This window comes from Nyctereutes procyonoides, unplaced genomic scaffold, assembly GCF_905146905.1.
Source record: "Nyctereutes procyonoides isolate TBG_1078 unplaced genomic scaffold, NYPRO_anot_genome, whole genome shotgun sequence".
NCBI lineage: Eukaryota > Metazoa > Chordata > Mammalia > Carnivora > Canidae > Nyctereutes > Nyctereutes procyonoides.
Genome location: NW_026575041.1, coordinates 8,629,029 through 8,701,117, shown reverse-complemented (window position 1 = coordinate 8,701,117; position 72,089 = coordinate 8,629,029). Strand labels below are relative to the sequence as shown.

General features: G+C 36.3%; 1 pseudogene; it reads right to left on the bottom strand.

Moving 5' to 3' along the window:
- Positions 1-12,937: 12,937 nt before the first annotated feature.
- LOC129506590 (centriole and centriolar satellite protein OFD1-like) lies at positions 12,938-68,527 on the bottom strand (annotated as a pseudogene).
- Positions 68,528-72,089: the final 3,562 nt, after the last annotated feature.

The window sequence follows — 72,089 nt, the reverse complement described above, 5'->3', positions numbered from 1 at the left end:
GTATGTTCTTTTCATTTTACAAATGAGAAAATGGAGGTTTAAGGATGTTCAGTGACTTGGTTCAACTCAAAATAGTTAAATGATGCCAAGATTTGAATTCAAAGCACTAAACATAATGCCCCATGGACTTCACACAGCACCATGCCTTAGATTCTAGTAATAAGGGAATTTGCATCACTTCGTTTCTTATATTATGAAGCTGGAACTTCAATGTATCTTATTAGTATTAATAGTCTAAAACAATAACACCAACAAAGTGAAATGCTATCACTGCATAGCTAATTTTTCTTACAAAGCACATCATTTATCATAGTATTGAAACTCATTTTGTGCATATCAGTTACTACACTGGATTGTGTGTCTGTATCTTGCTTTCTTTCTTTCTTTCTTTTTTTTTTTTTTTTTTTACCTCTCCCAGAAAACAAACAAACTCCTGGTATTTTTACATATAGTGCTTACTCAATAACAATGTGTTAGGTTGAATTATATGTGTCTACCTCTACAAGACAGTTTATTATAGTGTTTTTTTTTTTTTTTATTTATGATAGTCACAGAGAGAGTGGGAGAGGCAGAGACACAGGCAGAGGGAGAAGCAGGCTCCATGCACCGGGAGCCCGATGTGGGATTCGATCCCGAGTCTCCAGGATCGCGCCCTGGACCAAAGGCAGGCACCAAACCGCTGTGCCACCCAGGGATCCCAACAAGTTCTGGTGTCAGACTCTTTGGCTTTCAATCCTATCTCCACCACTGATAAGCTTTGTGACCTCTGGCAAATTTCCTAATCTCTCTGTGACTTTGTCTCCTCATCAAAAGCAAAGATTAATGTAATTATGTCATACTGAGTCCTTATTAAATGTGAAGAAGTTCGTAGCACACTGACAGCTTCAATTAGAACTGAATTTCTTTTACTTACTCCTGTTTCTTTCTCATTTTACTATTGATCTCAACTTGATTATATAGAAAAATCTCCTGGCAACCTGCGTAAAATGTAGAGTCCTGGACCCCACTTCCCAGGTAACTATACCCTGCAGGCTTGATGTGAACTCAAACAATTTGCATTTGTCCCAAGCATCCCTGGGTGACTTTGCTGTACGTGTCCCAAGCATCCCTGGGTGACTTTGCTCCCTCCCTCCCTCCACCATCCACATTTCGAGAAACTCAGCAGTGGGGTACTTACATATACATTTTCTTGTGCAGTCTGCCTACCATTCCCAGTCCCTGTCCTGTGTCCTGGTTGGGTGACAACACTGTGTGTTTTCATAATTCCCTGAATTGCTACCCGCAAGATGGCAGGGACATTCCAGGTTTCCAGTCATATTCACATTTCAACCCTGCCCAGCATCTTCACTGAATCATTAAGTCTCTAAAAGCTGGAGGCAACTAAGCTTTTTCCACTAAACCATCAATCTCTCTAATTTCTTGGAAGGTACCTTGAAATGTCAAAGGGATCTCAGAACCAACATTTTCAGCATAGCTATTAGTGGGTAGACCCACAAGCCAGTTTCCAGGAGTTAAATGCTGGTGACAGTTCCTTCTTTAGAAGGAAAATAGAAAAGAAGAAGAAAAGTTAAGAAGCTCATATTAAAATTATGTACATGTGGAGTTAGAATGTGGTACTCATGCACTCAGATGTCAGAAATCCCTCCTGGAAAGCTCATATGTAAACAAAAGTTGGGGCTTCAGTAAGAAAGTAAAGAAAAAACTGAGCTAAGCCAGCTCCTTGACTGGAAGGAGCTGTAAATAACAAAAATTGCTTCTGCTTCTCTAGTGCCAAGTGCCAGGCACTATGGCACGTATCTTCTGCCCATTTTACAGGGTTAATATCTTAGATATAGATACGGCTAGGCAGAGGTAGAGATAGGAGTAGCTCAGCCTCTCTCCCTCCCCAACCTCATAAAAAGAACACACTAGTAGTCTCATTGGCTTCTTTACCATATTTCTGGCCAGGTTATCTCTGCCAGAAAGGACCTGTGGATCTTAAAAGTGCCATCTCAAAGAATAATTCAGCCTGATTGAAGGAGAAGAGGGGGAAGTAATTAGTTAAGAGGATTAACTGAGTTACAAAATGAAACCTCTTTACTTCCTTTTAGTGAAAAGTAGAAGGAAGAGGCTTTGAAAAAAGGAGGAGAGATGCCTGGGTGGCTCAGTAGTTGAGTGTCTGCCTTCGGCCCAGGGTGTGATCCTGGAGTCCTGGGATTGAGTCCCACATCGGGCTCCTTTCAGGGAGCCTGCTTCTCCCTCAGCCTGTGTCTCTACTTCTCTCTCTCTGTGTGTCTCTCATGAATAAATAAATAAAAATTTTTAAAAAAAGAAACAAAGAAGGAAAACAAAGCTGAAGTATGTTGAGTAGAGAGAGATTTTACTTTGTTTTAGTGGTAGAGATCATTGTTAGGTACAATCCGTGATCTCATAAATTAGGGGGTAATATGGTATTCTAACCTACTACTGGCTGAGAACACAGTCCCTAGGTTTACATTTCATCTGCCTCACTTACTTTGTGACCTTTGCAGTTACTTAAACTCTGCATGCCTTTGTGTTTTGTCCTACCTCGTTTTCTCTATAAATGGTGATGGTGATGGTGCGCTATCTCTTTGGACTGGCACCAAGAATAAATTATTTTAATGTAGGTAAAATGCTTAGAAAAGAGCCTGGCACACAATGACCACAACTGAAACATTTGCTCTCATATTCATGTCTGTATTATTTAAGCTGTGAGCTCTTCGAGATATGGAGACATATCTAATTGTTCCTCATTCCTTCAGTTTCTAGCATGGGACCTGATTCCGAGATGAATTAGCTAATTCAGATGAATAAGACTCTGTATTTTTCCTTTTTTCACGAAATTCATTCCACTAAGCACCATATAGGAATAGTTCTGAGTACTTTAGGATCATGCCAGAGAAGCTCAGGGTTTAAGCACTTTTTTTGTTCCAGGTATTAGAGGAGAAGTTTTTGTTATCGTTGTTTTTTGTTTCAATTTGACCACACTCAGAGCCTAAATCCCATCCAAAGGAAGAAATGGCAATAAAAAAGTGGATGGAAAAAGGTAAGAGAAAGAAGGATGCCAAGATAGAAAATATTTACTAAAAGTCACGGGTGCCTGTCCTGCTGCAGACGTCATCTCTTTTAACATAGAGGTTTTTTTTTTTTCTCCCTCTCTCTTCAAATATTTGCTTCATTTGAAGTACTTTGTTTACTTTGAGTAGGAAGTGCATTCATGAACATGAGTGCAAGGAAATCCACGCACACTTCCCTATACATGCACACTGCGTAGGAGGAAGAGAACAATCTTCATTTTAACACTTCTGGATGCCAATAGAGATGTTCCATAACAGTAGCTACCTTATTGGTGGCCTGCTGACTATTTCTATTCTAGCAAAGAATGGAATGAATATGATTAATATGAGGTACTGCGGAACACATTCTGTCACTGACCCAGAAGAAAGCCTCTTTCAACTTTCTGAAATTCTCGCTTTTTCCTGTTTACAGTATGTGGGCTAACCAGCTGTGTGTTTGGTTCTTATTATGAATGGATGGATGGATGGATGGATGGATGGATGAATGAATGGATGAATGAATGAATGAATTTTTCCTGTTCAAGAAATCTACTCAACTCAAATTTCTGTACCACACTGGGCCAGGGAATGAATGTTTCCTGAAATCAGAGAAGAAGGAAGTTTGTTTCAGTTTTACCACAACCAGCAGTTAAAGCAGGTGGTGTGTTTAAGAAAGCAGTTAAATCCCAGCATTTAAGCCTGTCATGATTTTCATTTGGTCACTTTATAAAGAAAACTCTCTGACCATCCTTTTCTGGTGAAATTTGCTAGGAAAAATCCATAATGAGGTCTGATTATTGTAGGCTTAAAGTTTCTTTTCTGGCATTCATTTAAAAATAATGAAGGCTCGAAGCCACCTTAACAATAGATCTGATTTGACCTGACTGATTAAAAGGGTCAATGGGAGTTCATTTTTTTTCTCCATTACGGGGGGTGGGGGGGGGGCTTGGGGGGTGGGGAACAAACTTAAGAAAAATAGGCCTTCTGCATCTATATTAGGACATCTTTGTGATTAGAAGAGTCAGAATTCACATAGAGCTGAGCAAAAGAATTCTTTAATAAAAGAACCTGTACCACCAAACTGTAGTTATCTTAAGTCAGGTGGAAAGCCTTTTCTGCTGTATTTGTTTTATTTGCCTAAGTTGTCTTTATGGAAGGAGTATATAAATAATTATATCAACAGTAATTGAGAAGGTGTTCCATTGCTGAACATTTTGGTGAAGGTTAGTCTCAGATAAAGCACATGCACCTCAAACAAAACCAGCAACCTAGATTAGGTTTTACAAGCGGTTTGAAGCCAGAGAGCACTAGAATGAACAATAAATCTGTCACATATTGCTGCGTGATGTTGGCTGAACTACCTAACTGCTTGAGGCCTTAGTTTTCTCATCTGTAAAGTGAAGTTAATACTTAAATAGCTCAGACCCTCAATATATGGAATGATTGTGTTGTCATTATTGGTTTTGTTGTTGTTATTTGATTATGTTTATACTTACCTGGCCTAGTATCTATTTCTGATCCCATCTACTCAATGAAATATTCTATTCTTGCCCACAAAAAATGAGCAGATAGACTCCACTCTTTAAAAATGCTATTTAGGGCAACCCCAGTGGCCCAGTGGTTTAGCACCGCCCTCAGCCTGGGCCGTGATCCTGGAGACCGGGGATCAAGTCCCACGTCGGGCTCCCTGAATGGAGCCTGCTTCTCCCTCTGCCTATGTCTCTGCCTCTCTCTGTGTGTGTGTGTCTCTCATGAATAAATAAATAAATAAAATCTTTAAAAATAAATAAATAAATAAATAAGCTACTTATTTGAAGCCCACTTACCTGAACACTAAGATGATTTTCTTCTCCAGGTTAATAATAGCCGACTCATTTCTAACACCTATTCTTTGCCAGACTTTGTGCAAATACTTTACATATATTATGCTGTTAATCTCTATAAAAGTCCCATAGAAAATTTTAAAGAGAGCTAAGGCTTAGCAATGGTATTATTTTCCAAGGTCACACAAGGTAGTTTATAGCAGCACCAAGCCCAATCCAGATTTTCCCAACTCAAAATCCCTGTCTTTTTTTTATTGCACCATTTTGCCTTTCACTGGTCAGAAAAGTAATGATCCAGGACAGGATGGCTCAAACATGGGGCTAATTTGCAAAAGCTCACCAAACTCAGAATGTAGCTAACTTTTAGACCATTGTCTCTTTGTGTTGGTATATCTCAGGAAGCCTTCAGTTACAAGGAACAGGAAAACCTGACTCAAACAACTGTACAGATAGGGAAATTAATCACCCCACCTACTACAAGATCAGAGATAGGAAGAGTGTTAATCTTAATTCATTTTGTAGTGCAACAGCACTTTAAAGGTCCAATGTCCTTTCCATCTCTCCTTTCTGCCTATTCAGTGTGACTTTTTTTTTTTTTAAGATTTTATTCATTTATTCATGAGAAACACACAGAAAGAGAGAGAGAGGGGCAGAGACACCGGCAGAGGGAGAAGCAGGCTCCATGCAGGGAGGCCGACGTGGGACTCCATCCCGGGTCTCCAGGATCGTGCCCTGGGCTGAAGGTGGCGCTAAACCGCTGAGCCACCCAGGCTGCCCCATTCAGTGTGACTTTCATGTTTGTCATACTAAAATGATTTCTGAAGGTCCATATATCATATATGGATATTTCTTCTTGTATCTCTTTCTTAGGAATGTTGAATCGTTTTCCAGAAGCCCCAGTAGACATTTTTAAATTTTTTTTTCATTTTTATTTTTTTTAATATCTCATACTAGGATTGGGATATATGCCCATAATAAACAATCAATGGCAAATAGATTGTGATTATTATGACAGGCTCAAACCTTTGAAGTGGGATGGATGCTGGTAACACAACCAATAAACCTCTCAAATGCATGTGTGTGTGCATTCACACGTGTGCGCACACACGTGGGGAGCCACATGGAGGGATCTTGCAATATTTCTAAACACGGTGGATAATATCCCTACTTCTCTGAAGATAGTTTCTTATTCTTCTTAGTGGTATCCATTCCAACGTGGAAATAGAGAATATGTGACCAGCTTTTACGGAATTGAGACTACTCCTTCCAGCTATTTAAGTATATGGTAGAATCCATCAGATATGAGAGGTCAGGATTGATAAAGCCAGGAGTGCCTTGACTATGGTCCAGTTTGTTATCACTTGCCACTCCCTAATTGAATAGGAGTGGCAATTGGATAAATTAGATAAGCTCATTCAGGGGAATCACTTGAATAAGAGAATCTGCAGTCATAATGCCAAAGGCTTACTCATAAGGAGAGTCCTTCAACAGTGCATTTTAAGAACTGTGATGAGTTGATTTATATTGTATAGAAGTTTCAGTGAGGTCTCCATAATATATATATATATATTATATATATATATATTTTTTTTTTTTTTTTTTGGATAAACACTTTGGATTGGTATTGCGAAGGAATAGGGCTAGGGAATTTCCAAATTGATATAACTTTTACATTTTGACTATCAAACTAGAAATATGTTTCATGAAAATTTAGTATTGATTTAGTTTTAAAAATTAGCATTCTGATAGGTATATAGTGGTACCCCACTTGAGTTTTAACTTGCTTTTCCCAAAGGATTAATGATGTACTTTTTCATGTGTTTGTCATTTCTATGTCCTTTTGATGTGTATAAATATTTGCCCCATTTTTAATTGGGTTATCTGTCTTTATTTATGATTTAATTGTAGGAGTTCTTTATATGTTGGTGATACAACTCCTTTGTAAAATATGTTCTATAAATATCTTCCCAAACTATAAATTATGTATTATTTCCTTTACAAAATCTTATATTAAGCAGAAGTTTTAATTTTGATTAAGCCTAATATATAAAGGTATAATTTTGGTGGTTAGTGTATGTTTTAATCTAAATAAATTTTGTGTATACTTAGATTGCAGAGATATTCTCCTATATATTTTTCTAGAATTTTAGCTTTTATGCTTATGTATATGATAAACCTCAAAATAATTTTTGTATATACTTTGAGGCCAATATCAAGGTTATCCCCCTCTACTTTCTATGGAAGTGCAGTTGTTTGAGCACGAGCATCATTTGTTGAAAAGATAGTCCTTCCTTCATTGGTTTGCTTCAGTGACTTTACAAGAAATGAATCATCTATAAGAGTTGGTCTAAAAAAAAAAAAGGAGTTGGTCTATTAATGGTTTCTTTATGAAATTCTATTAACTGATAACCTCTTTCTGCTAACACTTCGTGATTACCGTAGGTTGGTCTTGATTCCTGTAAGTTTGGAAGTTAACATTATTAGTCTTCCAACTTTTTTTTTTAATTAAAAAAATATTGTCTTTATTATTCAAGTTTTTTTTTACATACAAATTTTAGAATCCATTATTAATTTCTACCAGACTGCCTGCTGGAATTTTGATTAATATTGCAAGGATAGAGGATAGAGACACATATATACAGAAAAAACTAGAAATAATTGGTATCATAATAACAAAATAATCTTAGTAATGTAACCCATAGACATGATAGATTAATGACACACCTGGGTCTTTTAAAACAATCTCCAAATAGAACTTTGCAGTTTCTGATGTAAAGTTTCCACATATTTTGGTAAATTAATTTCTAAGTAGTTTTTGTTTGATAATGGTATGATAATGATAATCATTTTCCATTTTGCTCTCCATTTGCTTATAGGTATGTAATTGATTTTTGTTAATTAACCTAGTCTCCTATGTTATTGTTAAACTCATGTTATTACTTCTGGTAGGAGTATTTTGGTATGTTTCTTATCAATTCCTGTAAACATATATCATCTGTGAATATTTGAACTTTTCTCTTGCCTTTATTTTTCTTACCTTTTATACTGGATTGAAACATCTGTATGATTTTAAATAGAAATGGTAATAAGAGATCTTAAGGGAAAATAGTCATACTGTTCTATTACATATAATATTATTGGTAGGATTATTATATATGCCCATGATCACATTGAGAAATTTTCTTTCTAACCCCAGTTTGCCAATAATTTTTGTAACGAATACATGTTAAATTTTAACAGTTCTTTTTCTGTCCACTCCTTCTGGGACTCCATTTATATCTATGTTTAGTCACTTAATACTGTCCCATAGCTTACTGATCCTCTGTTAACTTTACTTCAGTGAATTTTTTTTTTTACTTTTTTTATGCTTCAGTGCAGAAAATTTCTATTTCTATGTCTCTCTCTCTCTTTTTCATTATTAGATTGGCAGTTAATTTTATCCAATGAATATTTCATTTGAGGTGTTGGATTTTTCAATTCTAGGAATTTTATTTTACTCCTTTTAAATATCTTCCCATTCTCTTCTCTTCATACTCTAGCTTTTCTCTACCTTCTTGAACATATTTCTTTAAAATAGCTGGCTTAATACCCTTACCTACTAATTCTGTGATTTGGATTTGATATGCTAATACTTTTTCTTTCTTTCTTTTTTAAGATTTTATTTATTTAACCAAATAATTTTATTTATTATCCACAGAGAGAGAGGCAGAGACACAGGCAGAGGGAGAAGCAGGCTCCCTGGGAGGAGCCTGATGTGGGACTCCATCCTAGGACTCCAGGATGAAGACCTGAGGTGAAGACAGATGCTCAACCACTGAGTCACCCAGGAGTCCTTGATATGTTAATACTTTTTCAAAGTCTTCTTCACCTGTGTTCATGATGAATATCATTCTTTGGTATATATATATATATATATATATATATATATATATATATATATATATTGATATCAGGGTAGTTTATAAATTGAGTTGGCAAGTTGTTTCTCTATTTTGTGGAATATTTGAATAAACTTAGTTACATATATTTTTTTCTTTAAATGGATGATAAAATTTACCGTTGAAGTGACTGGTCTGGTAGTTTTCTTTCCAGAAGATATTTCAATTATAAATTCATTTGAAAAACTTTTAACTTAAGCTCACACTACTTTAATTTCCTGTTACTTCCCACATCAATTTTGGCAATTCGTATCTCTCAAGAGAACTGTTCATTTCTTCTAGGATTTTTAAAAATTATCAGCATCAATTTGACTAATATTACCTTTATATGTCTTTATAATTCCTATAAATCCAGTGGTGATGTCTTTTTATCATTGGTAATATTCTTAATTTGTGATTTTTTTTTCTATTTTACTGACCACTTTGCGTTTTTTAAATATATATTTTCCAAATGCAGCCTTTGATATTATTTTTCTATTGTGTTTACACTTATTACTCTGAATTTTATTATTCAGTTTTACTTCCTTCTACTTATTTTGGGTTTAATTTGACCTATTCATCTATATTTTTCAATTGAAGCTTATTTCTTTGATTTGAGAGCTTTCTTTTTAGTAAAAGCAATTTTTTTAAAAAGCTCCTTATTTTAGGGATGCCTGGGTGGCTCGGTCAGTAAAATGTCTGCCTTCCGGTTCACATTCTGATCCCAGCGTCCTGGAATGGAACCCTGAGTCAGGCTCTCTGCTCAGCAGGAAGCCTGCCTCTCCTTCTCCCTCTGCCAGCTGCTCTGCCTGCTTGTGTTCTCTCTCTCTCTCAAATAATAAATAAATAAAATCTTTAAAAAGCAAAAAACTCATTTTAGGTGGATTCCATTCATTTTGATAAGTTATATTTTCATTTTCATTTCACTCAAAATATTTTCTAATTTACCTTATAATTTATTTTTTTGCTCCATGGAATATTTAGAAGTATGTTGCATTATTTCCAAATAGTTGTGAATTTTCAAAATGTTTTTTGGTCTTGATTTTTAATGTAATTTTGTTGTGATCAGAGAACACACTATATATCATTTTGGTATCCTTTAAAACTTTCTTAGAGCTCTTTGTTGGCATAGCATATTACTTTTCTTAGTTAACCATTCATATGCTCTTGGTAAAGAGGACATATTTGCTGCTATTAGGTAAAATGTTCTATAATGTAAATTAGAAAAAGTTTGGTGATAATGTTCTAATGTTCTCTAAAGTTACTGAATTTTGGGAGCTACTAGTTATATCAATTACTAAAAAAGGATTTTTAAAGTCTCCTACTGTAATTATGTATATTTGCATATTTTATTTTTCTTTCAGATTTGTCTTCTCCTGTGTTATGAATTGTGAAGCTCCATTTTTAGGTGGATAAAAATTTTTTCATGGTCCCTAATAAATTGGCCTCTTTATCATTATAGGGCATTTTTTCATTGCTGATAATATTCTTCACTCAGAAGTCTACTTGCTTGACATTAGAGCAGTCACTCCAGCTTCCTTCAGATTGATATTAGTGTAGTCTATCTTTTTGCATTCTTTCAACCAATTTGTGTATATTTGTCCCACATATATTTTGTTATTTTTTCCTACATCTTTACAAGTGTTTTTAGTAAATAATATTATTCTATTACAAATATCATATTGACTTCTAAGTATACTTTTTCTATATTTTATGTTGTTAATGATAACTCTAGATTTTATAGTATGCATATATAACTTATTATAATTGACCAACTATTAATGTTATACCATTTCATAAATAACATGATGGTTATAACAGTATATTTCAATTTATTCCTTTCTTGTCCTTTGTTGTATTGACATTATACTTAGTTCTATATATGTTTTAAACCTCACAATACATTATAATTTCTCCCTAAGTAGTCAATTATCTTTTTTAGAGAAATACATACATGCATCTATTTATGTGCCATTTTGGTGATCTTTATTCCTTAGTGTAGATCTGGGTTTCCCCCCTAGTATTGTTTTTCTTTAGTTTCAAGAACTTTGTCTGGTACTCTTGGTAGGGCAGATCTTTAAATTCTTCAGCTTTTGTTTGTCTGAAAAAAATTAAGGTTTTACTTATTTTTTAAGGAGGTTTGTTGGTTGTACAATTCTAGATTGATTTGTTCTTTCTTAACATTTAAGAAGAACATTCCATAATTTTCTGACTTGCATTATTTCTTATGAGAAGTCCGTATAATTTCTTATTATTGTTCATGTATATATAATGCAATTTCTTCTTACTACTACTATTCTTTATCACTGGTTTTCAGCAGTTTGACTCTGATATGCCTGGATGTGATTTTCTTTTACTTTTCCTGCACAGAGGTTTGTTGAGCTTATTAGATCTATTAATATTTTTCATCAAATGTGGTGAAAATAGGGTTTTTTGAATTACACTTTATTTTTATTTCATTTCATATTATTCCATTTTTATTTTATTCCAGTATAACTAATATACAGTGTTGTAGTAGTTAAGGGGAAGAATATAGTGATTCAAAAATTCTATACATTGCTCAGTGCTTGTCATTACAACTATACTCTTTAATACCCATTTCCCCATATATTTCCCCTGTGGTAACCATCAATCTGTTCTCTATAGTTAAGAGTCTAATTCTTGGCATGTCTCTTACATATGAGTGAAATTATATGGTATTTATCTTTCTCTGACTATACTTATTTCACCTAGCATTTTATACTCTCTAGCTCCATCTATGTTGTTGCAAGATTTCATTTTTTTTATGGCTAAGTAATATACCAGCACACACACACACACACACACACACACACACACACACACACACACCATTTCTTTATCCATTCATCTATCAGTGGACACTTTGGCTGCTTCTATATCTTAGCTATTGTAAATAATACCACAATAAAAAATAAACATAGGGTGCATATACCCTTTTGAATTAGTGTTTTTGTACTCTTTGGATAAATACCCAGTAGTGTGATTGCTGGATCATAGAGTAATTCTCCTTTTAATTTTCTGGGAGACCCCCATTCTGTCTTCCACAGTGGTTGTACCAGTTTACATTCCCACCAACAATACATAAGGGTTACTTTTTCTCTGCATCCTTGCTAAGTTATCTCTACCTGTGTTTTTTATTTTTAGTAATTCTGACAAGTGTGAGGTGATATATCATTGGACTTTTGATATGCATTTCCCTTGTGACGAGCAATGTTAAGCATCTCTTCATGTGTATTTTGGCCATCTGCATGTCTTCTTTGGAAAAGAAATGTCTATTCATATCTTCTGCCTATTTTTAATTGGATTCTTTGTTTTTTGGGTGTTGAGTTGTATCAGTTATGTATATATTTTAGATATTAACACTTTATCAGATATGTCATTTGCAGATATCTTCTCTCATTTTGTAGGTTGCCTTTCAGTTTTCTTGATTTTCTTTTGCTGTGCAGAAGCTTTTTATTTTGATGAATTCCCAGTAGTTTAATTTTGCTTTTATTTCCCTTGCCTTAGAAGACACATCTAGAAAAATGTTGCTACAAGCCCATGTAAGAGAAATTACTGTGTGTGCATTCTTCTAGGATTTTTATGGTTTCAGATCTCACATTTAGGTCTTTAATCCACTTTGAATTTATTTTTGTGTATGGTGTAAGAAAGTGGCCTAATTTCATTCTTTTGTATGTGGCTGTCCAGTTTTCCCAACACCATTTGTTGAAGACACTGTCTTTTCTCCATTGCATATTCTTGCCTCTTTGGTCAAAGATTAATTGAACATATAATTGTGGGTTCGTTTCTGGGCATTATATCCTGTTCTATTGAACTGTGTATCTATATTTATGTCAGTGCCATACTGTTTTGATTACTACAGCTTTGTAATATGACTTGAAATCTAGAATTCTGATACCTATGGTTTTGTTTTTCCCTTTCAAGATTGTTTTGGCTATGCAGGGTCTTCTTTGGTTCTACTTTAGTATTTCTTGTTATAGTTCTGTGAAAAAATGCTGATGGTATTTTGATAGGGATTACATTAAATCTGTAGATTGCTTTGAGTAGTATAGACATTTTGACAGAATTTGTGCTTCCAATCCACGAGCATGGCATATCTCTTCATGTGTTTGTGTCATCTTCAATTTCTTTCATAGCTTGTGATCCTTGGTATAACTGCCATCAGCCTTTCCTGTTTGAGAGAGGATTTTTCAAGAAATCCCCACTTATATCACCATCACAAGGTACCACCATCTTGCCACTCAGTAGTCCACTGACAGAATGATTGCTCAGGGACTGTTTTGGGTTGCAGTACACTTCATTCTCTAGGGCTGGCTGGTAACCTGTATAGGTTACTTCTTCACAGAGTCATTGTAATCAAGGATCTGGGCCTTCAGTGGTCAGAATGTTCTATTTCACTTTGCAGTTCTTTTTGCAGAGCCCGTTTTTGGGTTTTGAACTGCTTATGCTCAAATGCAATAACATTGTCTGCTTTCTTCAGTTCTTTCTGAAAAAAAAAAAAGACACTAGCTCAAGAGATAGCTGAGCTTTGTGGTTTAGGAGATACATGTTTTCATTTCTAGTCTCTTGCAGTAGTTTAAGTAATTAATTTTGTGCCTGAAGCTCTAGTTTCCCTTCTTTCAGTAACAAATAGTCACTCATCTCTTTTACCTTGTCTTTCAGCAGGTGGTTTTGCTTTGTTATTGCCAAAGATTGGGCTTTGACAGACTCTAGTTCAAGCTCAAGCTCTTTGACACCATTTACAGAGTGATTAGGTTCTTCCTTTTTTGAATTAATAGCTGTGAGCTCCTCTTGCACATGTGCAGCTTTTTCTTTATTCTTCCTTTCATCTTCAATCAGCCTGTTAGTTCTGGTGATAGAGCAGTCTTTCACTTCAGGTTGATACTTGAGAAGTTCATTTCTGAACTCCTAGTTATAGCTCTCCTAATTCTCTTTACATTCAGCTCCTGCTTGCTAATGTGTCAGTTATGCTTTTATTTTCTTCTTCTTGTAGCCTCTGAGCCAATTCAAAAGTTTTGATTCATTGCTTCAGCTCTGCTTCTCTGCCTCTTAGCAAACCTCTCTCTTTTATTAGAAGCTACCTCTGAGCATAAATTTATTTGGTTTCAATATCTGGGTGCTTTTGAATTCTTTCAAGAGACATCTTTTCCTGAGAAATGAGATTTCAGCTTTTGCTTGACAAGCTCGCCTTGGTTTCACCTCTTTAGTTAAGTTTATTCCTAGGTATTTTATTATTTTTGGTGCAATTGTAAATGGGATCGCTTTCTTAATGTATCTTTCTGCTGCTTCATTATTAGTGTATAAAAATGCAACAGATTCTGTGCATTGATTGTATACGCTGTGACCTTACTGAATCCATTTATCAACTCTAGTAATTTTTATGTGGAGTCTAGGGTTTTCCATATATATTATCATGTCATCTGCATATAATGAAAGTTTTACTTCTTCTTTACCAAGTTGGATGTCTTTTATTCTTTTTTCTTGTCTGATTGCTGTGGCTAGAACCTCTAGTACTAGTTTGAACAAAAGTGATGAGAGTGGACATCCTCATCTTGTTCCTGATATTAGAGGGAAAGTTCTCAGTTTTCCCCCATTGAGTTTGGTGTTCATAGTGGGTTTTTCATATATGGCTTTTATTATGTTAAGGTGTGTTCCCTCTAAACCTACTTTCTTGAGGGTTTTTATCATGAATGGATATTGTACTTTTTCACGTGCTTTTTCTACATCTATTGAAATGAACATATGATTTTTATCCTTTTTCTTATTGATGTGATGTATCACACTGATTGATTTGTAAATATTCAACCACTCCTGCATCTGGGAGTAAATCCCCCTTGATCATGGCAAATTATTTTTTAATGAATTATTTGATTCAGGATTTTTACACCTATGTCCATCAGAGATATTAACCTATAGTTGTTTTGTTTTGTTTGGTTTTGTTTTGTTTTGTTTGTGTGTTTATCTGGTTTTAGTACCAGGCTAATTGAGTCCTCTTAGAATGAATTTGGAAGTCTTTTTTCCATCTGGTTTTTGCAGTAGTTTGAGAAGAATAGATATTAACTCTTTAAATATTTGGTAAAATTTACCAGTGGACTTTTGCTTGTAGTAAGTTTTTTTTATTATCAATTCAATTTTATTGCTGGTTATAGATCTGTTCAAATTTTCTATTTCGTCCTGATTCAAATTTGGAAGATGATATGTTTCCATTTTTCTTAGGTTGTTCAATTTGTTGGCATATAATTTTTCATATTCTCTTATAATCTGTATTTCTGTGGTGTCCATTATTTCTCCTCTTTCATTTCCCATTTTGCTTGTTTGAGTTCTCTCTCTTTTGATAAATCTTGCTAATGTTTTATCAATTTTGTTTATCTTTTAAAAAACCAGATCTTGGTTTATTGATCTGTTCTCTTGTTTTTGTTTTCATTTTTTTTTTTTTAGTTTCTATTTAAGTTATTTCTCTCCTAATCTGTATTATTTATTTTCTTCTACTACTTTTGGGTTCTGTTTGTTCATATTTCAGGTTAGCTCTTTTAGGTATAAAATTAGGTTGCTTTTTGAATTTTTTCTTCCTTCATGAAGTAGGCCTGTATTGCTATAAACTTCCCTTTATGAACTGTTTTTGCTACATCCCAAAGATTTTAGACCATTGTGTTTTCATTTTCATTTGTCTGCATGTATTTTTGATTTCCTCTTTAATTTCTTCGTTGACTCATTTATTATTCAGTAGTGTGCTATTTAACCTCTGTGTATTTGTGTTCTTTCCAGATTTTTTTCTTGTGGTTGATTTCTAATTTCATAGTGTTGTAGTCAGAAAAAAATACATGGAAAGACTCATCTTTTTAAATTTGTTAAGACTTGTTTTGCAAGTCTTTAATGTGTGATCTATTCTAGAGAATGTTCCATGTGCACTTGAAAGGAATGTGTATTCTGCTGTTTTAAGATGGAATGTTCTGTATATATCTGGGCCAATGTGTCATTGAAAGCTACTGTTTACTTATCGATTTTCTGTTTGTTGGATCTATCCATTGATATAAGTGAGGTATTAACTGTCTTAAGTACTTGGGTACTCTCATGTTGGGTGCATGAATATTTATAATTGCTTTATCTTCTTGTTGCATTGTTTCTTTAATGATTATACAGTGTCCTTCGTTGCCTCTTGTTATGATTTTTGTTTTAAAATCTATTTTGTGCGGGATCCCTGGGTGGCGCAGCGGTTTGGCGCCTGCCTTTGGCCCAGGACGCGATCCTGGAGACCCGGGATCGAATCCCATGTCGGGCTCCCGGTGTATGGAGCCTGCTTCTCCCTCTGCCTGTGTCTCTGCCTCTTTCTCTCTCTCTCACTGTGTGCCTATCATAAATAAATAAAACAAAAAAAAATTAAAAAAATAAATAAAATAAAATAAAATCTATTTTGTGCAATATTAATACTGCCACCTCAACCTTCTTTTGACATCCATTTACATGATAAAAACTTCTCCATTCTTTTACTTTCAACCAGACCTATTTTTTACTTTAGGTCTGAATTGAGCCTCATATAGGCAGCATATAAATGGGTCTTGTCTTAAAAAAAAAAAAAAAGATTTTATTTATTTATTCATGAGAAACACACAGAGAGGCAGAGACATAGAAGGAAAAGCAGGCTCCTCGCTGGGAGCCCAATGTGGGACTCGATCCCGGGACTCCAGGATCACACCCTGAGCCAAAGGCAGACACTCAACCACTGAGCCACCCAGGCATCCCGGGTCTTGTCTTTTCTAACCATTCCATCACCCTATGTCTTCTGATTTGAGCATTTAGTCCATTTACATTCAGAGTAATTATTGATAGGAATGTATTTATTGTCCATTTCTTACCTGTTTTATAGTAGTTTTTTATAGTTTTCCTCTGTTCCTTTCTTTTCTTGTTCTCTTCTTTCATAATTAGTTGACTTTCTTTAGTGATATACTTAGATTCTTATCTCTTTATATTTTGTGTGTCTATCACTCATTTTTATTTTGGTTACTGTTCAGTTTATATATAACACTTCTCATGTAGCTATCTATATTACGGTGATGGCCATTTTAAGTTTTAACCCATTCTTTATTCCTCTCCCCCACACACACATTTTAGACATATTGTGTCATATTTTTCATCCTTTTATTTTGTGAGTCCCTTCATTATTTTTACAGACATAATCATTGTTACTGCTTTTTTTGCTTCATACTTCCATTATTCAAACTTATTGCCTTTCCACTCACAAACTGCCCTTTATCATTTCTTGAAGGGCTGTCTTAGAGGGCTTGAATTCCTTTAACTTCTTTTTGTCTGGGAAAAACTTTACCTTTTTATTCTAAATAATAGCGTTGCTGGATAGAGTATTCTTGGCTGCAGATTCTTCTTTTTTTTTTTTTTTTTTTCCTTTCTGCACTTTGAGTTTATCATTCCACTCTCTTCTGGCCTGCATAGTTTCTGTTGAAAAATCCCCTGATAGCCTTATGAGGCTTCCCTTGTACGTAATTGCTTTCTTTTCTTTTGCTGCTTTAAAAATTCTCTCTTTATCACTACATTTTTCTATCTTAATTACTATGTGTCTGGTTTAGAACTTCCTTGGGAGAATTTCTGTGTTTCCTGGATGTGGATATATGTTTCTTTCCCCAGTTTCAGGAATTTTTAGCAGTTATTTTATCAAATAAATTTTCTGCCTCCTTTTATTTTTCTTCTCCTTCTGGGAGCCCTGTAATATGAATGTTATTATGCTTGATGAAGTCACTGAGTTCCCTAGGTCTATTCTCATTTTTCATAGCTTTCTTTCTCTCATCTGCTCAGCTTGATTACTTTCTATTACTCTGTCTTCCAGGTCACTAATTCATTCCTCTGCTTCTCCACCCTCTATTTAGTCCATCTCATGTATTTTTAATTTCACTTATTATATTTTTCATCTCTGATGGGTTCTTTTTCATGTTAACTCTTCATTAAGAGTTTCACTGATATCTTGCGCCCTTCTCAGATCCAGTATCTTTATGATCATCACTTTAAATTTTCTATCAGGCATATTATTTCTATCTGTTTTACTTAGGTATCTTAGGTATCCTGCTGTGGTTTTGTCCTAATTTTTACTTCAGGCATATTCCTTTGCCTCCTGATTTTGTCTAAACTGTCTATGTCTGTTTCTGTGTGTTAGGAATGACAGCTGTCTCCTGCACCTGAAAGTAGTGTCTTTATCTAAAAGAGATCTTGTAGTACCCTTCTATGTGGTGTCTCTTTCACCAGATCCTGGCATCTCATGAGTGTGTTCTATATGTGATGTGTGCACTGTGCTTTTATGGCTGAGCTGCTTTTTCCTTCAGTCTAGTTGTCTTCAATGGCTTTATTTGCCTACTGTGGGCAGTATTTAGTCCCTATGATATTAGTAGGCCAATCTAAGGATTCCTTGGACTTGACTTGATTCAGACCAGGCATTTGCCAGAGGTGTAATAGCACCAAACTGCAAAGCACATTCCTTATATTGTCACCTGAGAAGCTTTTATTGGTGGGCAGGGCCTGCAGTTAGACCAACTGTCTGCCTCTAGCCCACTACTGGTCCCCTGCCTGACTGATATATATGGTTATCTTTCCCTTTCACTGGCCACTGTAGGGGCTTCACTGCCAGACCTGTGGCACCACCCTGTATTGGAGAGGGTGGATTTGCAGAAGCATAGCACAGGGAGCAATGGGGTACAGTGGTGGTGCTAACAAGCTTTGAGTACCACCAGTCCTCTGCAGGAGGGGTACTGAAGTGTCTGGATTGAGGCAGGCTGTTCAGAGAAGTGGATTGGTGAAGCACAGTGTAGGGTACTGACAAGTTAAGCAGCAAGTCCAGCAGATGGGTAGGAGTTTATGTTGGCCGGAGGCAGAAGAGGGAAATGGTATCTGACATTTCCTTTCTTCCTAAAGGAGTTTCCCAGTGATTTCTTCCAAATAACCCTTCCATATGCCCAGGTGCCTTTGAACCTTCTGCTTCTATGCTGTATCTCCAAGGGTAGGGACTCCATTTCCTCTAGCCCATCTGCTCACCCAGAGCTGAGCTGCTTTTTTTTTTTTTTTAATCCCATTTTTTAAGTCGTGCTGGTTGTAACAACCCACAAAATTCAGCCTCTGTGGTTTTCAAAGCCAAATGTTATGAGAATTCATCTTTACCTGCTGTGGGGGTCTTTCCTCTCCCTGTGCCAGTGGTGTGCCTTCCTCCCCACGGACAGTCCCACAAGTCTGTTTAGTTCCCAACTGTGTCTCTGCCTTTCCTCTTCTCTTCAGTGTGGTCTCTTCTTTACATTTAGTTGTGGCGTCTATCCTGCCAATCTTTGGGTGGTTTTCTGGGTTATTTACACTAATGTGAGTGCTATCTAGTTGTACCTGTGGGGCAGAGTGAGTCTAGGGTCTTCCTACTCTGCCATCTTCCCCAGAAGAGCTGTTTTCATCATTTCTTTAACATTTTCCTGCTTCTCATTCTCTTCTGGTACTCCCATCACAAATTTTGGCTGTTAGGTATTTTCAAACAGATGAATGAGGATGTATTCCCCCACCCTCCCCCTTCCCATCTCCAGTCTTTTTACTCTTTATGCTTTAGTCTATAGAATTTCTATTGCCATGTCTTCAAGCTTATTTCTATTTTCTTTTGAAGTGTCCAATCTAATGGTAAATGCTTACTGAGGATTTTTCATTGCAGATGCTGTGTGCTTTACTTTTATAATTTTTCTCTTTTCTGATAGTTTCCATTTCTGTTCATATTTTCTATTCATTGCTTTAAAGTCTTTTTCTGCTAATTTTAACATTTCTGGGTATATTTATGTTTGCTCTTTTTAATATTTAAATAATTTAAATTTTAAATATTATATTTTTTTCTGCTTTTTCCTGTGTCAAATAATTTGTTATTGTATTTGACCATTGTGGGTATTATATTGAAAAGATTTTAAATTTTGTTGGCTTTCCTTTGGAAACTGTTGATTTTTATTCTGACATAATTTACTGGAAAATCAGCTTGATTCATTAAAAAAATCTGATTTTAAATTTTGTGAAGATGATTCTACCATAGTCCTTATTATAAGACTGATGTAACTCTTTTTCTAAAAAGTGTTTTTTTTTGTTTGTTTTGTTTTGTTTTTTTTTTTGCTTTTTGTTTTTTTGAGGAGTCCTAAATTCAATACCTGGGTTATTCAGGAGAGTTACTCATCTGGACTGCTCAAAGTGTCTGTATCTTTCAATATTGTACTGTCAGAGGGATTTCTACTTACCTTGCAACTTCCTAGTAGCTGTTCTCTTCCTGGCCTTGAAAAATCTCACTATACACATGTGTAACTTGGTATTTAGCCAAAGAGTAAAGGACCTCTTATCCTTATTTTTAGTGCTACTTTGTGTCTCTCTATCCTGGTATTCTCTCTTACAAATTCCAGATGCCCCAACTTGCAGTTGTTGCTTAGCAAGGCCACCATCCTCTGCTTAAGTTGTGAAAAAAATATTGATGCTGAATCCCAGCTCATATCTCCTAGATTGTAATTTCTTGGATTTTTGAAAGTCCACAGTTCTTATCTGTTTAGATTCATTGTGGGGAAAAACAAACAAACAAAAAGAACTTTCTAATTTTAGGAAGATTAGGGTAGACTTTGTGAGTGAAAGATCAATTCATTTGCAATATTTCATGTGACAAATATTGAAAATATGAACTATAGCAGCAGAAATGAGATTGAAAGACATGAACAGATATCAGGGATATTTAGGAAGTTACCATATTACCATATTTGTTTATAGATAAAAGAGGGAAAAGGGACAACATCTAACACAATCATTAGCTCCCGCATGATGTTGATAATAATGCCACCAAAGAAGAAAGCAAGTACATAAATGGAATGATGACTTCACTTAAACATATATTTCATTTTGCAATGTCCTGATCAAATATGATGAGGACCTGAATTAAGACAGTAAAAATGGAGACTGGAAAAAGATAATAAACATAAGGTATATCTATCAAATACCATTAACAATATTTGGTGTCCTACTAGATGTAGGTAGGAGAGAGACTCAGAAGTTTCTAGTTTAAGTAGTAATGCAGTAAATTGAGATTGAGAACACTGTTGAATGTGCTAGTTTTGAGTTGGAAGTATTGGGACGATCAGGGCTGGTAATGAATTCTAAATTGCACTTAGTGATTTTGAGGACACATAGGCAAAAAAGTCTATTTAGTGGCCAAATATGTAGGCATAATGGCAAGGAGAGGGGTATAGTTTAGAAATAGAATGTTTATTTTATTGACCATTTTGACCAGTCAGCTGTTACTTTGCACATTATGAAAAAGCAAAGCAGAGCAAAGAGTTAGTTGTGAGTCCAAATGATGAGCAGATTGTAATACAAAAAAAGAAAGAAGGAAAAAAGAAAAAATGCATTTGGGAAAATTCTAAACAGTGTGTGTGTATTGTGTGTGATTACCTTTTTTCTGGTGTTGTTATTCTGTGTCATTGCAATCGATGTAATTGGATCTTGTGCATACTTTACAACATGAGTTTTGCCCAGATGAAGAGTAATCACAAGTAATTTGAACTTGTCATTTGGTAGCATTACTATAAATGGCAGGAGAATATTTCGTTAAATCTTTATGACTTGGATATGCATTTTTGTAACCATTCCAAAAAATTTACTAGAGGTGGCAGATGCCTGGTGGAAATCTTCCTGTTAGACTGTTCTTGTGGTGAAAAAAAAAAAAACCATAATGGACATTTTGTCCTCCACTCTCCTGTGTATTTTTACTCTGTAGAATCACAGGGAAGCACATCACCTGCTTTCCTGCACACACATGTTTATACATATGCACATCCTATAGGTAAATAAGAATCTGAATATGGAATGATTTCTGTACTACTTTGCTATTTGGAGGGAAAAAAAATCAAGTCACCAAGTCTCTTCTGCAGTGGGCTTACAGTTTTTTGAGCACTATCTATCTATCATGCTTCTCTGTGATTCACTCTCTTTCCTATAGTTGGAATGCCCTTTATCTACTTTTCCTCCCTTGTCCTGGTTCCCTGTCTGTTATTGTTCAAGATTTTCTTGTAGTGTTCTTGCCTTAGACTGATGTAGATACTCCCATGTGTGCTTCTTATGTGATTACTGTAGGATACTATATGTGTAGGACACTATATGTGCAGCATTTGAGCTCTTATTATTCTGTTATGTCAGTTACTTGAGCAATCCGATATATGACTGTGATCTTCCTGAGATCAGAAACATTTCCTTACTCATCTTTTTATAGCCCCAGTATATTGCACTGTGCCTAGAACATGACAAGCTTTTAACTGACCACTCGAGCATCACTCCTAACCCTGAGTGAATTTGTCTTTTTATTAGTCAACAAAATCAGAACTTTCTCTTGGGTAAAAGTGAGGAGCAAATAAGCATGTACTGAACTCTATCCTAGGCACTATAGACATTTACAAACCCTGTCATGAATTCTTTGTAATTAAGACAGAGTAAAATAAATATTCAATCCGTGTGTAAATAGAAACATCTAATAAAATTTAAAAAATGGAGTGGTAAATTCTCTTGAGAGTCTTCATGGGAGAAATATCATTGTCTCTCTGCTCTAGAAATATGTAAATTTCTCTGGCCAGAAAAGAGAGTGTAGCAGATTGAGCAAAGGCAGAGAGGCATGGGAACACAGGTACAGCTATGGGGGGTGAGAGCTAGTTAGTTCTCTAGGGCAACTGCTTTAATAGAGAAGGAAGCAAGGCCAAGATGCTTATCTGAAATGGGTGGAATTAGGTAGTAAATGCAGTTAGCCACCAACATGAACACCTGCATCTGAAAGAATTATTAAAATTGCTGTAGGTATGTGCGTGCTATTATGAAAACAAATTTAGTGCATGCGTTTATAAATTTTCATTTATTGTGAATATTTTAAACCCAGGTTATCAGATACAAGGTAAAAATACTGGACAAACGACTTATGGTAATTTGAAAACCAGCAGTAATAAGCAGTTGCTTTTCTTTAAAAAAAACACAACAACAAATTATGTAGGGAGATGACACTATAGGAAACCTTAAAAATATACATATATCTATCACTGGTATATTATATAAATTATAGATTAAAATTAAAATTCAGTATGCTGGCCTTGATAAATTGAATATTGTCTACTATTCTTTTCCTTTTCATCCACCTTCCTTAACTTTCTGTTTCTATCATTATAATCTTTTGCATAATGTCAGGTTTGGCCAATAAATTTCTCTATAAGAAAATAGAAAAGAAACAAACAAACCTGTCTACTGCCCATTCCTATTAATTGACAACAGTAATGACATACTAGTATTTGTTCTCTTACCTAGTAGAAGTGTTATAGAGGTCTACCCATTGCCTGGAAACTTGATCTTGTCAAATGAATCAATAATGAAAGTACAAATTTATATGAAGGGATATAGGTAAATACCTTTAAACAGTATCTACCATCACAAGAAAGATACATTCAAATCCTAAACCTCAGTACCTATGAATATTATTTTATTTGAAAATAGGTTGTTTTCTTTTTTAAGATATAACTAAGTTAAGGTGAGGCCATACTCTATTAAGTGTCCTAAAGCCAGTAACTGGTGTCCTTATAAGAAGACCATGTAAAGGCGTGACTCATGTAAAAGATCTTATGACAGCAGGCATATATTGAAAAACAAGCCAAAGAATGCCAAGGATTTCTGACAAACATTAGAAACTAGGAAGAAATAAGAAAAGATCCTTACCTAGAGCCTTCAGAAAAGCATGGTCTTGACAAAATCTTCACTTTAGACTTCTAGCTTCCCAAAATGTGAAATAACAGATTTCTATTGCTTTAAGCCATTTGGTTTATGCTAACTTGTTAGGGCAGCCCAAGAAACTAATTCAGTGTGTTAATATAGCACTCTTCATGCTCACTAAATGAGGTGTTATAGTATGAAGTGAAATCCCTGAACAGCTCTAGGGAGTGCACCTATACCAGTTTCCTTTAAGAGAGAGAAACTATAGAATTGGCACAACATGCCAGTCATAGGCTTTGATTATCAAAGAGATAATGATTGCCAGTTCCAACTCTAATCAGTTGTGTGACACTGGGCAAAACATTTATTTTTTTAAAAGATTTTATTTATTTATTTATTCATGATAGACACAGAGAGAGAGGCAGAGACACAGGCAGAGGGAGAAGCAGGCCCCATGTAGGGAGCCCGACATGGGACTCGATCCTAGGATTCCAGGATCATGCCCTGGGAAGAAGGCGGTGCTAAACCTCTGAGCCTCCCAGGCTGCCCTGGGCAAAACATTTACTTCTCTCACCTTCATTTCCCTATCTATATAATGGCACTAGTTGGCCCTTTTCTATGGCCTAGAGAAATTAAGTCCTTCAGGATAGCACAACTAGTAGGATATAGAATCAAGCCTTTATGGTTCAAAGGCTTCTAGTTTATCCCACAAGGAAATATATATGTAATATGTACCTGCTCAAAAGATCTATGAAAACTCTAAAGGAAGTTCAGCCATTCTGATAGGCCAAATCAGTGAAACTTTTTCAAAACAAGTGGAGTTAGAGTGGCTACATCTAGCCCAAGGAGAATTTTGATAGGTGGCAATGTCAGGGGCCATACAGACAAGTCAGGGACTAGGACTCAAATCCAGCAAAGATGCTGAGGCTCCAAAGTGGGTGGCTTTTGCTGTTTTAAATGAACAGCAAATAGACCCATGGGATTAAGTAAATGTAGTAGAAAATGAGGTCAGAGAAGTAAGTCAGGCCAATTTTGCAGGGCCTAATTACTTGCTGAGTTCTGGAATGCATTCTTGTTAGCAAGACACCATTGAAGATTTTTAAGCAAGAGAGTGGCAAAATACATGCGTTCTATGAACATCATTCAGTAATTCAGATTTAGTCATTTAAAGGTATAGTTTATAATAACATAACATTATATAATACATATCTATATCACAGGTATTGCATGCATAGTTATATTGACATTTATGTTTATCTTTATCTGAAAGGATATGTACCAAAATGATAGCAGTGATTATCCCTAGTAATAGATATTTGGGCAATGCTTACTTTTACTTTTTACTTTTTTGGTTTGTGTTTCCCAACTTTTCTGTAATGAACTGCTTTTTATGTCAGTAACATGGCAAAATTCAAGCTAGAGACACAAAGGCCAGAGGAAGAATGTAGCAGTAATTCAGAACAGAAAAGGTAAGGCCCTGTGCCATGGCTGAGTACAAAGCAGGCATGAAATACATTTCCAGGTAGAACTGACAGGATTTGACAATGATTCATAGGAGGAAGATGTTGGAGAGTTGGATCTGAAGATGACACAAATATTTCTGTTCAAGACAATAGGAAGGGTGGAGCTTCCATTAACTGAAAGAGGGAGATCCCAAAAGAAAGAGGTTTGAGCAGAGGGTCATGAGAGGTATAGATAATGAGGTTAGTTTGAGACATACAGAATTTGAGGTGACAGCTAGACTGCCATGATTTTGAGAAGAAGTCACAAGGGCTATCCCAGAGGGCCAAAGTGTTGAGATAGAAGGAGACAATAGATATGGTAAGATATTTCCAGAGGAGCTTTAAAAAGCCAAATGATGATAAGTATAATTGTCTGCCTGGTAATAAAATCTCAGAAGCCTTCTGATGTAGGTAGATTCACATGAATTGTTTTACTAAGAGATATAAAGTGATGCATTCTTAGAAGATAGATATAATTCACAAATTATAGTTAATGTGCTGTGGAATTATTAGGCGTTCAAATATAACTAAAAATGCAGTAAACTCAACCACCTCATAATAAGGAGCTGACAAGCGACGCAGAAAGTCTGCTTGAAAAAATACATCCCTGCTGCTTGTCACAGTGTCGTCCCAGATTAGGTACATAAATAAACATGTCACTCACAGTGTTTTCACATACTCCCACATGACTGTCAGCAAAATGGGGTAAGAGAACAAAATCACAGGCCTGACTAACAGAATCAAACAAATAATAGTAGCAAAAAAGGAAGAACCCTCTTGGCTCAATGTTATGTACCTATAGATTATGGCGGAAGAGCCCATGTGTGTCTGGGAGAATGCAGTAAAGCCTGCCCATCCTAGGGGAGTCACCTTTAGAGTCTAGTGATCACATTGTTCCTTTTGGCAGCATTTTGAACACCGTATTAAAAAAAAAAAAAAAAACAAAAAAGACACCACACACACATATGCCATATTGCCATGTCAGTAGCAGAGACTATCTGGCATTGTTACTCTATTGTGTGACCTTCTTGCCAGATGAGTGAACAGAAACCGTAATGCAGGTGAATGAGAGTTTGACCCATACGGTTTTAGTCAAATTGCTCATATTTTTGAGCCTCAGCTTCATCAGCTTAATTGGGATTATGATAGCAATCTACAATGGATTGGGAGAAATGACTTAAAGAAGGTATTCAAAGAGTTTAGAGTGTCCTAGTTAAAAGTGGAATATTGGGGAAAAAATTCATCTCTCTCCCTTCTGAAAGCCACCTGAAACAATAGTAAAAGGTTAAATAGTAAAAGTACAAAGAAGCAGAAATTTACCAGGATAAAGAGAACAGAAGAGTAGAAAGAAAAAAAAAAAAAAGGAAACTGGAAAACAGAAGATGAGTAGGAATTGATTTAGCTGACATGAGAAAACTGAATTCTAAGCCATTTAGTGGGACAATTGGAATGCAACCGTGTTTGTGCCAGAGATCTTTAAATCACTCAAGAATTTGCAGCACGAGGGACCTCTGGAAGCAGGAGTAGGAGCAAGTGGGGGAGGATAAAATTGGTTGAAAGCCTCTTTAAGAAGAGGCTAGATCCTCCTATTCCATCATCTAGACTATGTGACTAAACAACAGGATTCCTTTCTTTTGCTTCCCATCAAAACAGAAGATTAGATTATTTCTTTAGACCAAGTAAAATTAACTGTGTCTTTGCTTCGGGATATGATACTGAATGAAAATAAGTAAAAATTTGCATAACAAAATAGAGTTGAAATCCAGCCTTCCTCCCCTACTTGACTATCATAATCCGGATAGCTAGTTTAGACTTCCATTCTGGATCTTGGAATTCCACCCTGCCCCCCACCTACCCAGATGAAACGTTTTAGATCAAGAGAAGCAGTTAAAGATACTGATGTTAAGTCACTAAACACACTTACACACACACACACTTACACACACACACACACACACACGCATGCATGCACTCACGCACAGAAGTTTTCATTTGAAAACCAGACCAGGGCAGCCCAGGTGGCTCAGTGGTTTAGCGCCGCCTTCAGCCCAGGGCCTGATTCTGGAGACCTGGGATGGAGTCCCACGTAGGGCTCTCTGCATGGAGCCTGCTTCTTCCTCTGCCTGTGTCTCTGCCTCTCTCTCTCTCTCTCTCTCTCTCTCTCTGCGTCTCTCATGAATAAATAAATAAAATCTTAAAAAAGAAAAAAAAAAAGGACCAAAACAAAGAGAAATAAGCAACTGGAGGAACAGAGACTATGCAGGAAAATAGAAAGATCAAAAGAATCTGTCGTTAATATTTCTTATGAATATAAAACCCAAAATAGGCTGTCCTATGTAACATGTAGTCTTAGCCACAAATGCCTATTTAAGTTCAAATTAAGTAAAATTAAATAAAATAAACATCCTGTTCCTAGTGGGTACTGTATTTAGAAGCATATAATGTAGAACATTTCCATCATAGCAAAAAAATATGTAAAGTGCTAATGAAGAATAAGAATTAGGAATTTAAAAAAAAAGAGGCTTCAGAAATTAAAACCATGAGAAGGAGAACTGGAAGATACAGGTAAGGAAATATTACAGAGTTGAACAAAATACAGAGGAGAGAAAAGATAAGATTCATCTAGGAAGTCCAAAACCAAATTAAAATGTCCAGAAACATAATCAGAAAGAGAGAAAATCACTTAAGAGATAATGTCCTAGAATTGAAGGACATGCTTTTTTGATCAATGTCCCTGTTCATGAACCAGCATAATGGACAAATTTGACCTATGTCAAAGTACACTACTATAATATTTCAGAACACTGGGAAGAAGAAAATCCCAAAATATTCCAGACAATGGGGAAAAATACATAATAAATGAAAGTTTAGAAATCCAAATAATTTTGCACGAATTTATCAATAGCAACACTGGAGCTAGGAAAAGAAAGTTATTACTAATCTAGAATTCTATATATAGTCAAATATATCAATTTTATGGGTAAAATAAGGATATTTTATATGCATACATGGTAGGACTCAAACATTTAGCTCTTGGAGGAGATGTTCCACCAAAACAAAGAGTAACCCAAGAAAGAGAAGAAATGAGATTCTGGAATTGCATGATCTAATTTAAGGGAATGGAAGGGAGAAGGAAGAAGGAGTAAAGAGAAGGAGAAAAAGAGAAGGGATTTGGGGATAATGGTATGAAAGTGATGAGAGAGTCCCAAATGACAGCTATCCACTAAAGATAGCAATGAGTGTGTGAAGAAAGTGCAAAATGCCTTGGAGAGATGTCCTCAGTACACTAAAACTGAGAGAATTCTGATGTATTTGAATATATTGAGAAAAGATATGGACAACTGGAAGAGAATTTGAAATGTAATTATAAAGTGCCTAGAAAATGAAGTAAATATATATCCTATTAACTTTAAACAAAACATAGTGTTTTATAACATAGAAAAAGTAATTATAGTATACTATATGGCTAGGCAGTGAACCAGTTTCACATACTCAAATAAATATAAAAATACTGAATATTGAACTAACTATACTTCAGATAAAACTATGTTGAATGATTGGGGGCAATGAGAATTCTGCATGTTATTTTTAAGTGTGAGAACCATATCTTCATAGATAGGTAATACCAGAATCTAAAAATCAATAAATAACAACATAACATAACTTAGAGATAAGGTAGCAACATTAAAGTATGTTTGTCTCTGCAGAACACACATGTGAGGAAGGGGGTTTAGAGCATTGATTGTAGACAGTTTGACTTTTAGCTATGTACATCTATTATTTTGATAAAATTTTTGAATATTAGTATATTAATAAAAGTTTAGCATTTTGCATGACATATATCAACTCAATAAATGGTAGCTGGATCTGAATCAGAAATATAACCAACTTTATGTTTACTATGACTAAACCTTTTTCCTTTTAGAAAAGGAAAACCACTATCAAATACGCATAATTAGAAATGTTTATGTAGGGGCGTCTGGGTGACTCAGTCAGTTGAGCATCTGACCCTTGATTTTGGTTCAGGTCATGATCTCAGGCTCCTGAGATGAAGCTCTATATCAGGCTCTGCAATCAGTGGGGCATCTCCTTGAGATTCTCTCTCTCCCTCTTCCTCTGCTCTGCCCCCACCCCATGCTTTCACTCATGCATGCAAACTCTTTCTCTCTCAAATAAGTAAATAAATATTTTTTTTGAAAAAAGAAGTGTTTATTTAAGTTTATTATGTTGAACTAAATTGTCCCATAGGCCTGGAATCACAGAGCAGTTTTATCTGGAGCCTACAGATCCATAGATATGTTTTCCCTTTTCTTTTCTTCCTATTCTTTCTCCATTTTATTTCTCTCCTTCCCAACTACCTCTCCCTTTCTCTCATCTGTTCTCAGTATTTTAAAACAAGATTTTTTGTTAGCATCTCTTAGAAAGAAGAAGATATGGCATTAGTGGCCCATGTTCTTACATGGCAATAATGAGCTGAAGTTAACTAGTGATTTCCCCATTTAAATGAGGTATATGCTCTCCAGTTTGCCATGGACCTACAACAACCTTTTGCTTCTTCCTGAACCTGACTTTATGAAAGTGCATTATTTATCTGATATTGACATGGGAATAGTGAAGTCTGCATTTTCAACTGTCACTTAAAAAATGAGGAGCCATTTTTACTCTGATGACATTTACTGTTGGTTAAGTCTTATATGCCTATTTGCATTCTCATGCAAATGTCAACTTGACTGGTGGATATGAATGGAATTTGCAGAAGGGACTGTGACTGGGGACATAATGTCAGAGCCACTATTACAGGGAGACACATTTGGCACCTGGGCACTTGATGAGATTTCCTAGGAGCCAGGGTGCCTGGAGATGGGGACCATTGACAGGGGTAGTAAGAATGTGTGGGTGTGATCCTTCAAGACTGCTGTGTGATTCTTGTCAGAAATGCTGGAAAGTGGCAGAGATAACATGAACAGAAGGATCTCTGTTAATACTCCAGAATCCCTACATTCCTTCCAAAGACATGCTAAAGTCAGGGAGGTCTTTAGTATCAGGGGCTTTGAGCTTGGCTTTATAGAGGACCTACTATATAGATATAGTTCATAATCTATGTGGGTAACACATTAATAAAAAATTAGAATATAGTAGAAACATGATTTTTAGAAAATGCAAAGAAAGCACAGAACATAGAAAAGGGCTAGCTGACTTTGTAGGGACTGAAAGAAAGTTTCAAGGAGTGACACGTAAAGAACATCTTGATAAACCAGAGGTCAATAGATGGATTAAGGGGAAAATTCACACTGTAAATAAATTTTGAGAGATTTAATTTACTTATCAAATTATTTAATAATTTATTCATCCATTCAATTCAGTATATAAAAGACATATACAGTGTACACAGGATGTACAGACCTTGTTCTCAGAAAGCTTACAGTGTAGTGTAAAAGACAGATACATGCAATTAGCACAGTAGAAGCTAATAAATGACAAAATAGCAGTAAAAAGTAAAAAAGTAACAAGTATACTTGACTCTCTGAGGAAGTCAACAGCTCTAGAATGATTACTGAATTCCAGAGAAACTGATTTCTCTGAGAAACCATGATGCTATGATTGACTTTTACAATGAAGAGATAGAGAAGAGGAGAAATCTGATGAGCTAAAAATTAAATGGTCTAAGGAATAAAAGGAAGAAAATATATCCAAAAATAGTGAGAACTATTGAATCAGAGATTGGTTCTTTGTTAATAAGCTTTTAAATATATATATATATTTTTACATTTATATATATATACACATTTATATATATATATTTAAAAGCTTATCTCTCTCTCTCTCTCTCTCTCTCTCTCTCTCTATATATATATATATATATATATATATATGGAGCAAAAAACAGTGATCTAGATCAACACTTCCTAGAATATGTTACCAAAGTTTGATTCCTTGAAATACATTTCAAAGTAAAGCTCCTCTCTTTGACAAAGCCAGGCTTGATCTGCCATATACACTACTATTATGGTTCATTGGGCATAGTATACGTTCCCTAATTTTAAGTTACCCTAGGTTGTCAAAAAAGGCAAAACGATAAATAAAAGATAGATAGATAGATAGATAGATAGATAGATAGACAGATAGATGATAGATAGATAGATAAAACTTGGGAGATCTAAAATATTTGATTTTATGAAAAAGACCTACTAAATCCACTCAGCCATTTCAAGGATTAAGAAGATTCTGTGCAGCAAAAACATGAAATGTCCTTTAGTGTTGAAGCACAGAATCGTTACATTTTTATTTAGTCTAAAAACTTAGGGATGCCTGGGTGGCTCAGCGGTTGAGCATCTGGCTTCGGCCCAGGGTGTGATCCCAGGGTTTCAGGATTGAGTCCCACATCAAGCTTCCTGCATGGTGCCTGCTTCTCCCTCTGCCTATGTCTCTATTTCTCATGAATAAATAAATAAAATATTTTTAAAAATTTAAAAAAATTAAAACTTGATATATTTGCTTCAGTATTATGATATAAAAGTCTTATGACTCAGAGTTAGACTGGTTACTTTAAATCTAGGCAGTATAAGATGTGGAAAGAGAGATTTAGAGTCAAGTGGAACTGGACTTGAATTCTTGCATTGCCATCTAACAGGGGAAATATAAGTCAAGTAAGTCAAGTAACTTCTTTCTTCCGACTTTATTTTCTTCATTTGTAAAAGAAGAATGGTTCTGCCTCACTTCCAGGTCTTTCTCTCAGTAGCCCGTGCTTACCTTAAAGCTATCTGTTTCTAGTTTGATATCACAGTCCTTAACTAATACTTTCTAAGGACCAGCAACTATATCTTTTTTTTTTGTCTTCTTCTTTCTGTATATTCAGTATCTACCAATCCCTGTATATTCAGTTTCTGTGCACCTGGCACATAGAAGGCATGCAACTGATGTTAGTGGCCCCATAATAAAAGAATCTCCTCGAATGAGTGACAGTAATAAGAATTCTCTTCATTACTGATAGTCTTTTCTGTCCCACCTCGTACATATATGCTCACACATACCCCGTACACCAGAGGCACAGTTTGATGCTTTTTCAAAAAAAAAAAAAAAAAAAAAGATAGCTCAGTCAACACAGAGAGACACACGGTGATGCCATGTGGTAGTGAATGCAGTATGAATTAAAACCATGGCTCTTTTATTAGCTGCTTCAGAACGGGCCCCCTCATGAGCATTCAATTTAGATTTAAAAGAGCAAGGAGGAAAGTTATTGCATTCTAATTACCTTTAACTTCCACCTTTACATGGTTGGTTAGAGATGACAGGCTAACTGCCAACTGGGTAGAGATGTTTCCATGAGAGAAGAGGGGTAGATGTTTCAGTGTCCCTTCCTCCCACCTTTCTGGCCCAATAGGTTCCATCATTTTCATTTATCTCATACTTCCAACAATGTCGCAGGGTCAAAACAGCCTCAGTATAAACAAGGAACAGTCTCTCTATATCAGTCATGAAGCTGAAAATCTAAATGTGGCAGATGAGTTCTACCTTAGTAAGATAGTAAGTTCCCTCCCTCTCGAGTTGTCCCTCCTTGTTTCTCTGTGTGTTCCCATAATGCCACATTCCCCCATTGTAAAAATATATTTTATGTCTGTTTCTTTCACAAAGACTATGTTGGCGGTAAATAATGAGTTTTTAGATTTCTTTATTCTTAGGACTAACACATAGCAGGTATTCAATACATGTTTATTGGTTGGGTAAATGATATAATCAAACATGGGTGGAACAACCATGTGGCCGGGAACATATAAGTATCTGGTACTTAAAGTATCTGGTACAGGTGGGTTCTCAGCTCTGTTCTTCATTTGTACAGCTCTTAGTTATTGGGCTCTAGAGATGCAAAACAAAGGGCTTCTTCCTGCCAAATCCATCTGTCATCCTTGCTTAATTCTTTCTGCTGGTGTGGACCGAAAGAAACCAAAAGAAACTCACTTTCCTTTTTTTCCCCTTAGATCCTTAAGTCACTTGGAGTCATCTCACGATTTAGGTTTCTGTTCATTGTCTTGGGTTGAAGAGACTTCTAGACAGAAGTTACATCTAGCTCTCAAGTGAAGCTCCTGAGCCTTCCTACTCAAGATGACATTAAGAAAGTGGAAGAGAGAGAATAAATGATTTTTTTTAAACAATGTTTTTTTTTTTAATTTTTATTTATTTATGATAGTCACAGAGAGAGAGAGAGGCAGAGACACAGGCAGAGGGAGAAGCAGGCTCCATGCACCGGAAGCCCGATGTGGGATTCGATCCCGGGTCTCCAGGATCGCGCCCTGGGCCAAAGGCAGGCGCCAAACCGCTGCGCCACCCAGGGATCCCGAATAAATGATTTTTATACATTCTTTTACTTTTGCCATAATGATTGCCCTATGAGATAATGGGTAGCCTGGAAGTGGGTTGTTGTGGGTGGTGGTTATAGTAACATAGACCTAGGATCCATTATTGCTATGACAGCAGGCAGATGTTTCAATGAGAGGACTGGAGAAAACAGAGAAAAGATGTGGTTGATGACACATTATAAGGACTACATGATCTTATTTAACCCTTAGAACAATTTTATGAAGTGTTACCATTATTCATTTTATAGATGAGGAAATGGACATTGAGAGAATTTCTATAATTTGTTCAAGGTCACACAGCTAGTAAGTGGTGAAACCAAACCTCAAATCCATCTATGGTTGGCTTATTCCAATAAGCATGTTATTAACTGCTATGCCATATTGCCCCAGGCAGATGTACATGATCTTAGAAAAAATGCTAATGTACTACATGAATGCAATGTTATTCTATCTTTACTCTTGCTAAGCTAGTGCTAAATTTGTTTTTGAAAGAGCTGTAAACTTCAGTCCCCAAGCCTAACATCTGCCAGAGCTTTATTTTGTGTGTGTGTTTTTCCTTTATTATTATTATTTTAGTTTAAGAAATTTTCCAGTATCTCATCTACATCTTTCTAGAACATATGTAGGTTTGGGGTGGGCAGAGTTGTGAAGTCTGATTAGATATCAAAGTACCAGCTGTGGGTCTCACTTCTGCTATTCCCTTCCTTGGCAGTCAAATAAACACATACAAAAAATAGAAATAATGGAAGAGAGTGCAATATTTTAGTTATGCTCTCCAAAAAAGTAGACAGACTTTACATATCCCCATTATGCATTTGCCCCACTGTGTTGCCATGGGACAGTGAGAGAGCAGAGCAGCATGTGTGTGCACTATTGAAGATGAACAAAGTAAGGGAGATATTATACATGGCTCTTCCTCCTGGATAGAGAATTTATGAAAATGGCTTGGTATCTGATAAAGATACCAGAGAACAACCAAAACTCTGGACTAAGTCTGCAATTTCTCTGACAAGATGAGGTATAGAAATACTGTGTGATGACAGAAATGAGGATTCCAGTTTACAATTAACATAAGCAAATACATGGTCAATGACATGAATCTCTGAAAAAGAAAACCAAGTCCCCATTAGCTTTCCTAACCGGTAGTTTTTTTCATCGTTTTCTTAGTGAGAAATTATATTATGAATGGTAGGCCCTGTAACTAATCTCCTGGTACCCAAAGCTTAAAGCATAACTTTTTTACTAAGGTGTCTAAACATAAACATTATCTGTCCCCAAATGGCTTTTTCTCTTGACTCTCATGCTTTTCATGAACTCTGTATTCCCTGTGCTCTCTGAGCATCTCACCCTTCCCTGTAGTGACTGATCTTGTGCCTTTACATATTGTTGCCTCTCATCAAATTGCTTTTTCCCTTTCCTTTTCACTCTGCCGTGCCAAACTTCTTGAATGATATCATTTTTTAAGACCTGACTTATATGTCACCTCTCCTCTGAAGTCTTTCTCAATTACCTCTGTAAGTAAGACATTTTCTCCTTTGAGGTCCCACTGTGTTCTGATGGCATGTGATACCTAGCCTACCAGAATGGAAACAGGTTTTACTGACATATCATAAATGTTTCCAATATATATTGAATACCATGAGGGATAAATAAAAATGGAAGAAAATATCTGTCTTCCTTATGTTTAGAATTATAATGGAGAGACAAACAATAGACATGCAATTATTATAAATATAATAAAATTCTGGATCTTTATATATTATAGAAAGAAAAGATAATGTATAGAGTGGAAAGTAACAAGGTAATGTGATCAAAGGCCTTTGAGAAGATGACTTGACTGGGACCTGGAGCATGAGAGCTAGCCAGGTGAATATTTGGAAGTGCAATGTTCATGAATGAAGCAGGAGTATTTGGGAATATGTGAGGAACAGTAAGAAAGATGGTGTGGCTGTGAAAAAGTGCAGAAATGAGATCAGAAAACAAGTCATGGGGTTAATAAACATTGCCCTATAGGCCATGGCAAGCACTTTGAGTTCTAAATGTGAAGAGAAACCATGGAGGGCTGAAAGCAGGAGGGTAATATCAAGTGATTGACTGTGGCTGCTGTGAAGAAAGGATCATAGGGGTGAGAAGAGAACAGAGTCAAGGTAGAAGGCTTCCACAGTGCTCTAGAGTGAGGAGACAGAAGCCAGTTTGAACTATACACTTTAATCTATGTGCTCTCTTGAGCCAGCCTTACTTCTGTGTCTGATGTTCTCAGCCCTTCTTACTCAGACCTTTGCCCTTGGTGTCCCAATATCAGAAATGCTCCTCCAGATGGTAATCTAGTCCCCATCCTTCAGATCTCATCTCATCGGGGATGTACTTAAAGAAGTTGTCCCTGATTATTCTATCTGAAGCCCGCCATGTCAGAGAGCTTCTGTCCAGCCCACCAGTGTGTTTCCTTCACAGCAGTCATCACTGTGAATATCTCTCTTGTTTATTGATTTGTTGATCCATTCATTGTGCTTATCCTCCACTTGAATGAAGGAGCATGAAGACAGGGGTTCTCTCTGTTTTTGTTCACTTGTATATACCCCATTGCCTAACAGCCATGCCTGGTACATCAGAGATATTCTAATAAGAATTTGTTGGTGAGTAAATGATAAATAAGAAAGTGACTGAATGAACTAACCAAGTAGAGTAGGCAATATGGGGCCCATAGGAAGCATACTTGGCCCAATCTTGAAAACTTAGGGAAGAATACTTAAAAGAGATTTTTATAGATTGCAGATACTATTTGAAGGAAAGTAACTTTCAATATTAGTTTTCAAAGTTTTCCTCACTTAAGGACCTGGAGGAAGCATTTTGGTGTTTTTGTTTTGTTTTGCTTTTCCAGATATAATGTAAAGATCATCTCCCATTCAGTCTTCTCTTTCACTCGACTTATTCATGGGAAAGCCCAAGAGCCTCTGATCCCCAATTTGTATACCAAGTTTTTTTTGTCTCACACCAGGTCAGGCTGGATTTAGAAACATATTGAACCATTTATGCTATTTACACAACATATCTGCTTATGCATTCATCAGGCTTCTTGCAAGTGCCAAGCTCAAATGTCTTTGTTTATTATCACTAGATCATCAAGGCATTGGGTGCCATCTTTACTTAATATCCTGGGAATGGGTGTGGCAGCTGCATCTCTGCCTCATTCTGCATTCTGATATGAGTAATTGCTCTTCCCCAAATTTCTGTGTCCAAAGTTATACCACTGGAAAAGATTGGATCCACCTAACACCAAAACAGATTCTTATTTCATTATATCATACTACACAATGACATTTTTTATCTCAACACTAATCTCTTGTTGGTGTTGATAGTTTTGTTTTTGTTTTCTTTGAGAGGAGGCAATATGTGAAATTATTGAATAGAATTTTTAGTACGGGCCAGGATCATTTAAGGATCTAATAATCCATCGTCATATCATGCTTTACCCTAACTCCAATCTTGAGTTTGGTATCACTATGCCCTTTTCAGCTGAAAAAAAAATTGTGGAGGAAATATATCTAACCAAAGTTCTCATAGCTACTAAATCAGTGGAAGTGAGTTTCAATCCTGTGTTTGTCTAAGACCCACAAAGCCCATTTTATATTCTAATCTTCTCTTATCCCTATATTACCATCACTAGTCCCAATGAAAAGGCTAAACATTTAAAGATAATCCTGCCAAAGTTCCAGTACCTGTACTTGTCTTTAGATATTTTGTCGAGTATAACTGTTTTCTTTTATGACTTTTTTCAACATCTCTATTGCTTGATCTTCAGAAAATTATGAAGAATGTATTATTTCTCTGTAGATGTGCTTATAATATAATTAACCCTACTTCATTTGGTAAACACTTATTGAGAATTGATTATGTACCAAGAAAATCATCACACAGTGAAGATATTTAGATGAATGAGAAACAGTTCTTCCTCTGGAAAAGTTTATATCCTACTGGGAGAAACAGTCATTAAAGCAATTAATTATAATGATCCATGAAGTAGTTGAAATAAAGACACATCAGATGTAGAAAAACAGAAAAATTACTTCTCCTAGGAGGATCTGGAAAAACCTTCATGGAATAGATGATATTTGAATATCCATTGAGGAATAAGTAGGCATTTACCAGGGTGTCTTGTATACCAAGTGGTCTTATAGCAACAAGGTGTAGCTGTATGAAGTGTTAATGCTTTGGGACTATCACTGGCCCTGTGGTGAACACACTGTATAAATAAGAGGAAACAGAGTGGATATGGTAAAGGGGATGAAGACACAGATTGTTGTAGGGAGCATCCTGCACTGGCACACTAAAAAGTTTAGGCTTCACAAAGCCACAATGAGATACTACCTCATACCTGTTAGGATAGTTATTATCAACAAGACAAGAGATCACAAATGTTGGTGAAGTCATGGAGAAAAGGGAATTCTGGGACACTGTTGGTGGGAATGTAAATTGGTACATATAGTAATTTTGGAAAATAGTATAGAGTTCCCTTTAAGATTAAAAACAGAACTAGCATATGATCCAGCAATCCCATTTCTGAAAATATATCCTAAGGAAATGAAATTACTACCTTAAAGAGATATGTGAATTCTCATATTCAAAAAAAATTCTCATATTCACTGCAGCATTATTCACAATTGCGAAGATATGAAAACAATCTAAATGTCCATCAATGGATGAATGGATGAAGAAAAAGGATGAAGAAAAAAAATATATATGCAATGAAATATCAGGGTTTTTTTAAAGGAGGAAATCCTGCCATTTGCAACAACATAGATGAACGTGGAGGGTATTATGCTAAGCAAAATAACCCAGAGGAAAACATAATGTAAGGTACCAAATGTAGAGTCTAAGAAAAAAAAGTAAATTCACAGAAACAGGGACTAGAATGGTGATTGTCAGGAGCTGGAGGGTGGAGGAAATGGGTGGATATTGATAAAAAAATATATATAAACTTTAAGCTATAAGGTGAATAAAGTCTGAGGATCAAATGTACAGCATGGTGATTATAGTTAATAATATTGTGTTGTATACTTGAAATTTACTAAGAGAATAGATTTAAGCATTCTCATCATGTATACACAAAGGGCAACTATGTGAGGTGATATGTTAATGAGTAGATCATGGTAAATATTTCACAGTGCATGTGTATATCAAATCATCACACAGCATACTTTCAGGATACATAGTTTCGCCAATTACACCTCAGTAAGCTGAAAAAACAACTTCAGTCTTCATCTGGAAGAATAAGGAACACTTAGAGGTTTATGGAGTAAAGGGAGGCTGTGAAAAAGATAAACAGAATGTTTCAGATAGATGAGAAGTTCCTATTTCTGTATATTTACTAGGAATGCAGACCATATGCTAGAGAGAACTAAGGTATCCTTTCTCCTATTTACCTCACATGCCAGCCATACTGAGCTTTCCCTCATTGTCCCTCTTGTGGATCCCCCATGTTAGATCTGTACTCATGGAAGGTGCCAAAATGTTCACCAGAGGAGGAAAGTCTTCCAGCATCCATAAAACTCTGGGTCTTGCTGTTTCCTTGCATTTTGCTCCAATCTAACCATTATACTTGCTAAGGATTAAACAAAAAGACAGGGGACTATAGGTTTTAAGATCATGGGCTCTGGAACTTAGCTGCATAGATTCACATTCTGGCTATGTTGCTTATTAGCTGTATGAGATTGGAAAGGTTCCATGACTTCTCTGTAATTCACTTTCCTCATCTGTAAAATGGTGATCATAGTATGATCTACCTGTGTGGTGGTATGAGAATTAAAGGACTTAATACATGTAAAGTACTCCAAAGAGTACCTGGCACAGAGTAAGTACTCAATGAGTATTTATTATTATTCTAGTATCCAAAATTGGTTATAAATTCTAAGATGCTCAGCCATTGTAATCCCTACTGGGCAGATTCCTGTAAACAAATTCGATGACTCTAAAATATGACTCCTATACTAATGCTAGTTTCTTCCCCAAGAAAGCAAAGTTAGTAACACTTGCTGAGTATTTACCATATGCTGGGTACATTAACAAGAATTATGGCATTTACCCTCACAACCACAGAGTGCTTGAGATTATATATATATATATATATATATATATATATATATATATATTACATTATCTTTCTTTTTTTAAAAAAAGGAAAAGGAGGCATAAAAAGTCATGTCACTTGTACAAGGTCACACAGCAAGTGTTGAAACAGAATTATAAACAGGGTAGCCTGAGAATAAATTCAATGTTTTCCCTACACTACCCTACCTTTCAAATTAGAGAGGTCAGAGTGGTTAAATATTTTTATCCCCTGTAGTTAAAAAAAATAGAGAGAGGGTATCACTATAAATAAATATATTTTATAAATAAAACTCCATCTTTGTGTCATTGCTATAATTTGTGCTCCTTATGTTTTTATAACAGATGTTTTCTTCTAAATTCTTTCACATTTCCAGTCCCATTTGCTTCCTATAGCAGTATATGTATTATTATTGCCTTTTTATACATGATAGCACTAGAAAACCAAGACATAGCACCTTTCTTTGCCCTGGATTGCTCTGAATTGAATCTTCTAGGTATGCCTTAGGTCATTCAAAGGCTTTTTTGATGATGGGCCAGGCTTTATCATGATTGTGGACTCTGCTTTCTTGGTATTTTATGGCAGTCATCCACATTAATACATTGTTGTTTGTCAGGAGCTCTAAACATCATAGTGGAAATATCTTAGTATCAGGATAAACCAGAATAGTACAAATAAATGTGATTAAAAGTGATTGAAACATTGTCTGTGTCAAACTCAAGAACCAATTTGAGAGCCATTAGGCATAAGGCTACCATTTTTAGAGTCTAACTTTGTGGTATAGGCTTGAGATGGGACCCAAAGTACTTGGTGGTCCAGTAGGGATATTCTAATTTCACCTTATATGTAATTATAGGGTCAAAGTGTACATGTTTAAATTGAGGGGGAGGGCTGTGCATTTAACACTGTCATCTAAATCTCAATATTATTATATCCACTAGTCAATATGATATAATTCAATTTTCTAGAGCATTATAGAATTTACCTTTATGACATGCATTAGAAATAAGAAAAAAGTCATTTGGGCTACAGAAGGAAACATTGATTAGATTAAAACCACACAGTAAATGTCTGACTCTTATTCATCTTCCACATCAGTCACACCTGTGTTGTATGGATAAATCAATGTAACATTCAATTGTTGAACATATGCATAGTTCTTATGTGTCTACCAAATTGGATGTGTTCTGTCAAAAACATGAATTAAAGTTTTTCATATTTAACCAAGATATTGCCATCAAATAATGTATGTATGTGACTTATATGGTAGAAGTGTAGTGAGAACTATCTGCTGGCTTTTACCTATAAAGTAAACCAAAATGAATCATGAAAATTATTTTTAATATTTAATTTTCAATGGAATTCCCACAAAGGTTCATAAAAAAGACAAATTTTAGTTCTATTTTGGAAAGAGTGTTCCAGGCAGAGAGAACAAGCATCACAAAGGTTCCAAGTTGCATCCATGCTCAGCATGTCCTAGTAAACAAGGAGATGGTGATTAATTAAGAGGAGTGTGGTAAACACAAAATGATGTTGATAAGCAGGGGCAAATTGTAAAGAAATTTGTAGGCCAAAGCAAGAGAAAGAGGGAGCCACTACAGAGGAGTAGCAGGATCTGCCTATGTTTTAAAAGGATAATTCTGGCTGTAAATTTTATAGGCTTCAAAGAGAATAAGGGTGGAAATAAAAAGACTATTGGAATAGTCAGACAAGAAATGGGAGTGAATCAGTGGGAGTGAGAAGGATGGTCAGATCTGGATATATTTTGGAGATAAAGGCTACAGCATTTCATGATGGGTAGAAGTGGAGTGTGATTGAAATAAACGAACAAGAATAAATTTAATTTTTTGACCTGAGCAACTTACCCACTCAGGAACAGTTCAGTTCAGGACATAGTAGCTTTGAGATAGCTATTATATCAGTGCAGGTGTTCAGTAAGTGGTTGGATGTCTGAGTTTGGAGTTCAAGAGAAGGGTTCTAGGCTAAAAAAATAAGTTGGAGAGTCAGTGCCATATGGATAATGTTTAAAGTCATGGGCCTAGAGATTACCAAGGGAGTGAGAGCAGCTAGAGAAGAAAGATAACCAAGGAGTAGGCCCAGAAGAACGCCTATCTTATAAGGCCAGAAAGAAGTGAGTTATCTAGTAATGGAGACTAAGAAGGAGCAGACATAAGGTAAGGAGGAAAAAACAAGAGTGTATGGTATTCTTATGGATGAGGTAGTGACTGTTTCAGCTGGTGCTAATAGTTCAAGGCAGATACAAGGGCTGAGAATGGACTATTGGATTGACAAAAAGTATGCCACAGGTGGTCTTCATTTAAGCAGTTTTGGTGGTAAGGTAAAGATGGAAGTTCATCTGGGCTAGTTTAAAACTAAGGAAAAGGGATCCCTGGGTGGCACCGTGGTTTAGCACCTGCCTTTGGCCCAGGGTGTGATCCTAGAGACCCGGGGTCGAATCCCACGTCGGGCTCCCGGTGCATGGAGCCTGCTTGCATCTCTGCCTCTCTCTCTCTCTGTGTGTGACTATCATAAATAAATAAATAAATAAAACTGAGGATAAAACTGAGGAAAAGTGCTGGAGGTAAGTATAGATAATTCTTTTAGGAAGTTTACATGTAAAGGAGCTAAGTACTAGAGTGGTAGTGGAAGGTGAAAATTGGCTACAAAGGATTTGTTTGTTTGTTTCACTATTAAAGAAGTACAAGTAAGAAGTTATGCCAATGAGAGTAGCTTACTATAAAGAGAAAAAAAAATGATGATATAGAAAGGAGAAGAATTGCTAGGATAGTGGGAATGGATTAGGATTGTGTAAATATGTCTGGCAATCATAAAAGGTAACCTGAAATCCACAATCACATTTTAAAGGGAGAATAATCAGTCTGGATTTTTTGTTTGTTTGTGTATCTTTTGTTTTGTTTTGTTTTTTATAGCCACAGTCAGCTGCCAGATTTAGGTACAGAGTAAGTCCAGGGTTGGATTTAATAAGAGATTTGCCAAATAAAAAAAAACAAAAAGAGGTTTGCCAAATGAATTCTGCAAACAATAAGAGGGTTCAAGAAGTTAAGCTTTCATGCAAAAAAGAGATTAACATGTTGATGATAGAATTTAAACTGTGTAAGGAGGGATTATAAATGGCAAGGAATGGAGATGAAATGGTAAGGTAAAGGGATGGGAGGCCTTCGTGCCATAGGAGGATTATTGACATTGGACATACCAGGGCAAGTTAGCTGGAGAGCTAGGAAATGGTACCAGAGAGTAGGATACATTACTTTGAAATTATAGGGCTATTACAGTTATGGTGAATAAGATTTATGGGGATCTAGGTGGAAAATGGCAAATTGGAGCTCCTGGGTGGCTCAGCGGTTTAGTGCCTGCCTTTGGCCCAGGGCATGATCCTGGAGTTCCAGGATCGAGTCCCACATCGGGCTCCCTGCATGGAGCCTGCTTCTCCCTCTGCCTGTGTCTCTGCCTCTCTCTGTGTCTCTCATGAATAAATAAATAAAATATTTTTTAAAAAGAAAGTGGCAAATGTAGCACAGAAAATGACATCTTTGGAGGAGGGAGTTGAGGTTTTATTTTATTTTTATTTTTTTATTTTTTTAAAGATTTTATTTATTTATTCATGAGAGACACAGAGAGAGAGGCAGAGACACAGGCAGAGGGAGAAGCAGGCTCCATGCAGGGAGCCTGATGTGGGACTTGATCCCAGGACTCCAGGACCACACCCTGGGCCGAAGGCAGGCTCTAAACCTCTGAGCCACCCGGGGTTCCCCGGGGGGTTGAGGTTTTAGACCTAAGAGGAGATCAAAGTGTTAGAAGGATTATTTATTTGTATATATTAAAATATCCAAGTGCTAAGACAGAGTATTATTGGAGAAAATGACAATGAACTAGGGTTGAAGGGTGATGATATCCAATGCTGAAGGTTTACAGAGAGAATGACAGTAATGTACCCATAAATATATAACAACCAGCTCTCTGGAAAACGAAATAGAAGAGCCCTGGTTTTTAGTGTATGTCATTATCTATGATGCAGATTGCACCATGGTGCCTGCAAGCTACTGAGAGAATATTGCCAAACACAGAGTTGGGAAGAGATGTGCACAGTCAACTATCACAAGTAGGTTCAAGCCAGCTTCAGCATGACACTAGAAGAGTGTGGTATAAGAATCATCTGGAAATGGTTATGAGGAGCGGAATGACCTTGGCTCCAGCTGTCAACTCGGTACCAGGCCCATGGGAGAATAAAAAGATCCCCACTTGGGAAGACTGGGTGGGAAGTAGAGACCTATGGGTGGTAAAGGGAAGCCAATTTTCTGTAAGTGCAAAAAGTCAAAGAAAACATTCAGAGAAGAGTTTGAGGATATAGAATATTTTACCAGTGATAGAGCCTGAATTCCAGAGGGTTCAGTGGAGGAATTTTAAGGTGTGAAAATGAAAGGAACAAGAGATTCTGCTTTATGGAGATAAGAGCATAGGAGATGAGGGGCAACCTGTGCATCTAAGACTTTCTGCATTGGAGGGCAAAAGCAGCAATAGGGTGCATCTGGAGCAGAGTTCTGTTAGACTCAGATCTGTAGTGGTGACAAGACTGTAAGTGTTAGGGTGCCTATAGCATGTGTGACTGGGTTCTCTGACCCTTGTCAGAAATGGATATACTTACTCCCAAGGGCTGGGGCCCTTTAGACTTTCATCGTTGGAGCTGAGGATATCAGAAGAGGTCAAGGTTACTCAGACTGTTTGAGTACTCTTTTTTCCCTTAAATGGCCTCATTATCCAGGGTCCCCTCCTTAACTCATTAGGTCGTATTACTTCTCCGTCTTCCAAGTTCCAGGACCCTCCATACATCTCCAGCACTGCTCTCAAATCACCCTGTTATACATAATTAAATTTATCTTGCTGTTGCTCCAATATGATGGAAGTCCTTGAGGACAAATCCCTTTAGTCATCCTTGCTTTCATAGCTCTATGTCAATGCCTAACCCAAACCTTGAATATAATGGCCTTCAGAGAATGTTAAGGGGAATCATCACCATAATAAGATTTATCATTTGTTGAGATTTTATTATGTGCTAAACTATGCTAAGGACTTTATAAGATCATCATGTAATTTTCACATGCCTATTTTATCCCCCATTTTATACAGGGAAAAACTATAGCTTAGTGGATTAAATGACTTACTAAAAATAAAAAAAACTTTATAATTGCCAGAATCAGAGTCCTTTATTTGAGATTATGCTGTAGTCTTTTTATTAGCTCTATTTTGAAGGAAGCTGAGCTGTGTCCCTATGTAAATAAAAAAGAAGAGTTTCAGAATTTCTCAGATTCACAATGAATTTAACAGTTCTGACCATACTCTGAGATTCTCAAGCAGGATCAGATTTAGTGTTTATAATCCTAAAGGCACCTGATCTGACAGGTTTAGATGAAACCAGGAGCACTCAAACTGATAGGGTCTGCCAGCTGGTTGCCACACATCTGGTGAGGAAGTAATCCGATAAATCAACCTAAAGATAAGCCAGATGTTAGCCTGAATCAGGAGTGTGACAGACATTTAGCAGTCAGAAAGAATAAGATGTCAGTAACCAAATGCTAATGATTGGTGCAAAGTGTTCCTTGCAGATTTTTTAAAAATTCCAGGTGGAAACTTAAATCCAGTTTAACAAATATAATGAGTATATAAGATGTATTGTGCCAAAATGAGAAAAGAAAAAAAATATTTTCAAAGCTGTGGTCTCTGTCCTTGTGAAGGTCAGAGTTTAAAAGAGAAGAACATGAAATAACTGTCCTGTGATATATGAATTGTTATAGTTGATGAGGACACCAGTGTGGACATTGATGACATACAGTAGTAGCAACTAACACTGCCTAAGGAGGATCGACAAAAGAAAACAAGATTTTATCTGAGGCTTAAAAGAATAGTAAGAGGTTACAAGTAGAAAGGATAGGATAAATCTTCCTGGTAAAATGAACAGCATGAGCAAAGGCAACTGGCATAAAGGCATTTCTAGGTATCTAGAGATAAGTAGCTCTTTTGTTGCACCTAGAAGACTGGCTGTGAGAATGGGGAATAATATACCTACAAAGGTTTCCCGGGCCTTGGATGCTATGCCAAGAGTTTGGACTTCAAAATCAACATAAATTTTCAACTGTGTCAACTATGTACTTATTGAATTCCTAAGAGAGCTAAGAATTAGTTATGGGAGATAATTCAATCAGGTAGGATATGACACTTACTACCTATAATGAACCTAGGTACAGCTTAGGGAGTAAAACATAATGCATGTAAAATTTTTGAAGAACAAATCCATTTCTACAAAATATATATTGTTTAGGAGTTCCCAAGAAAGGTAATCATTGTGACTTGGAGTCATCAAGGAAGGCTTCAAAGAGTAGGGTTTTTGAGTTACCCCCCCCCCAAAAAATGGGTAGAATTTGAATAACTGCATTTATGATTGATGATTGCATAATGTTTTTAGTTTATGAACTCAAAATTTCCCATTATCTTCCTTGTCCTTACAACTTTGTGATAGGCATAACATAAAGATTGATGCCACAATTTCACATGTGCAGAAGCTCACAAGGGCTAAGTGACCATCATTGCACAGTTAAGCTACAGCAAATATAGGATCTCGGTGCAGAAATGCCTAACTCTATAGCCAGGCATCAGATTCTTATTAATTGGGAAGCCATCAGAAAAAATTATTAGAGCAGAGTAAGAAAAACATCCTTTTCCCCAGCAGAGGAGTCCAAGCTTATGTGGATGTGTTGATATATGGATGAGCATAAACATACCTTCTTTATTGAGAGAAGCCCCAGAATTCAGTGTGACTCAGAGAACACCTGCAGGCATGGCTGTGCATTGACCATCTGTCCTGAGAAAATAATGATCTGGAACATGGAATCAGGTTTATTTACCCTCTCGATACTCTCTTACACCCATAAAATCCAAACCCAATATTAGATTTGGCCAAGGCTGCAGGAAGCAGGGGACACCACTTTTGAGAGTCTCATACTACAGTCTTAGAAGATTTGGAAACATATTAACCCTGGTAACATGTTCCTTGTCATGATCAAGATTTGTTTGACCCTACCTTTGCACCCCTGCATTCCTAATTAACTGATTTTTTTTCTGGCCTACATGCTAAGAATCATTTTCTAATGAAAGTGGGAGACGAGCACACACTATGTGCCAGGTACTTGGCTAGTTACCATGTATATAATAGCCTCTTCAGAAGTCCTGAAAATTATATGCATTTGTGTCTCTAGCCTACCTCATGGTGGTTCTTGATTTTTAGCTATCTTTGGAAGTAGGGAAGTAAACATGTAAGAAGGGCTAGTATATTTTAACAGCCCTTGAAAATCCAAGACCTTTACATGCATTACGCAATTTAATCTTCAGAATAACTCTGAGAGGTAAGTGCCTTTATTATTACCATTTGCACAGTTGAAAAAATTAAAGTCCAGAGTTCAAATAATCTTCCTATAGTCATATGGCCAGTAAATGGTAGAACTCAGTTGGAAACCAGATGGCCAAGCTCCATTAGATCCCAGCACAATCCTGTCTTATAATACTAAAGGAAAGATAAATGCCATTTGGACCAAGAAACCTAAACCCAGTCCACCACCTTTTGGTGAACTGAGGTAAAAAGGAAAATTCACTCCTTGCAATAAAGAGGACCATATACTTTTTATCTCTGGTGTGCAGAAATAGCCAGTTAGTCTCTTTACTATTCTTTATTCTCATCTGGCCTATAATACAGTAATCATTAGGGTAGAATATGCTATCTTTCGAAAAATTGTATGTGTATACATACATATCTGTATTCATATGTGTACACACTTAGGTCATACATAAGTGTGACATGCATATTTTTTCTAATTATGTAAAATTTATTTTTTAAAGGATTTTATTTATTTATTCATGAGAGACACACAGAGAGAGGCAGAGACATTGACAGAAGCAGAAGCAGGATCCTTGCAGGGAGCCTGATGTGGGACTTGATCCCTGAACCTAGGATCATGCCCTGAGCTGAAGGCAGACACTCAACTTCTTAGCCACCCAGGCATCCCTAATTGTGTAAAATTTCTGAGCACATTGTGTCAAGTATACTCAAAACCATTGATTAGATAATCCATTTTATCTCTGATTCTGAGGATGCCCCTTGGTCTGATTCTTTTGAGCAAAAGAAACAATGCTGCCAACCTTGTGCTTGAACAATAGAGAATGGGTAGAGAGGGGTCATTTTTGCCACTTCTTTGGGCTTCTCATCCTGGTAAAACTTGGGAAGAATTAGGGAATAATAAAGTAATGTATGAAACAGAATCATAATTCAGTCTAATTTCAGTTTGTTAGCCATATGATTCACAGCCTCTTATTTGTAAAATTAGAACATCCACCTCATAGAGTTGTCATGAAGATTAAATGAGAAAATGTTTCAACAACACCTAGTAAGGTATCTAGCCCATTTTCTTTTGTTCATTTATTTAAACCTATTATGATGGTTGTTTTAGCTTGAACATAAGATTTTTAAAATTTCCAAAAAGATACGTGGATATAGACACAAACATTTTTGAGTGTTTTCCATGTATCAGATATTTTGCAGAGTGCAGGGTAGTCACCAAACTGAGGACAGACAGGGGGCTCTGTGTCCATAGGTTCATTCTCAGGTAGAAAAGGCAGCTATAAATACATAAATTAATTCTAAACTGTAAACAGCCTTTTCTATTCAGGAATATGGTAGAGTCATCTAAGTCTTCTCTGAAGAAAAGTGAGATTGGAAAGAAAAATGAAGCTTCCAGAATTTAGGCAATGCTAAGACTCTTACGTATGTGCTTTATCAGTAGAGATGTGTTTCTGATCCTCAGTCCAGCATACATGAGTTTAAAGTAAATGCATATGTCTTATCCTGGCTACACCTTCATCCCGAATTCTTTTCTTTCTTGGTCATATGAATAGATTTAACTGTGACAAATCTCAAATAAATGTACTTAAATATAAGAGATTTTTTAAACTCATGTTTTCTCTCATTCACATAAGAGTCTTGAAGTAGGTTGTTTGTCCATAATTGCAAGGACCTAAACACCTTCCATTTGGTCTTTCACAGTATATGGTCTTTTATCCCAAGATGCCTTATTACACAATATAGTGTCTATAGCTCCAGTCATCACTACCAGCTGGTAAGAAGAAAAAAAAATGGATAGCAAGGGCATTTCATCCCCCTTTAAAGGCATTTTTTGAGAAATAACACATCTGTGTACAAAGGAGAATGATAAATGTAATATATATCCTAAGCACCCCCATTTTTTAGAGGGGAAACCTGAAGAGCAGAGAAATTAAATAATGTGACCAAAGTCATATTGCTAGAAAATGCATGGTTCACATTTATACCTAAGCAATCTAGCTTTAAATAACACTTTTTTTTTAAGCACTATTACACACATTTGTCCTCTGGATTTCTTGAGATAGTTTACACTTGTATTCCATTTTGAAAGATGAATAAGAAGCTGATCAGTTGAAGAAATTAGAGAAAAAAGCCCCTCTGAGAAGCAAGGGCAGAACATGCAAAAGAAAGGATTCAATGTACTCATGTGTTCATGGGTAGATGCATCTGTTTCTTCACTGACTGTTCTTTTAAAATCAGTAGGATCAAGAGGGTAGGAACACATGTCCCAATGCCTGGCACTTTGAGAAAACTCAATGAAATTGAGTTTAGAGCAAATGTCAAAAGTGTATCTGCAAAAGATTACACAAGAGCCTTGTGGGCCATACTAGCCTTCTGTTAGGGGACAGCATAATCAATTAATGATATAACTGTTGATTTCACCAAAACATTTGATGCAGTCTCTTGTAAAAATTTAATTGCAGACTTAATTCTTGTCTTTCACATGGATTAAAAGGCAGCCAGAGGAGAGGGATAGGAAAACATACCAGCAATATGTTCATTGTAGAAAGGTGTCTAAATGGAGGACAACAGTGATTTTCAGTTGTGTTCATTGTCATTAGAAATTATCTGTATAGATGAATCAGTACAAAGTTTTGATCATTAAAAATCACCAAGTCTATATTAACAGGAAGACTTAATTTCTTACCACTTCAAACATTAACCTGAGAAAATATTTACTGTAACATTTAGACACTTCCCATTCCTACCCTGTGGCTATCCAAGCCATACATTTGAGTATAGAATCCTAGAAGTTGAATCTATCTTAAAGAAAGATCAGTATTCTCAGCTGAATTATTTTACAGATGGCCTTACATAAGTTATAGAAAAAGTATGCAACTTCTCAAACATCCTATGGGATCATTTAGGTTATGGCAATCATTAGTTTTTGGATTTTTGAATTCTAGGCAACTGAAGAAATTCAGGACAAGAAGTAAAGATACTCTTACTATGGTCTAGGACTCTTTCAATGTTTCAAAATTAAAGAGCCCAGAGAACCTCAAGGACATGAAACCATGAACACTATGCACAATCTTAAGGAACATACATTTAAATTTCCTTTTCTTGGATTCCTGTAACATTTTAAATATTCTCTTACTTTCACATATATCCCAAAGCAGAATGGTTATTTTCTTACCTCTTTTCCTGACCCTTCTTTTCATTTGCCTTTCTGTAGCCCTTCCTTCTATCTACCTTTCTCCATTCTTCTCTGTTCGTAGGAGGCTGACCAGTATATTCTCTTTGTCCTTTGGCTTCAGGTTGGCTTCAGCCAATGGAAGGCATTGGGAAGAGGTGAAAGGGCAGGTGGAGAATAAGCTCACATCACCATGGTACCTATACCCCTCTTATTGAAGCCCACATGTCCATCAGAACACCCCCTTCTCCAGGGTACTTCTTCCACTAGTCTATTCATGAATGGTAAAGACACTCAGGGGTACCAGTGCCAATATCATGCCGCTTAGCAAATATACAACTACCAAAATGAAACAGAGTGCCTAGCACTGTAAAACTATCAGCAATGTTGGAGAGTGTGCTTATTCTTTCCTCATAGTGAGAACTCTAAAGGGAATAGAAGGAGCAAAATCGATTACATTAATATGCATGTACAAACTTCAGAGGAAAAATCTTCAATTAAATGTTTTAACTGATATATATGAAATAAGAAACTTTGCGTCAGTTTGTGCAGAATAGTATAGAGAGCAGCTTGATGGTTTAGAAAGAGCAGCAGATTTGAGCTCAGGGCACTTGCCAGTTGGTTATATTTGTGAAACTCATTTTCAGTTCACAGTGTACCACCTTTGCTCAAAACATCTATGTGGACTTCTAAACTGTTAACTCAAAGACAGGGTCGCTTTTTCATTCAATTTAGTATTTGAGTCCTTAGTTCTCTATATAAAACATGAAGTAAGTACCAAAGATTTGTGTGTGTGTGTGCATGTATATATGATATTTATGTATATATATTAATATGTTTGCATGTATATGTATCTGTTACTCAAATTTTTGATGGAATTTGCCCTTTTTAAATGGAAACTAGGATAAAACTTTTTTTACTATAATAGAAAATAAACAGCAACATGACTAAAAATTTTAGGTGATATGCACATGGTTTAGGTACTTGATCATTTCAGGGTACGGTATTAGGAAAGAGAAAAAAACAGAATCATTCTGCAAAAGGCAAGGAATTAAAAAAAATACTTACAGGTAAGATGGTTGCTAGATAAGGATTACTAATACAATCCTGGATTTAAGTATTGGATGATATTGAAGAAGTTCCAACCCTCCTTACCCCCATATCATTCCTCTCTCTTTTTTAATCTTTAACTTTTTTTAAGAGAGAGAGAGAGAGAGAGAGAGAGCAAGGTGGGGGGAGGGGCAGAGGGACGGAGAGAGAAAGAATCCCAAGCAGGCTCCACACTCAGTGCAGAGCCCGATAAAGGGCTCAATCTCATGACCTTGAGATCATGACCTGAGCTGGACAAAATCAAGATTTGGACACTTAACTGACTGAGCCACTCAGACATTCTTCTTCTTCTTCTTTTTTTTTTTTTAATCTTTAAAATGGAGATGATAATAACAATGTTCTTGTTCTGGGATTGTGGTTATGAGATGAGCTGTCAAATACAAGGCATGGAAAGTATAGTGCTTAATAGGAGATAAAACATAAATATCAGTTTCTATTATCATTAAAGTCATGATCATCATCATCATCTTTACAAAGCATTTAACATTTTTTTAAAGATTGTATTTATTTATTCATGAGAGACACACACAGAGAGAGAGGCAGAGACACAAGCAGAGAGAGAAGGAGGCTCCATGCAGGGAGCCTGACATGGGACTCGATCCCAGGTCTCCAAGTTCACACCCTGGGCTGAAGGCGGCACTGAACCGTTGAGCCACCCGGGCTGCCCAGCATTTAACAATTTTAAGAATGGTAAGGCACCTAATATTTATTATGAACCTATCACATGCTAGACCTCCTATTTCCTATGGTACTGCATTTAATCCTCAAATCAGCTCTGTAACAAGAGGTAGCATGATAAAGCAAGAAATCAAACTTTGCAATAAGAAACATTTAGGTCCAGATCCTAGATCTGCCACTTCTTAGGTATGTGACTTTGCCAAATTGCTTAACATGTTTGAATGTTTATGAATGTATCTATAAACCTGAAATAATAATAATTAAGTTGTGATGATGGTATATAGATTAATGCAAGTGCCTATCAACATGGGCATGTGTGAATATAAGTATGTAGTGTGTATGTATAATTTGAGAGCCTAAAAATCATTTCTTAAATTATAATTAATCATATTATCCCCATGACCTCATTATTATCATAAATGAGACAAAACTAGGCTTAGAGAAATTTCATGGTATGCCCATGCTCAAATGAAGTTGCAGGGCCAGAATTCAAGGCCAAGCACACATAAATGTCAAAGCCTTGTTACAATGGCTCAGATAGTATCTTTGCCAAGATTGCAACGTGGAATGAAGTAGAGGAAAGGTACATGAACAGTCCACACTTTTTACTAAATTAAAATTTGCTAACCCAAACCTATCTTGAATTCAAGTTGCTTTAAATTGGTTATTTCTTTTGGTCTCTTGAAGTCTTTGAGGCATCAATATTTTAGAGGATTTCCGTATACATAATATATTTATCATTTCACCAGAGAGATTGTGCCACTTCTTGATAAAGGATGGAGGGCAACAGAGTAGCTCTACAAAGGGGAATTTATAAATAAACAAATTAATGCATAAATAAGGTAGTCCACATTTCCATTATAAATATAATTTCCAAGAAAAAACAGAAAACTTAAAAAGAATGTTCCAAATAGTACAAATGCCTAGAATTTACATTGATCTGATATGTACTGACATTGTTCCAAGCACTTTACATACATCATTTAATTCTCACAAGAACTTTATGAAATAGGTGCTATTTTAGTTTTCATCTTGCATACAAGGCTACTGAGTCACAGATGTAAGTATCTTGTCCAAGATTACATAGCTGGTAAATGGCAGACCCAGTACCTGCACCTAGGCAGCTGGACTTCAGAGTTTATGCCCTACATCAGTCAGTCCTTGGAGTAAATTAAAGATAATTGGCTTATGCCCTTCTTAATTATTTCTAATTTATTTCTATTGCATAGTTATAGCCAACATTATTTTAACTCTGTTTGACTACTATCTATTTAGTGATCACCTGCTAGGATCCAAGCAAAGCTGCACATGCCAGAATTAAAAAAAAAAAAAAAAACAGTACTGCTTAAGAGCTGGGTAGAGATGAATATATAAACAAAGTGATGAAATTCAAAAGGATCGAAATTCTCAATCCCAGGCTTTTCTCACCTTATGTATTTTGCACCACTAGGGGAAAAGAATCTAGTTTGAAAAGCTATATTGCTTTCAACTAAAACAAAAATTGATTGGGAGCTTTCTTTCTTTTTTATTTCGGTAAGATAAGTTTGAGTCAAAATCAATACTCAGAAGAGCTCCAAAGAGAAAGAGATGTTCTCTGGGTACAAAATTTGTGAAGGTGTAATTCATTCCAGTGACAGTGGAACAGTCTATGAGTGTTTCTTTAAGCAATTCAACTTGCAGTAAAACCTCTTCAAAAGAGTACAGGGTTTCAAGAGAATCTGGGAGAGGAGAAAAAAAGCCAACACAATGTCATGGTCTTACCATGACCAAATTCTCAATCCCTTTTCCCCTTCAGAGCTGGGTCAATTGATTTCTAACCTGCCAAATACAAGTAATTTCTTCACCCATTTTCTGACAGCCTCATATTTGGCAGCTGGGATTTAATCAGCTTGTATTATAACGCTGAAACTCAAAAGCACCTGGCCTTTGCTTCTGATCATCTTTACCCCTGTTTGTGTATCCACTAATTTTGATAAATGGCTGATGCCTGGTATCTTTTTGCCAACTGCATGACCTAGCCATTCAACAGGGGTTCTAGATCCTGCTCTTAAGGATGTATCCTCATGGGCACCACAGTCTTGGTTGTTCAATCCAGGATTCATTTATTTATTCCTCATCCATTCAGTTAAAGATCAATTAAATGCATATTATAAAAGATATTTTGCTGTGTGAAAAAAGTATAGAAATAAGATAAAATATAGACCTCTTGTTGGGAGATCAGAACAAGGAGAGATTTGAGAATTTTGTTAAGTTGTATGGTAGAGGGGTATATAATGAATCATAGAATCTTGGAATAGGAAATACCTACCCTTTGGGGTCCATAGAAATGTTGCTGTAGGGAGTGGCTCTTGAGCTAGGTTTTAGAGAATGAGTAGGAATTTTAAAAGCAAGAGAATGAATGATGTTAAATGCAGAGCAATAGTATGTGGAAAATGTTGAAGTGGTAAGATATGCTATTATCTCAAGGCACATAGACTTGCCTGGCTAATGAATGTTTAGAAAAGTGACTAGATTTTGTCAGCAATCGATTCTGGAGGACTCCATGCTCAAATCTAAGTTTTAGGGACTTAATTTCAAAGCTATAGGAAATCATTGAAGGGAGTGAAAAAGCTGAGGCATGCATGGTCACAGCATGTCTCAGAAACCTGTTTCTCTAGACCCAGTTGTCACACCTAGAAACCTGTAAGTATACACAACAGAACCAGGCAAAACTGACCTTGAGTGGTGCCTATATCTTATTAACTGTGCAATCTTAAACAACCACCTTAGTCTTTTAAGATCCAGTGTCCTTATCTGCAAAATTTGAAACTCTTCTGCATCATAGACTTGCTATGGTAATGAAATTGTGAATTGTTGGTTTCCCAATGACTTGTATTTATCTATTCATTCAATTAAATAACATAGTAAGCACCTGTGATGGTTAATTTTGTCTATCAACCTGCCTGGCCTAAGGAATACATAGATAGCTGGTTAAAAAAAAAAAAAATCTTGTGTATCTGTGAGGGTGTTTCTGGAAGACATTAACATTAGATATCTGGGAAACTGTGTAAAAAAGATTACTTTCACCAATGTGAGTAGGCATCAACCAATGATTGAGAGACTGATTAGAACAAAAAGGTGGAGGAAGGACACATTTTTTTCTCTGTGTTAGAGCTAAGACATCCATTTAATCTTTCCCTTGGACCTTAGCATTTCTTTTTCTCAGGCTTTGGGACTTGGACTGAATTTTATCACTGGCTTTACTTTGTTCTCCAGCTTGCAGATGGCAGATCATGGGACTCTTCAGCCTCCATAACCACATGAGGCAAATCCTATAATGAATCTATCATCTATCTATCATCTATCTATCTATCATCTATATTTGTCTCTATGGAGAACCCTGGCTAATGCAACATCTACCCTGTATCAAGTAGTATTTCAGAAGATACAGTGGTGAACAGCAAGAAGTCTCTGTCTTCCTGGACTGATATTCTTGCAATATCTGACACATAGAAGGTACTAAATGAATATGTGACAAATGAATAGATATGCATTATTTGGTTTTCTATTCCATCCAGATGTATACTTATCACTTTGCCCATATAAAATAAGAACAGACTCTCTCCCTTTATATAATTTTGCTCTGATCTGGAATATTATTTTCATCTTTGGTGGGAGACTCACGTGCTCCAATATCATTAGTTATGTTTGCACTTTTGCTGTGGCATTAATAAGATAGTTTGAGGGTTTTTCAAACATTTTTAGAGAGCTGTTTTTTTTTTAAAAGATTTTATTTATTTGTTCATGAGAGACACAGAGAGAGAGAGAGGCAGAGAAATAAGCAGAGGGAGAAGCAGGCTCCATGCAGGGACCCCGATGCAGGACCCGATCCTGAACCCTAGGATCACGCCCTGAACCAAAGGCAGACATTCAACTGCTGAGCCACCCAGGCATCCCTAGAGAGGTAGATTTAATTGTACTTAAGTCTTTATTTTTCATAGTGCTTGTGATTCTTTGAAATCACCACATTTTTTATTGGCTTATCTTTTAATTATCTATCTTCCTCTATTGTAAGTTCCATGAAAGCAGGTATGATATCTGTCTTATTTCCCACTGTATTCCTACCACATTCCCACTATATTCTTACCATAGTGGATTCTCAGTAAATAGTTTTGGAATGTAAATGCTTATTGTTCCTGTCCTTGGCACAATCAGTTAAAAATCACAATCGGTTAATCGGTTAAAAATCGGTTATAGAAGATATGTAAGCCCCAGATGAGTGATAGAATTAGATGGCTTTAAAACTCCCTTTCCACCATGAATTTTCTTATTCTAAATTGTCAGCCTCTGAAGAAACTTTCTTTCTTTCTTTCTTTTTTTTTTTTTTTTTACCTTTTAGAGCAGTGCCACTGCTTTAGGCAGTCAAATGTTAGGAGATGGGCTGCAATTTTCTACAGTACTTTGGATACATAAAATGGATTCAAGAGAAGGAAAGAAGCAATAGTGAGGTCGTAAATAGCAATATTAGTAATGCTAGGCCACCTTATATGTTCCTGCATGAAATCAAATTTGTATGGTATATAATGCAAAGTCTATCTGATATGCTTAACTACTTGTAAGCAGTTAATATTTGCATATCACCATGGAATAGAGACTCTAGCAAGGTCATTTAACAGTTACAGGGCAGAAACTTTCCATTTTGTTAATCACTTACAACTCTAATTTCACACTACATCAGTCCTTTTACTCTGGTCCACAGCCCTTCAAAATCCCATTCTAAAAATCCACAGGAAAACATCTGTTCATAATGTGCTACAAATAACAGCCACTGATACTCTCATAAAATCAGAAATTTAAGGGCCAGAGTAGTACTTTTGGCACCATTTTTCTAATCCCCACCTTGATCTATCTGCACTTGCCTAGCCTTTCCCTCACCAGTTATCTCCATTGGCCATCTCCAAATTTTCTTTCCATCTGCCCTCTGATGACTTCTTCATAACCATTATTTCTCAGTCTTTTCCTTTCCAATTCTCAGCCATGCCTCTCAACTAAAGTACAAGGACTTACCACAACTCTTGGCATCAGTAGTCCGTTGGAAACAAGTCTCTCAGCACTCACTGGAACTCTCTCCAGTTCAAACCACAATGAGATACTCCCCAGACTTCCAACCAGTTCTACTATTGGGCTTCCCCACAGGGAGAAGTTCAGAAAGAGGGATCCCGAGGACATGGGTTCCTTCATGGCACTGTGCCCATTTGACAGATAAAGACAACTGCATGTTGAGACTCATCCCCAGTCACTCAAATTAATATTATAAGCCAACACAACATTTCCACTTGGCCTTAGCAAAGGAATTTGAATGTTGGCTATTTTCTACATGGGAAGCTTTGATACAGCTTCATTTATAGAAGATGAGATGACATTGCAGAGAAAGAGCTAAGTTAAGGAAGTCAGACCAGTAAATCTGAACATAAAGTCAATGAATATCTCATTTTCATAGCTTTCAAACAAAATAAGACAGCTTTGCACCCTGTTCTCAAAGTGATACTTGGTTTCACCATTTTCATTTTCTTGGCTTTATTCATTGTCATAAAGCAGGTCAGGGAAAAAAAGATTCATCTGTATCTTGTCAAACTACATTTGTTGCCAGATGCATCATGGTTCTGATTTCACAATGATATCCTGATGTAATCTGATTTTTCAAACAAATATGAATACTATCAGTTACCAATGAAACATGGGTTGTAAGAAGGCCATTGAACCAATACAAGGTAGGCTCTTCTTTTTTCCTTTCTTTCCTCTAAATTTTTGATTTTTTTTTTCATTTATTCTTGGCATGTGAGCTAATTTCCTCCAGATCACATTAACACTGTTTATTGAGTGTTAGTGCATTAGCTGAATTCCAAGCTCCTGCTGGTACAGAAGAGTGTCCTTCTAATGAGAAATGAGAGCCAGATATGGAAAGGTTTTAACCACCAAAATCATAACAATGGCAATTAAATGCAAATGCAGAAAGCAAATAAGCAATATTTTGCAGCCGTTTTCTAAAGCAGAGTTGTGATAGTGGTTTTGTTTCCCAGACACTGATTCATGGGCAGTCATAGCAAATGTTTATTACTTTCTACTCAGTCCTGTTTCAGCAATCTTCTTCACCAACAGTAGGCATTGTTAATCCTCTTTATAACTCCATATCAAACCATCTTTTTTTTTTCATTTATTTGATTAAACACTTATTTTTAAGCACATTAATTACTTATGAGCCTCTGAATTCACAAGAGTAAACTCCTCAGCATATCCCTGAGGGAATGTTCTTCATTTGTCCCTCCAGTTCCACTCTTCCACTTATTTCCATGATCTTTGGCTCTGGCTGGATTTCATCAGTGGGAAACATCAACCAAACATCAAGGGGAGGAAAGGTAGTAATTCCGGTGATTGTTGACAGTGCAGTTGTTGAAGACTGTGGCTTGTTTATTAGGCAGCCCTTTCCTCTCTGGGCTCACTCTTTGTTTCAGAGCAGGGTGGTTGTTAGCCCTAGGCACTTCCTTTTCCTTGGGACTTCTTTTCATCCATCCCACAGGTTTATGCTCCTATCTTTTGTATTAAACTCTCCTCAAATAATGCTGATATATATGTCTTTTGTTTCCTGCTTGACCTAGATTGTTAAAACTTTAACTTAAGTGTCCTAGGACCTTTAATGATAATGCCTAGGCCTCAGACTCCTGTGTGCTCTGTACCCCCTTTCATTATACTTCACTTGACCCTCCCTGTTGGCCTAGTCATTAGGATTTGGTACTCTCAAACACTGCACTTCACCAGAAGCCATTGATTCTCTAAGTCTCTCTAGTACCTACCCAGAACTCCTCAAACTATAAATTCCTCTGAACTTGTCTATAGTTTGTTATTTTTTAAATCCATACTACATGTCATATTTTAAAATAATATCCTTAAAAGACTCCAGTGCAATGTAAACATAACTTTTATATGCGCTGGGAAACCAAAAAATTCATTTGACTTGCTTGATTGCAATACTTCCCTTATTGCAATGGTCTGGAACAGAATTGACAGTATCTTGGAGGTATGACTGCAAATGAATGAATAAACAAATGAAAAGATGAACAAAGCTCACATCCTACTATTATAACAAGTAACTTCAGTAACACAATTAACTTACTGTTTTGGTTCAAAGAAGCATAGAGTGCTTTGGGAACCAAGAAGGTTCCCATCCTGGTGTTCTGAGCAGGGAGATTAGGAGTGAATGGTCAGAGGAGGCCTCTTAAGGAGATGATATTTGAGCAGAAACTTGACGAATAATCAGGAGTTATAAAACGCAGGTAAGTTGAAGTTAGGGAGCAGAGTTTCAGAGAGTGAGAGCAGCCCATGCAATAACACTCAGATGAAAGAAACAGTGACTAAGTGGAACTGGATTGTAGGAGCATCTTGGCCAGAATCTGAAGACAAAGCTGGAGAGGTAAATGTTAGCAATTTACAGAAGTCTTTGCAGGCTCTGCTAAGGCTCTTAAACTTTATTCTAAAAGTAAGAAGAGCATGGGAGATTTAAAATAATGGGGAAAAAATTCACTGTCAAGGCAAAGCACAACCTCCTCTAATATAATTATGTAAAGCTCACTAATTTTCAAAATTCACCAAGAATTTTGTATTTACTAATCCTGCAAGGGGGGGGGGGATACTGCTCCTATACACAGGAAACCCCTTTGCTTCTCTCTTATATGGATGCTGCTCTGGTTTTATCAGTTTGAGGCAATTTTATGTTTTGCTGTCCCATATACAGCCTCCCAACCTCCCTCTAGTTGCACTACCATTCCTACATGCATTCCTCTGCTTGAGCTGTTTCCTCTGTATGATCGTATACTTCAAGCTGTTCTCCTCATGGAAAACCCATGGTCACATAGTAAGACTGAACTCCAATGCAAAGCCTTCCCCACATCTAGAGGGCATGATGAATTGCTCTGCCCTCTGTGCTCCCAACAGCATGCTTCTGTAACAGCTAATGCCAATTATACAGAAGTTATCTGGAGACACATCAGTAGTTCTCAATGAATACTTACCATACTTTCCACCTCTAGGATATCCAGAGTGCATAACAAATGGTAGATGGTAAACTAATGCTTATCAAATAAAAGAGTGAAGTATAAGAGATGCAAGGTGTGACTGGATGGGGCACTAAAGGTGAATGAGCATGAGGGAAGTACCCACAATGCACATTGCTCCTGACATTGCAGCAATCATTTGTGGTATCTTGAGAAACTGAATAGGCAGTTTCTCTTCCATGTTCAGGTTGCACATTTTTCACCAGTGCATGCTCAGGGGTAGAGTCTGAAACCAGGACAAGGATTTGAGAGTGTGTGAGCGCCACTTAATTTAGATTTTATACTGAAAAATGTTCTCACATCTCTAGAAGCTAAAACAGTTTTAAAGCAAATTAATACAGAAATTAAAAGTACACTGAGCTACAGAAGCAGTGGTACCAAAGTGCCTATTGGATAGGGTATAGGAGAAAAGTAAGGTGTGGGAAAATGTATGCATGCAAGTTTCATCCAATATAAAGTCCTTATGAGGAAAATAATTGAAAGAGGATACTCTTTTACAAAGGCTCCACAGGGTTTCTATCGCACTTGCAGTTTCAGAGAGAATTGTGTCTCCTGGGGGAGGGGGTGGGAGAGGAAGAAAGAAAGAAAAAACTGGGGAAAAAAACCCCCATATGTTTGACATACAATCACTTGCTGACTCAGTTTTCTGTTGTTATCCTAAAACACCATTTTCTTGATTGGAGTTTAATGGGGAGAGAATGTTACAAAGAAAACATTTAGATTCCACAAACTGAGTGTTGGTACACTGGGCTTCCTGCTGGGTGCTCTCCAATTCATTATCTAATCCATACATTGCACAGTGGTGGGCAGGGGAGGGAGCAGACACGGCATCATATCTGTAAGGCAACCCTAGACAAGAGAAAGGGCTCGCCCAAGGCCATGTGGCTAGTGACATCCAAGGTCTTTGGCTCCTGAATCTGGTCTTCTTCCTGAAGGACAGCAGACTCACTTTCTTCGGTCTAATGGTAACACCACTCTAAGTGTCAGTTTCCTCGTCTGCAAAATGGGATGAGTAATGCACGGTACTTGTAAGCATTCATACGTCTATGTTACGGATGAAAGAATTGAAGTAAAGAGAAACTAGGACCCTGCACAGGTTGCCCAGCGAAAGAGTTGGAGTTAAACTCAGGGGTCCTGTGTCAGAGGCTGTGCTCTTACCAGTCATAGTGTTTCTTAGTCTCTTATGTTACCTGATTTACAGGATTTTTATGATTATGTGGAATTAACACAGTTTTTGGCAAGTACCTAGGCTTAATAACTAGTTACTATCGCTGTCCTCATCTTTATATTGACTCTCTCTCTCTCTCTCTATATATATATATATATACACACACACATACATAGATATATGCATACTTAAGTTTATATATATGCATGTTTACATATATAATCATATATGTACAAGTTTATACATCCATACAAACTCTCTAATAATGGATTAGGAGACCTTGATTACTTTATAAAATTATCATTACAGTTGTTTCCAAAGAATCTTCAATGAGGCACAAAACATTGATCTCTTCAGACCAAAAAAAAAAAAAGTTCATGACCTTGACATTCACATTAGCATATTAAAAGCTCTGTGAGGTCCTGGAGGAAGAAAAGGCATTTAAATTGTTTTTCCCAGTATTTCATGTTTGAAAGTACCTATGTGAGGTCTTCAGCCTGACAGATGTTAACCAGAATATTACTGGTTCCCCCAAATCCTGGAACTGACTGTCACCCACCCAAGCTGAGGCTTTTCTGTATGCCAGTGTGGTATTGCATTTTTCATCAAGAGGTGCTGTAGCTTGGAGACCAAGAGTCAGTCCCGAATTCTCAGGGCTTCTTCCTTCTGGAGAAAAAACTAAGTTGTAAGTTAGGAGGTTTCTAGAAGAGCATGTAATGAGAATCCAGAGAATATCATTGGCTCTCCTATGGAACATCTGGCTTAAGCTCTGCTATAGCCTTCAGAATGACAATACTCTGTGAAGAAAAAACACTTGGTCTGCCGCCCTGGATCTTGGCCTTACTATCTCTGTGACCTGTGGCAATGTACTCACCTTTTTGGTACTGAATCATCAGTTGTAACCATGGCATAATACAGGGTGGTTTTGGCAATTAATCGAGGCAATGAAAAATGTTCTCAGTGTATGTTGAACACATGGCAGCTATGCAGATAATTGAAGACTCCCTCCCCTTCCTATTGCAGGCTATTTCTGAGCCAGGTTTGAGAACAAGTAGGTAAAAGCAGAAAGACCAGGCATAGGTGTATAAAAAGAGAGGTCAGATTTTAAGAGGATTGTCTAAACACTTGGCTCTGTCATTGTAGCCAATATTCACTGACTGACCTAAACAATTTTGAGGAAATGGGTTTTTAAAGGATAAAAAATTAAGCCCTGCCAAAGAAACACAGCAGCTGATTCAGAATTTATATTTATATATGTCCTCTGTTTACTGCCTGATTCCCACCATTTATATAACACATAATCCAACTTCCATTTGCTCCAAATTGATGATTTGCTTCAGAATTAATGCGATAATGCCATTGTGCATGGGTAGGCTGACTACACATAGAAGTCTGGTCATGGCAGTGCCATGAACCACTTCTCTTGCATTTTAATGATAGTTACTTCTCTGAAGTACCTACTTTGTGCCACTACTGAAGTAGGGTCTTTAGGTAAAACTGATCGTGAAATCCTTATGGGAGTCTTTGCAGATGATGAAACTTAAGCTAGGATATAGGTCAGGCAGTTTGACTGAGAATACACAGGCTTAAGTTTAGTTTTTAGGAGGTGATTTTTTATGGCGCTTTGTAACTAAAAGGTAGTGGTGAAGCCACAGGCTCTTTTTCTACCACTAGAATGTGTGTGCCCCTTAGAGTTGGAGGTGTTATTTTTCATCTTTCTATGACCAGTGTCTGTTACTCTATCTAGTGCAGAGTGGGCTTGAGTAAATACATGCTAGAGTCCGTGGACAACAGTTGGAAACCAACATCTCAGGGCAATTATTAATAATATGATTACCTTCCCTTATTTAGGACTAAGAAGAAAAACACACTTCACAAATGCCATATCACATATGTGGGTTGAGAGGGATCTATACAGAGTCTAAACTTTAATTTGCAAATCAAGGAATTAGACCCTTATTCTGAAAATTCGGTTTCCTGGGCTTGCCTGTCAAAGACAGTATTCACAGATTAGAATCAGAGAAAGCTAAAAAGACTCTCCCAACTCACCTATTTATTTAAGGTTGTGTATCAGCCACAGAAGAACAATATTTTACAGAATATGATCACGGAGGAAGGTATTTCCTCCTTGAATTTTCTTTCTTTCTGAAAATGGTTTGTCATCTTGTAACCTTCTCCCAGGAACCAGGAGATAGCAAAGAAACATATGTGAGCTCAGAGGAGCAAAGGTGAGGATGTTCAGAGAGAGGCTTTAAACCATAGCAGGTTCTTTGGATTGTACTCTGAGAGATGAGAAGAAATTTGGAGGAGTTGGAACAAAGGTATGATATGATATAGCTTAAGTTCTACAAGAACTACACAGTTGCTTTATGGAAAATGAACTTCAGAACAACAAGAATAGCAGTGAAACTAGCTAAGGAGGCTACTACAAAGCCCTGAGTAAGAGGCAGTGCTGGCTTGCCAAATTTCACAGGAGGTAATAGTACAGATAGTGAGCAAGGGGCCTTTCCATGCTTTCCTAGGCTTGAGGAGTTTGGAAAGCCACAAATAGCTTTTTTTTAAAAAAAATTCCTTATAGGCTGGTTATATAGCTCTGCGGGAGTAATAAACCCAAAATGTGCAAAATACAAGTGGAGGTTGGGGCAGAAAAAGGGTGGGGGGGAGATCATCAGATGAAAAATTAGTCTTGGGCAGCCCCAGTGGCTCAGTGGTTTAGTGCCAACTTCAGCCCAGGGCGTGATCCTGGAGACTCGGGATCCAGTCCCACATCAGGCTCCCTGCATGGAGCCTGCTTCTCCCTCTCTCTCTCTCTGTGTGTGTCTCTAGTAAATAAATAAAATCTTAAAAAAATAATTAAAAAATTAGTCTTTGAAAATGATTTGTACACTACAACTGTATGCTCAATGAGGGCAGGTGACTTGCTTGTTTTATTTTGTATTGCTTTTCTAGTGCCTGGCATATGGTAGACATTCCAAAGAAATTTCTAAATGAAAGATAAATCATATGGAAGTGAACGATTTATCAACAGAAAAGACATAGAGTCTAAATAATCTTTAGGCCCCTTTGCTTTCAGTTGGTTTTATCATTTTTCCATATTATTATATAGTTTATTCAGTCAAAGCAAAGGTCAGATTAAGTTGGTTGTGAATGAGAAAGTTTTCTGAAATTCATGGGCTGGATGTCTAACTAGATAGTAAAAATGATATTCAGAGTGGGGAGAGGTACCCATTGGTGATATGCTGAAATGTCCTCTTTATCCACCCTGTCACCCACTTGGTTAGAGTTTAAATGTGTAGGTAAAAGCACTAAGTATCATAACAAGTTGTTGATTTTGCCAGGGAAATTCAGTGACTATGGAAACAGGAATCTTTGCAATGTTTTAATTCTCTTTGGTTGATTGTGGCATTTGGGATTCCCAAAAGAGTAAGGATATTAGTGCTTAATTTAAGACACCTTTTTTTTTTATGAAGTCAAATGTTTTTATAGTTCATGAAATATAGCTCGAAAATGGAAGTTAAAGGCAATGTGGAAAGATAATTGAATATAAAGATTTATTAAGCAATTTCATTATTTATGGATACTGCATAATTTTTTACAACTTAAATAGATATCATTGTTATCCCTTTTATTCTTTCTTCTAATTTATGATGCACTGATTCCTCTCCATGTGAGAATGCTAATGTGATTGTAACAAAATCTCAGAAGAATATATCTTTTTTGATGTACTATTTTATTGATCTCTGCTGTAAAATGGTTTCATGACTTATGCTCTCTGTTGGGAAATGACCCATGAGGATTAGACTTAATTGGTACATTTCATATTTATTTTCTGACTGATCACACATTCTAATTAATTCAGGGGTATCTATCCTTTTTAAATAACTCACTGTAGAACAGAGTAAACCACATGGAACACAGGCTTTCAATTCAGTGACCAAAGATAGTCTCAACTCTACCATTTACTAAAACTAGGTGACCCAACAAGGCATTTTGTATTTCAGTTTCTCAATTTGTAAGATGGAGAAAATAGGGCCTACAGTGCAAGGTTGTTTTGAGGAATAAATGAGATGACATTGGTACATAGTGGACACTGCTATGTAATCATCTACTTTCCCATAGCAATCTCACAAATGTACTGTGGTTATTTTTATAACTTCTGGACAAGCAGTTAGTACTCAAAGACTGCTGACTTGGTTTCCTCCCTTGTGAATCTAAATATATATACATACATGTACATATAAGAAAATAAATATGTGTGTAAATAAATATGTGCATGTACACACACACACACACACACACACCTATGTAGTTTACCCTTGAACAATACAGGTATCAACTGTGCAGGTCCTCTTATGGGTGGATTTTTTTAATAAATACAATATCATACTATGAATGTGTTTTCCTTATGATTTCTTAATTACATTTTCTTTTTTCTAGGTTTCTTGTAAGAATACAGTATATAGTACATAGAACATACAGAACATGTGTTAATCAACTGCTTATGTTATTGGTAAGACATCCAGTCAACCATAGACTATTAGTGGTTAAGTTTTTGGAAAGTCAAGAGTTATAAGCAGATTTTGACTGCTGAGTGGTGTGGGGGTGGGGTGGCACCCCTAACCCTTGTGTTGCTTAGGGGTATATAGTTTTATATATAGATGATATACATAGTCACTCCCAACACATAACTCCATTATTGAAGATTCTCAGTTAAAATGAAACTGTTCAGTCCTCTTTGGTTTAGTTCAACAAATGGAAATTCAACACCACTTTGATCCTGGCCAGGATCCTGATCACTCCAGTTCTGGAGACTTACCCTGCTCTCAAGAAACTCAGAATACAGTAGGGAGGGAAGTGAGTTGGGAATTATCTGTTTCTTATATATGTATCAGTGCTCCTCAGTTCTGGAGTATCACAGTGTTGATAACCACTTCTTTACAAGGCAGAGTCGATAGGCTAGTGTTGACCTGAAAACAACAAGGGCAACAAACAGTGGACCTTCAGCAAGCATTCCTGTTATAAACCAGCTCCACTTGACTTGATGAGCTGCCACTTTTAAGATGGTGGACCTCCCTTCCCAGTCTTCTCAGCCAGGTGGCCAAATTGTTTCTTCTTCAGCCCCAACCTCTAACCTTCCAGGACGTGAGATTTGGAATCTTCACACACATTCTGTCTTTTCCTGTCACCCATTCATGTCCCTAGAGCTCACCACTTTCATTAGGCAATTGTTGGAAGGCATTTGAGGACCATGCCATCTATTTATATAACAATCTATATATTACTCATGATCAAAGAAGGAATGCAGTAGGGCTTCACGTCCTCTCATATGGCCCAAATTTCAAGACTTTTGACAAACCAAGCTTCTTAAGTTTGTGATTTGACATTTCATCTTTTCCCTGTTTCACTGAAAATAGTGCTACTGGATTTCCTCTATATTTTACCCTTTCAGTGTTCTCAGAGGGTTTCAGTAGAGGATAGTGGAATGAAAATGCCTTTATGCTAACACTTTGGCCCGAAGTCCAAATAGACCTGAATTTAAATTCTGGCTCTACCACATCTATCTTACAGATAGATACAGATGTGGTGTGGACACATACATGTGCGTGTGCACACACACGCATATGTACTTTGAAAAAAAATTGCAGCAGTCTCTCTGAGGCAGAATGCAGTGTTATCACAGAGTTAAAATTCCTTCTTCATCAAAACCCAACAATTACAGAAATTAACAGGTATAGGATTTTTTTTTTATTTCATCTGTGTGGGCATGGCTTCTGGAAGAACCTTGTTTAAAAAACATATTTCCATATATATATATTAGCATAGGACTAAAAAATAAAAAAAATAAATTAAAAAAAAAACATTCTGCCTGTAGTAACTCTACAATACCTGGAACAGTTCTATAAGGGAGGTTTATGTTCCACTTTGCAGATTAGAAAACTAAAGAAAGATTTGGCCCAAGATCACTCATATAATAAGTATCAGAGACCTAAGAGAGAAATTTTGTATTTCTCTAAGATGATTGTGCTCTTTTTGCTATGTCATAACTGGTTTTATGACTGGGATTTGACTAAGACCTTTGGTGAATGTCCTAGTGAGAAAACATGAACAGCTATATGATCAAGAAATGCTTCTTCACAACCATAATAGGCATTTTGATTATATTGTTCACATAAGGCTGCCAACCCTTATAAAAAACATTTACCGCTATCCCCTGTCTCCTCCGGTGACCTCTAGAACTGTAAGGCTTGCAAAGATTCAGGAGAAATATTCTGAAATGCTGATTTTCAGTTTAATTATTTTTCTGGAAGTGTAAAATTTAGACTGTTTCCCTGCTCACCCAGTTGTGAGCATTTGCTGTCAAGTTTAGAAATTTGAATAAGCTTCGATGATGGTTATATAATTTAAGTTCCTGTTCACAATTTTGATTCATTAGTGTTCAGTCAGCATGGAATATTTATTGAGGTGCCAGGTACAATGTACATTATCAATCAAACACAGAACGGAAACAGGGATTTCAATGTGAATGAAAAAAAAATCAGAGACCTTAAGAGAGTGATAGAATTCTTTTTCCTACATTGGACTCCATCAAGCACATCTATAATATGAGAATCATAATTTTTATTCCTCTTTTTTAAGTTCAAATATTGTATAAGAAAGACGAAACAAACTCATAAAACTATCCAGTCTCTATGAAAACTTTCTTTTCAATTCACATTTACTACTTTGTAACATGTTTTATTTCTAATTCATGTAATGTCAGTGCTACATTTATAAGCAATAATTTTGAACTTACAAAAGAAGCAGATAATGATATCTACTATTTACCCAGCATTTTCATATTTATTGGGACTTTGTTAAAATACTCCATTCTTTTGATTCAAAGGAGTCATGTAGTCAAGTAGATGATACCAAAATTCCAATGTAAAGTGATTGAAATCAGGCCTCAGCTGGCTCAAGGCCAAATAAGATATGAGAAACGTCATGCCATTCCATAGCTATATTTTCCATTTTCCTACAACATGTATCCCAGATCTAGCTATTTTTCCACAAAAAAAAAATTAATTAATCAATTCCCTTTTTCTACTCATCACTGGGTTTCTACCTGGAGACTAGAATCTGTACAATAAAGAGTAAGATTTCAAATGATCTTTTCCCTTATTTGGTTTATATTTAGGGAATATTTTTAAAATTCCAGTTACTTTGAATGTAATCTGTAGTTATCTACATTTTGTAGTCTAGAAAAACAGGCTGACAAAATTTCACTTGGCCAAGATCTGCTGCTAGTCAGTCAATGGCAAACTTAGATACACATGCAGGCAGCTGGCCGCCTATGATCTTACCGAGAAGCACCCCATTTCCTCCCATTGCCATCTGGACCTCGCTGTCATCTGGACCTGGTTTCATCACACCAAAACCTTTGTCACCAGGAAGATGCAGATAAAGGCAGAACCCTCTGACATTGAGTAGATCAGAGTCAAATGTGAACCATTAAGATTAAGATGTTCATATTTCCGGAAGCCTGGGTGGCTCAGCGGTTGAGTGTCTATCTGCCTTTGGCTCAGGGCATGATCCCATTTGGGGGATTGAGTCCCACATCAGGCTCCCTGTGAGGAACCTGTTTCTCCATCTGTCTATGTCTCTACTTCTCTCTGTGTCTCTCAGGAATAAATTAATAAAATCTTTAAAATATATATTTTCATATTTCACATGTTGTGCTGTCATTTGGTGGGTTTGATTATAAAATGTCCTGAATTTGAAACAAAATTCTGAGAATTCTTCCAGTAGAACATGATGGTGTTCCCAGATGAGTAGTATATTAGAATTTTGTGGTTGCCTTTTACAGTATATTTCTAGACTTTATTCCTGATCTCTGACTCTAAGTGTGAGGCCTAGGAATCTTATGTTTAAAAGGCTCCACATATGACTTTTGTGGGGTGATTACCTTTTAGAGAGCCAACAACGGACATAGTCATACCAAACCTAAAAATAAATGCTAGTAACACAAATAACTATATAGGTGAGTGGTATTACTTTAATGTATATGTAAAAAATTAAGTATCTATCTGAAATTATATATTCTGTGTATTTGCTTATTTATTCCATTAATGCTGTTGTTTAAACAGCTATCGGATTATAGCTGTGGCAATTAGTAATAATCATATGATTAATTAACCAAGTAATATGCATGAGAAAAACATAATATTTTTGTATTTATTTTGTTCTCTGATACTGTAATTAACTCTTTTTATCTCTGCTAGAATTTTAAATTTTATAGTCTACATTGTTGTGTATTTTTAAACTACATAAATGCACATAGATATAAGACGTCTTAAAAAGAAAGCATCAATAAGCCCTGTGAAGTAGATATCATTCACAGAACTTCAGCCTTTAAATTATCTTTCTTGTATTTAATGTAGTGGCAATACTTAATACAGTCAAACATAAAATTCACTTTGACATGCAGTTCTGTTTTAGGAAGCCCACATTCAGTACTACTACTTACTAGTAGACTTTAAGACTTGCAGGAATCCGTTTCCTTCTTTCAAAAGTAATCATCCACTTTGTATCTGCAGGCTTGTTTTGAGTGATCATTTGTTTATCCTTTGGGTCCCTTGCATCTGTACGTTCATTACACTCCTCATATACAAAAATCTACATCATTTTTAAACACTCTGAAGCACACTGAATGTTATCCTAAGTTACAACTATTTCTCAGGGAAAATGGTTTTAAGTACAGATAATTTGAACTTCTGAAAGTTCTGAACTTCTGAATTCAATTAGTTGATTTCTAAATAAGTTATAGTTTTATTGAAGAAATTGAGAAATAAGTATTTTACTTGGCTGTCCTTTTCTGGCGATATTTTGTATGATTGTTTTTACTTCTGAAGCAGTCTTAATTCTAATATATGAATCTCTCTCTTTTTTTATTTCCCTTATGTGAATTTTTGTTGCAGCCTAAATTTAACATCACACATCTCATTCTTTATGAGCCCTTTATGACATCTTCAAAGGTGATCACACAGCTTTGAGAAAAAAATATATACATTACTGTTTTATTATAATCCTTTCTCCATTTTTATCCTCAATGTATTAGATGTATTAGAGAAGGATTTTCTTCTTGTCCCAAACTTTGAAAACAATGTCAGACCAACATTTTAGCATCTTTTGTATGGCAGGTAACAACGAGAACCATCACTGTAGGCACATGCCTAGAGAGATTTTTTCCCTTAATTTCTATAAAGTTGAAAATTTCATTAAATGCTCCTGCACATCTTCAGGAAACAGAGAAGTGATCAGATGCCCATTATGAAAGCATCCATTTTGCAGGTCAGCAAATTATACCCCTTTTTATCAGTGGACATAAAGAGTGTAGGACAACTAGAGGATCTTTTAATTTTCTTTGATAAGAAGTCTATACACTAAAAGGTATTTGGCAAATTTACATTTGCGTTGTTTGTTAAGCATGCAGATTAGGGATCACAGTCTAGTTTATATTTATTTTTTAAAAATTTTTCATTTTTTATTTTTTATTTATGATAGTCACACAGAGAGAGAGAAAGAGAGGCAGAGACACAGGCAAAGGGAGAAGCAGGCTCCATGCACCGGGAGCCCGACATGGGATTCGATCCCGGGTCTCCAGGATCGCGCCCTGGGCCAAAGGCAGGCGCCAAACCGCTGCGCCACCCAGGGATCCCTCTAGTTTATATTTAGACAAAGTATCAAGAATCTTCATTTTACGTTTTTCTGCAATGTCATGAAAATGTTCATACAAATCAAGAAAATAATTTGAAAATATGCTTTTCAAATCAAAGTACTTCAGAGCTAGGGGGAGTTTAATTTATATTGCTATGATTCAACGTATCACTCACAATACCTGGTAGAAAACGTACTCATTAGTAAGATCTCAAAGAAAGAGCTCTGCTCTGTGAGGGGCCAACTCAGCTGTTATCAAAGTTTCCCCTTTTGTTTGTCATGGTACAATTTAGTTGTAACCTCTGAATCAGGAGCTGTAACCTTTCTATATTTCATACAACAGTCAACGAAACAACAGTATAATGTGTGTCCATTCATGTGGACATGTCCCCAAGCTAATTCAACTGCTGTTATTTTTTCCTGAGCATTACTGTCTTGGGGAGATTTTTTTTAAAAAGTCAAATGAAACAAAAACAAACAAAACAACAAAAACAGAATCTTTTGATTATTTTAGAAGCACGTGACTAGCTTATCCTGAAATTATAAAATTTCACAAATTCACATCTCTACTGTGCCAAAATTCTCAATTCCTGTATATTGTGTATGTCTTGTACATATTAACTTCTGTTTATTATGCAGTATACTTTGTTTAGATCATTTTCCTCCCTAATCCAGTTGTATATGTCTTTCCATCAGTCATGAAAGAATGCAGTTGTTTCATTTTCTTTTTTGGCGTCTGATTCATGCTCGTGTTTGTATTGTCATCATTTTCACTTTCCTTTTCCTGACCTGACCTCCTAGAAAACATGGCCATAACATTCACAATATTAAACATTAACTAACATTATCTCAATACAAAACACAACAGTCATTCTACAGGCACAGCCACAGAAGGACTGTTAACACTCCTGATTGCAGTGCACACTTAAGTCATTTATTCACACCATTGCCACAAAATGAACAGCAAATCTCAGCTGCCAATATTGTGGTCAGAAGAAAAAGAAGAAGAGCAACAGCAACTATGAAAGATAATCTATTCCACATACATTTGATACTAACACATATTACTTTCAGCCACCTTTTTTTTAATGCTGTCATATAGGTTTTGTACTTTTTTCCTGACTTTTTATACCTATCTTTTAATACTGTGGTTGGTCTTTTGCATCCTAGGACATGGTTCCTTGGGATGTCAGACATTCATTGGCAAAACTGGAGCAATGCTAGGCAACCAGGATGATTGGCCACTCTACTTATTGGTCAGTATGGTGGTAGA